Source organism: Podarcis cretensis, assembly GCF_951804945.1.
Source record: "Podarcis cretensis genome assembly, chromosome: 11".
In the NCBI taxonomy this organism is placed as follows: Eukaryota; Metazoa; Chordata; class Lepidosauria; order Squamata; family Lacertidae; genus Podarcis; species Podarcis cretensis.
In genome coordinates this window covers 26,030,962-26,103,050 of record NC_137180.1, presented here as the reverse complement: position 1 = coordinate 26,103,050, position 72,089 = coordinate 26,030,962, and the positions used below count along the sequence as shown (strand labels likewise).

General features: G+C 41.5%; 1 long non-coding RNA gene across 3 annotated transcripts; it reads right to left on the bottom strand.

Moving 5' to 3' along the window:
• Positions 1-30,587: 30,587 nt before the first annotated feature.
• On the bottom strand, positions 30,588-49,652 carry LOC307226862. Of its 3 annotated transcripts, none has more exons than XR_013843612.1 (4): positions 48,684-49,652; positions 48,146-48,275; positions 35,399-35,481; positions 30,588-31,794 (listed from the first exon to the last, which is right to left on the bottom strand). It is a non-coding gene; the product is annotated as an uncharacterized lncRNA (long non-coding RNA). The 3 variants fall into 3 exon arrangements; XR_013843613.1 differs by having other exon boundaries at positions 49,505-49,652; XR_013843611.1 differs by having other exon boundaries at positions 48,146-49,652.
• Between the last annotated feature and the right edge of the window lie 22,437 nt (positions 49,653-72,089).

The window sequence follows — 72,089 nt, the reverse complement described above, 5'->3', positions numbered from 1 at the left end:
TGCTCTCTATAAGAAATACCTCCAGAATTCTGGCAAGAAATACGTATCTGTCTCTCCCCTGGCAGATGGAAGGTGGGGAATGAGTGAGTCAGTGAAAAGGGATGGCAGAAAGTGAAAGGGGGCTGACCCAGAGGCAAAATGGAGTGGCATCATACATTTTTGGCTCTTGTCACACCCACAGTCAGTGTGCATCCCCCCAATTAGTACCTCCAGAGGAATGCCGACCTCTGCAGAAAAATGTTCCCTACTCATCCTCCATAGGCAAGCAGATTTGCCTAGGACTTTAGAGGGTGGTATTCAACTAATGTTTCCTTTCAGCTCAAGGGTTTTCACTCTCACAATGGAACTTTCCTGTTCCTGCTCCAGGCAGTTGGGGGGGAACCCCTAGAACGGATATACGGTGTGCACAGAGGGTGGAGAGGGGGAGACCATTTCACAGTGCCAGTTGTGAAAAGTACAACCACCACTCCTTTTCTTTTCTTGGAAATGAAACCAAGCTTCCCAGGAAACAGCCAGAGATTGAGAGTGGTGGGAATATAAAGGAAAGGAGAGGGTGTGGAGACCTGGGGAGATTTTCTTCTTTTGACAGGTCTAGCTTTTAATCACACTGGGACTAATTTTCTCAGTGAACTCCAATCATAGTAACTTTTCCATCCTTTAATAACAAAGGAGAATAACCTAGCACAATAGCCCCTGGATTTATTTGTCTGAACTTCTGCAGGTTTTTAAAAATAATAATAACCCAGGGCACCTCCCTTATGTTCCCAAGTTTCAGGTGTATTGCCCCCCAAATGGTCTTAGTTAGTAAGCGCCAGGAGCTAAACAAAACACCATTGTTTTATGCTACAGAATGCATCTCAGAAAAGAACTGCAGGCTTTCTTTAGGAATATGTTTACAGATGCACATATTTTTAATGTACATTTTCAAAACTGCATTCTACATGTGAATAAGATTGCCAACTCATGACCCAAAGGAAATGTCAATAGCTGGAAGGCTGGGAGAAGTCCAGCAGATGCATCTTTTCCTGTCACAGTGAGTCCAAAGCTAGCTCACCCTGTGGTATATACATCAAAACAAGCTACTGAGAATCCTGGATGTGAAACTTTTTTGGCAGAAGAAAAAGAGCTTCCTTGACTTTGCAGCCATAGATAAAGAACAAAGGAACAGCTTCATAAAATAAATGGCACCATTTGAATGTCACAATATAAACATGATATAGACAAGTGGAACCTTCAGCATATTGCTGCAGTGTGGAATGTTTCTGTTCATTATTCCAGACACAGCATTCAATTTCCACACATCCCACCAGTTTTCCAGTTTTCCCTGACAGTCAGTTAGCATTTTATACTGAAGTCACTGAGCATACTCAGTTCTAGGGATGGGGGAGACATTAAAGTTATATCACATTTAAAGGCAAGCCTACTTAATGCACACTTTTCAAAGCAAGACGAGAAACCAAGCACAGCCATCTTTCATAATTCACACTTTTCTGAATTTTGCAATGCAGTCTTCCAACCAAGTAATGTGTACAAAACTGAATGCACTATGGTAAACCATGCACAAAAACACATATACAAAAGTGTGAAGTAATGAGGGGAATTTATTTTGCAGCAATGTGTATGTTAGGTGCAATTGCATACAGAAATGTGTACATTTGGGAGAAATTTGCACTTAAATGCTGATGAATTTTCAAGATTTTTTAAAAAATACAATCAGCAAACTTATGAGGAAAATTGAATTCAAGACTGAAAAATCAAAATAGACATATTTGTTCATTTCTACTCAGTTTTTATTAGAGTAATTTTTTTGGAGGTGTTCCCCCCTTTTTTGCACATCTATGAACAATGACATTCCATCAAGTCTGCTGGTGTACACACATGTTGTAAAAGGGTTTGCCATTTTGGTAACATAAACAGAGGTTCTCAGAATAAACATTGGCAATAGAATGATTCCATTAATTACTTCCTATAATTTTGGGTGGCTTTGGAAAAAATAAATATGGACTGGTTTCAGAACTTCTAATGGGAATCAAGGGTCCATATACAGAATGGAGCTAGACTCACACATTTAAAAACTTTGCTGTAGCATTTACAAGGCCCTTACCTCAATATTATATTAATAATAATTTTACAGGAATATTGATTTTCATAGATGGGAAACAAATGGCTACCTGTGGAATCAGAGTATTCATTTACTGGAGGAAAAGTTAAGGATGAAGTTTTGCAAAATGAATTTGAGATTACAAAGTTGTTTTAGCTTTCATCTAAATTCAGTGCAATTTTCATTTGTACTTTTCCACTAGCAGATTTCATTAGCAGAATCTAATCCTAAGCAATGCTATCTGCTTTTCTTTATCACCTAGTGTTAATAGATTTATGTTAAAGAATTGTCAATGCAAATCTCAGTGCTGCTAATAAAAAGAGAAAGTTTTTTTAAAAAAAACCCACCAAGTTTAAATGGGTAGATAGATATACTCTTGTTCTAGTTTTGTGACAAGCTGGTGAGCACCTGGGCTATGGCAGAGCAACCTTACACATATCTACTCATAAGCAGGTCCCACTAAGTTCAGTGGACTTCCATGATTGCAGCCTAAAATAAGATGTAATTTATCTCAATGTAGTTATGATAAATAGGTGACCTCAGCCCTTGATTCTCTGAGACACTGCATTCGTGTCAACTATTTAGTACACAATTTATTCTTTACTGCAGCACATAATGCAACAATGTTCTTATTTCCACTATGACAATATTGTCTTTCCTCCCTCAACTCCACTCAGATTTCTTTCACTTTGCAAGTTTTTCAATATCCTGTTTTTTTGGGTGGGGGCAGAGAATGCAGAGAATCTATAGCCATTGTAGATTCTAGAGTGGTGGTTTAGGAACTAAAGGAACTATTATAGACTTAGCACTGTGGCAACCACCAATCACCACAGCTCAGAGAGAGAATTCATACCAGTCCTCTGACGTCCAGTACACCATGTCTATTCTCCTGACAGCAAAAGAGGCTTTGTGAATTTCACTTTAAACTGGCACTTAAACTGCAGTTCCAATACATAGAAGCACTCTGTATTTTTACTTTCTACCTACTGTGCTATGGTACATAGAATAACATGTTTTTTAAAAAAATAAAATAAAATGAAACATAAAATAAATGCCATTCCTGACACCTAACCACCAGTGGCAGAAATAGAAAAAGTTTCCTGCTTATATTTTTTCCAGTCTGTGCTGGGCCCGGGGGTAACCTGTGAAATACGGTCCAGGACTGGTCCAGAATCCAAAGGTTCTGCTAGGAGTCGGTCTGACAGGGCCAAGGCAGGACATGAGGCAGGAAACCAAGCAAGGACAGGTACAGGATCTCAGGCAGGATCTAGCATACAGCAATGTTGCTCCCACAACCTGGGGCGGGGTCCGACAGCCATTTATCTTTGCCAGGGTAACAGCCGGTCCTGATCCCCCAGCAACTCACCTCTCTGTTTCGCCCAAAGGTGAGCACTCCTCCTGTGAGTACTCAGGTCTCTCCTTCTCTCAGACCTTAGTCTCTGCAGCTCAGGAGACATTGGTGAGTTACTAGACCCAGGGGCCATCTCAGCTACCCCTGAGCAAACCGGTAGTGGAGCAGCTGTAAGTGATGGCCCAGCTGAAGGCAACGAGGTAATCCCAGCATCTGGAGCCAGGGCAGGCCCAGGCCCCTGACTTGGCCCAGCTGGTGTTTCTTGCAGGGGAACCTGTGCAGGCTGTGACTCTTCAGGATCAGGCCCCAGGCTTGGTTCAGATGATGCCTGAGGCAAAGGATCCTGTGCAGACTGAGTCTCCTCTGGTTTGAAGCCCGAGCCCGAGTTCCAGGCCATCACATAGACTGTCCATCAGTTTGGTGGAGGGTTAAAAATCCTGGAAGAATGTTTATGCGTAGACTTTTTATTGGTCAGCTGATGTATCTTTGGAATAGGATATCTTTCAATATCTTTATTTCAGATTTCACACATATATATTCTGTTTTATGTACTCGTTTGGAGGAGAGGCAATTTATGAATCCTTAACAAAGGGTGAAAAGTATCAAATGGAGAACTCTTTATCTCCAGTTGTGTTCAGTATAGTACATGGGTAGGCAAACTAATGCCAGGGGGCCGGATCCAGCCCAACCACCTTCCGCGCCTTCTGGCTCATAGACGGTCCGGGAATCAGCGTGTTTTTACATGAGTAGAATGTGTGCTTTTATTTAAAATGCATCTTTGGGTTATTTGTGGAGCATAGGAATTCATTCATTTTTTCCCCTTCAAAATATAGTCCGGCCCCCACAAGGTCTGAGGGATAGTGGACTGGCCACCTGCTGAAAAGTTTGCTGACCCTTGGTATAGTACGTTGTACCTGAGATTTGCTATGATTGATAAACTTGTGTGTCTCTTTTACATAAATCAATGCATCAATCAAAATCTTTTCATTTTAAACACAAAAGGGACAGTGGTCATCTAATTCCAGTGGAGTAGCTGTGTAAGCCTTTCATAGCAAAAACAATGGAGACTCTTATGGTATATAAAGACTAACACATTTTGTGACATAAGAATTTGTGACTATGGTTCAATTCATTAGATGTATGGAGCACTGTCTTGAGTTGCAGGTACATACATAAATTGTTGGGGAGGGGGGGCTTGTTGGAAAAAGTGAGGTCAGAGATAAATGAAATGCAGAAAAGTGCAGACAGTGTTCATTGCATACTTAACAGATTTTGATAACACAGACATTCTGGCATTGGTAAACTAGTTAATGCACACAATGTGCTAATAATATTCTAGACAGTTGTAGATAAAGGCTCTTTATTGCATATTAGTGCTTTCTGTGTGTTGTGGTTCTGCATTCAAGGCTGGTTTCAGGAGGCAGCACTATTGGGCAATTGCCAAAGACCACACCCCAACAGCTGGTCGACTACCCATTCTTGGAGCCACACTTCCCTTCCATTACTGTTGCTTTCTCATCTACATTCTGTGTAGAAAAGACTCTACAACCTGAAAAAGAGACATATTATGTACTTTTGTAATCCAAGAAAATCTTTAATCATTCTTCTTTTATTTTTTAAAAAATCAGATAGCAAACAGTGAGAAACAAGGAGAAGGAATTTTCCTCTCTCTTTCTTCTTCCCTCTTTCTGGAGGTGGTGCCAACTGACTCAGAGGGAAGGCCAAGTGACAGGGTAGTGACGACAGTGGAAAGAAGGAGACTCTTTTAGAAAGAGGGCGACACTGACAACATATTGTCACACAACACCACCCGACCCTCTCCCATAACTGACAGTGACTGTGTTAAGAAGAGAGCTTATAGAATTAAGGGTCATCATTATATTCTGGTTCTCAATATGTTTGGATGCCAAACCGACACATTTTCTCCCTTCGCCCCTTCTGAAAATCCAGTAGTGGTGGACCAAATATCACCTCTTGCTTTTATAGGGTCCTTTGGTCCTCCCAGGGACGCAGGTGGCGCTGTGGGTTAAAGCCTCAGCGCCTAGGGCTTGCCGATCGAAAGGTCGGCGGTTCGAATCCCTGCGGCGGGGTGCGCTCCCGCTGCTCGGTCCCAGCGCCTGCCAACCTAGCAGCTCGAAAGCACCTCCGGGTGCAAGTAGATAAATAGGGACCGCTTACCAGCGGGAAGGTAAACGGCGTTTCCATGTGCGGCTCTGGCTCGCCAGAGCAGCGATGTCACGCTGGCCACGTGACCCGGAAGTGTCTCCGGACAGCGCTGGCCCCTGGCCTCTTAAGTGAGATGGGCGCACAACCCCAGAGTCTGTCAAGACTGGCCTGTACGGGCAGGGGTACCTTTACCTTTACCTTTGGTCCCCCCAGAAAGTGATGGTGTGCTTTTTAGGCAGGTTTTCAATTAGTGCAGCTGAATTCTATTAATTTGTATGGGAGGCTTCCCATGAGACTGAACATCATACCATAGCATCCTTCCCATTGTTCTGTGGCAAATGGAGGGAGGAACCCGCCCACTGTGTTGCTAATCAAAGTTCCTCTGCTGCTTCAAGAACCTCAATTTCACCTTAAAAAGGTAAGCACCCAATCCCCTGAATATTAATAGAAATTGGTTCCCAAAATATTTTATTGCCTTCCCCTATATTGGCAGGGGGATGCGGGTGGCGCTGTGGGTTAAACCACAGAGCCTAGGACTTGCTGATCAGAAGGTCGGCAGTTCGAATCCCTGCAACGGGGTGAGCTCCTGTTGCTCAGTCCCTGCTCCTGCCAACCTAGCAGTTCGAAAGCACGTCACAGTGCAAGTAGATAAATAGGTACCGCTCCGCCGGGAAGGTAAACGGTGTTTCCGTGTGCTGCTCTGGTTCGCCAGAAGCGGCTTAGTCATGCTGGCCACATGACCCGGAAGCTGTACGCTGGCTCCCTCAGCCAATAAAGCGAGATGAGTGCCACAACCCCAGAGTCAGTCACAACTGGACCTAATGGTCAGGGGTCCCTTTACCTTTACCTTTATATTGGCAGGTAACTGCAGGCCAAATACTTTCACTCAGCACTAACTCAGGTATCTCTAATGCAGGCTCTGGTGTTTCCAGATGTTTTGGACTCCGATTCCCATCAGCCCCACTTGGCATGGCCAGTGGTCAAGGATGATGGGTGTTATAGTCCAAAACATTTTGAGGGCACCAGGTTGGGGAAGCTTGCTTTAAGGCAGCAAAGCACCTTTCTTTGTTGTTGCCTGGCATATCAGCCAACTGCAGGACTAGCACTAGAACAGCAACATCATAAATCACAATTGCTGGAGGCTGATTCGCTTTGTGAAAGAAATGCAGATTAAATCTTATGGGATTTTATTTTTTAAAAAACCCCATTCAAACCATAATTCAGAAAACCCAAAAAAACTTGCTCTGCACATCTAAGAGGATTTAAAATTTGTATTTCTGAAAACGCAGAAGTAAATAACTTCTGAAATGCAGGGCTTTTGTTTGTGATATTGAGTACGTGCCTGGTGTCTGATTAACACCCCCTTTAGGCTGGTTCAATCCTTAGGCTGTGTCTAGAATATCCCTCTGTATTCTGTTGTCAATAAGAACACAAGAGCCTTGCTGGAGCAGACCAAAGATCTATCTAGTTCAGCATTTGGTCCCTACAGTGGTTGGTTTAATGCTTATGGAAAGTCCACAAGCAGGACAGGACAGGAGAGTACAATAGCACTTTCCCACTCCTGATCCTCAGCAACAGATATCTATTAACTCAATGACTTAATGGCTTCAAGTGAAACCACGTGGAAGCAGGAGACAGTTTCAGAGGACCCTCTTCAACATTTTCAAGTGGATAATCATTTGAGCTTCAAGCTTGCACCTTGTTTTCTATTAGTACTGTAATGTTCTATTTTTCAGACAATGCATACGTGTCCTTCATCTGCTAAATGAAAGAGGCCTGACGTTCAAAAATCTTATCTCACTTATCTATTTCCCTAGAGCTAATTCTTAAAAGCTTTCCTTGACCTCTCAAAGTCAGAGGTTAAAATTCATATTCTGTTCAGCTACCTTGTTACACTGAATAGTTGAATGTGCATGGATGAATGTAATGTTTGCCTCTAACTCTTTGGATTTTGATTTCCCAACAACCTAACTATCAAACACCAAACCTTTCCCTTGCAATAACTGGATTAGTCTCCTGGTTCTCTCTTTTTTTTCACTTCTTAGGAACATTTTGGCCTCCTTATGGGGTATTATTTGTTTTCTGTACTTGAAGCAGGGGGTTGTAATTGGACTGAATTGCAGTTTTGTCGACCCATTGGGTGTTTTATTTATGGATGTGTTTATACAAATATTTCAGCTCCACTCTTCAACTCTGAAGAATTCTCAGAGCACAAACAATCAAGATAATTAAAAACAGCCAAATAAAACAAATAACATTAAAACAACAAAAACAAAAAAGAGTGTTAAAAGCCAGATCAAAACGGAGGCAAGCAAGATTTTCTTAAGCCTATTAAACTACATATTAGAGATGCTTGAGGAATTCAGTATTGGTAAATTACAATACGGTGGAACAGCATCTGTTTGTCAGGAAGATCCCAGATTCCATACCTGCCATCTCCAAGTACAGCTGGTTATGTTCTCTGTTTGAAACCCTGGAGAGTTCATGTTGACAATACTGCTAGTTAGTGTGGACAATACTGAGCTGAATGGACCGGTGGTGACTGAGGCTGCAGTTGTACCAGTTATTTAGCTTCCACATAGTTAGGTTATTTCTACTTTCCACAGTATGGGATAGCATTTACCGTATTTTTCACTCTATAGGACGCACTTTTGTCCCCTCCAAAAATGAAGGGGAAATGTGTGTGCATCCTATGGAGTGAATGCAGGCTTTCACTGAAGCCTGGAGAGCGTGAGGGGTCAGTTGCTGAAATGGCCCTTCAGAGCAAGGTGGTGAATTTATTAAGTTCACAGAATTTGATTGACTGTTAAAAACGTACCTTAGAGTGGTTTACAAAAAGAATAATGAAATTATCAGTCAAAATATTTAAAAACAACTATTTAAAACCTTCATATGCAATTAAAATCAACAATAAGCTAAAAGCTAGATTTAAACACGTGGTGACATTATACATGTCTAAGATACTTTTTAGGAGACACCAAAAGAGTACAGTGGTACCTCAGGTTAAGTACTTAATTCATTCTGGAGGTCCGTACTTAGCCTGAAACTGTTCTTAACCTGAAGCACCACTTTAGCTAATGGGGCCTCCTGCTGCTGCTGCGCCGCCGGATCACGATTTCTGTTCTCATTCTGAAGCAAAGTTCTTAACCTGAAGCACTATTTCTGGGTTAGCGGAGTCTTTAACCTGAAGCGTATGTAACCTGAAGCGTATGTAACGTGAGGTATCACTGTATAGTGAAGGTGCCTGTGTGATGTCAATAGACAGAGTTCCACAGTATTGCTGCCACACTCAAGTAATCTGGGGAAGGCCATTTCCCTCCAGTCCTTTTTAATCCTGAGTTTTCTTTCTCCTGAGTGGTGAAAACTCATCCATCTTCTTCACATGGAAGTTGCATATAGAGCTCTCATGTATTACGAGTAGAGGAATCAGCCTGCTGCCCTCCCTGGTAGTCTCCAATGTTGTGAAGTTTCCCCAATCACAGTTACTCAGGCAGAGGGGCTCTGCTCACATGTGGGGTTTCCTTTTCAAACACCATGCTCAATATGTGGCAGGTAGAGTTAGCTTGGCTTCACCATGGTTGGGGCCAATGGTGTGGCCTTGCTTCTCTGGCTATGGGAAAGAATGCTCTATGTGAGTAACACTTGCACAAGGCTATTGTCAAAACAGACTCAATAGGTAATCTTGAGTTGTGACCATATTTACTGAGTGATCCCAAATTGACTGGGATTTCTCTAGGAAAGATTTTTTTTAAAAAAAAAGTCCTATCCAGGAAATAGTCGCACAGAAACAGCAGCATAGCAGATAAGAAGAAACAAATGACACTGGGCTGAAAAATGTGAACATTATCTTTATTAAGAGTTGTTGTTAGTAAGCATTCCTCCTGCTAAAAGCAGTTTTCCTGACCCAAACACTGAAAAAGGAGAACATTCAGTGTTGTCTTAATTATAGTGGGATATTTTAATTGTTGTTCTGCTAATATATGCTATTGCTCTACATGTTGTGTTGTAGCAATTTGTTATAAATAGAAATTCATTAAAATATAATATACAAATTCTGTTTCAACCAAAATACGTACACAAAAATTTTGAGTGGGGCTGAATTTATCAGTACTCCTACTGTCTATTGACTCCCGCTAAAATCAATGGTGAAATCATGTAAATGGGTTCAGGTTTCAACCTTAATCATCACTTCCAAGTGGGGGGGGGAATGCAGCTCTATTAACAATATTTATCGTCCATGCTTGTTTATTTTCAGTCTTTAGAGATAACTTTGTTTTAAATTAAAGGCATTATTCTCATTCATCTCAGCTGAACAGAGCACACACTGTGCACAAAATTAGCTTATGACTCATACCTATATTTGTAACTAAAACAGACTGTTACTCAAACTTGTAGATTAAGCCTTGGAAATCAGCAAAGCCAGATGCCACTTTCCTTCTTAACTATTCTCGTAGCAGGGGCACAAATACAGGTCTGAATGAGACAAGCTGTTCTCCTACCTGCTTTATAGGTGATTTAAAGGCCAGGAGATAACTACTGCCCTGCGCAAGTAGCGCCATTGGTACTCTTCCCTCTGGTCATGTTGCCAAGTTGTGTGGCTTGTGCAGGATTGCAAAACCTAGAGATGGGGGGTGGATTTTGGTTCACACCACAATGTGAAGCCCCATCTGCGACTCATCAGGATGTAGACGTGTGGGTTAAGGCTACCAGGGACATTGTATGGGGAGAAATAGGACTACCTTCAGAGGTCCATGGAAGCAACCATTTATTTTTTTGTGGGATAGTTACCCAGGAAGGAGTGGCATGTCATAACATATGGTCACTTCCAATGTTTAAAAGTGTTCACAAAATTGGCTTCCACAGTCACTTACGGGCTCACTGTTAAGACCGTGTTCATGGAAGACAATCTTACTTGGCTATGAGTGATCGCCAAAGAAGAAGAAGAAGGCCAGTTATTAGGGATGATGAGAACTGGAGTCCAAAAATATCTGGAGAACACCAAGTTAGCTTCTCCTTTAATCATTCCAGGAGATCAGCAACATTGGGCAATGAGAAGATTCCTCAGTTTGGCGCTTCATGAAATGGATTTTCACTTTATAGGCTTTCCTCTTTCTTTCACAGTGTTTTAACCTCAGAGCTCCAGCTCTATGAACATAAGAAGAGCCTTCTGGATCAGGCCAATAGACAATTTAGTCCTCACAGCATCCTTTTCTCACCGTGGCCAACCACATGTCTGTGAAACCCCCAACCAGGAACCAGGCATGAGTGGTTTCCTGGAACTGACCTGATTTTTCTGGTGTCCTGTTCCCATTATTTCACTGCTCTCCCAGAATTCAGAATTTGTCTGTCAGGGCAACAAGAGATGGCGCAATCTGTTTCAATCTGTTGCACAGCAAATTTCTGCTAGTACAGCTGCTATGTTGGATTCCCTTGTTGTGCATCCTTAGAACTCACCTAACCATTAGTACAAGGCACCTTGCACTAATGGATAGATAATATAGGGTACAACCCTGGATCCTTCTTACCTCTCCAGTTGATGTGTCGCTCCGATCAGTGGAACAACTTTTGCCAACCCCAGACTTAATGTAGGAAGGTTTCCTCTCTTTGACATCATGCAATTGACTACACAACTGTTGGTGCCATGACTCAGCATAAGGTCTAAGAAAATTTAGCTCCCAGTCATAGCACATCATCAGCGATCTATAAACCCTACACAGGGAGTCTAATGGTGAAATGATAGGATAGGTGGCATGAGATGATCTCTGGCTGGTTTCATATTGTGCCTACTTAAGAGCTCACAAGTTCAGTTGTGGTGGTAGGAAACAGGGTGTTGGGTGACACGCCTAACATCTTTGCAGCATTTTTCATTCCTTCAGGTTTCCTTCTCCCTTCCTGAGCTGAGCATGCAGTGGATACTGTGGCTGTTCTGCTGATGAAGCTTTAGCGTATCTCTGGTCCCAGCATAATTGCAGTATAGGCTTTCTCTGCTCATAGAGTAAATAAATAAACTAAGCAGGTGAGCTGAAATTGTACTATAAAGCACTCTCCAATTTGGTACCAGCATTGTCATCACCCTAACTCATCTTGCGTGTTTGCAGTGCAAGGTATCAGATATGCCATTTTTATATTAGTGGGATAAAATACCCGCGAGAAAACTGCAGGAATCACCAACAAGGCGATATACTGCCTGACTCCATGGGCATTATTGCTCACTGGAGGTCACTTTTTCAGCTCTGGAAGTGATATTTCCCCCCATAAACCCAGGACTTCAAGCTATATAAATATTATTATACCCTATAAATATGTCTTACTTTGATTCAAAAGTATTTTAGCATCAATCTTTTTTGGGTGAGGTTATAGTATTAGCAGCCAGATTGGTGCACATCTAAGCCTCCTGTGCTGTATCAAGCTGAACACTGAGGGGGGAAAAGTCATTTTTGGATGTGTGAGAATAAATATTTTGTTTATAAGACTGTCAGGAAAAATAATAATCTTACGAGATATGTCCCAGAAATATTGTGCACATAGCTTAGTATATCATAATATAATATATATATTCAGGTAATAGACAGGGAAATAAGAGTGGCTGTGGCTATCCTTTAAAGTAAACTATTTAAATTCTCTCTCTTTGTTGCCCTCTTTTTTTCCTTCCAAGTCCTGCTTATGTGAGCCCTTTGAGACAGAGATTTATCTGTGGCAAGTGAAATTGTATTTAACTACCCTGAGATCTTAGAACAGGGTGTGCTATAAATCTAAAATCAACAACTAAATTTGATATATGATTCTGACAAAGAGGTTTGCATAGCCTAAAAGCTTCGATATTTCAATTCGATAGATAGATCAACATTATTTTTTTGTGAGGCAAAGATCCTTTTTTATTTTTTTGCATATGTGGTTCAGCAGTGACATTGCATTTCTCTAAGCCGAATTGGTAATGGAAGTTGAATCTGAAGTGAAATATCTTAGGATCCAGCTTTTATTCATTATCATTAACTGTTAACATTAACCATAACTTGAAATGAAAAACAACAACCTGAACAACTGTCACACAAACATACAGACCTTTCTCTCTTGACATCTGACTGATTGATGGAACCCTCTTATTTAGACTGCTCAATACAATCTCACAGGTTTCTTACAGTCAGAGCGTTAAATTAATGCCAAAGGCTTCCTTCAGCCTGCTTTTTAAACGACACTAACCAAAAGAACAGCTTTGGACAGCTAACCTCTCACACTGTTGAAGGGGAAAGTTTTTTTGTGGTTTTTTTTACACTTTCCACTGCCTCACAGTAAAAAGGCTGACCTTTTCTCAGTTCCCAAAAACACTTCTGAGAATAAAGAAACACCCTGGAAATTGTTAAGTCTTGTGGGGTCTGTGACTATAGATGTAAGTTGGGTAAAGAGAGAGAGAGAGAATGCAATTTAGAAGCAGCGTTTTTCACTTTGAACTAATTCTGAGGCTGCTGGATGAGGCTCACTCTAGAAGCTAGCATTCTCAAAGCAGTTATTCTTGAGCAGATCTACGGAAACAAGATCACTTAAAGTATGTGGTGTGAGCGCTAGCTTGGCTCCCCTGAATTGCAATGAAAGATTGCAGCTGAAAGATTGCCTGACGTTTCTATGAAATAGTTTTATTGGCAAGTGAGGAAATGTCAGAGACAGTGTGGAGTAGTGGTTAAACCAAGGGTACCCAACTTTTCTTGGCCTAAGGGTGCATTTGGAAAGCTAAAAAACTGTTGTGGTCACCACAAAACTGACCATACTCAGAACCCTCTCCACAAGAAACAAATAAAACACAGACAAAAACAGCAGGCAGCTCCCTTCCCGAAACAGGCAACTGTCTCCCAATAAACCCCAAATCATTTTTTAAAAATGGAGATGGCTACAAAAAGGGGTGTCTTTGGGGTCTATGGTGCCTGTAGGCACTACACGGTGGACCCTAGGGTCAAACTAGCAAACTGGAGAAACCCATTTTGCACATGTACATGATATGCAGACCGAATCTTTAATTATTATTACTACTACTTTAAACAGCAAATCATGGGAGAAAATGGGAAACACAACGGTACAGTATTGTTGAGTGAAAGGTGCAGTACCAGAATATGGATGTTTCAATAATTATTGCTGAATTCTATATTTGCATTGACGTTTGAAAGGTTTTGTGATGTACTCTTCCAGAAAGCCTTTTAAGAGCTGTGCATGGGAAGCTGGAGGGACTCGGTCTTTGTGAGTTCTCTTACAAACTGACCTGATCCACACCTGTTAAGCTACTAATATAAAGTACATTTAGAAATGCAAATCCAAAAAGAAAATATGTCCAGAAAATGTGTATTGAAATATATCTCTAAATAACAAATGTTTGTAGATGATAGATAGATATAAGATATAGATAGATGATAGATGATAGGTAGATAGATAGATGATAGATAGATGTAGAAATTGGACCGAACATACTTATTTCTTTATTCTGGAGTGCAATAGTTAGAAGAGCAAAGTTATATATGAATTTTCACCTTTAGTAATTCCAATAAGTGCAACTCTGCAGCTGAAGCTCCTGGACTGAACCTGAGGGTTAAAGCAACCAGATGTTAGTCCTTTATAGTCCAGAGCTTTGTCACTGGGCAGCTAATGTCACTCTCAGCCCTTAGCTCTGGTGGCATGGTTGGGGGAGCAAAAGTGCTAGAAGCCTCCCAGTCTTCAGATATTCTACTTTATAAGTGAATACATGCAAGAATGGTATAGACCAGGCTGATCCCCCATCCCTAGTCCGTGTTGCGTTTAAGAAAATAAATCCAATTTCAGTAACTTCATTGTTGGTTCCTGTTACTAAACCATAACCATTACTGCTATATGGAGTGAGTCTTCCTAAATATAGATTGTTGATATTTATCCTAGAGGAAAGCATCAAACATAGAAACTAAAGTGTTACTCTTTTCGGGGATGTAAATTCAAACTCTTAATGCATTTTTACTATGTACTTAACAACAGCCATTATCTAAACAGAGGCCAGCGAAGGGAAAATAAAATAAAATGGAGAACTTCCTCTCTGCTAGAGCATCTAGCAAAAGAAAGAAATGGTGAGGTAGATTGATTTAAATCCCCAAAGAGCGTCTGAAGCAAAGACACTTAGTTGAACTGCTTGTCTGACTGAGAGGAAAGGGTGATCTTTAAGCGATACTTGGAGTCCTTTCTCTTTTATATTATGGTTATACAAGACATTCATTAACTGGATCTGCTTCATTTCTCTCAAAATTAGCTTGCTTACTCATGCCTCTAAAATTCTCCACGCTGTCCCTTAGGGTAAAAGAGACAGAATTATGTGAGATGTGTAAACAACGATGAATTTAATCTTAGGCAAATCCACACATTGCAGTGCATGTGAAGCTTAATTAGGATTATGAATGCAATGTTATAAGATAGGGTTTGACATCTTGTTTTTTTATTAAGGTTACACATGCTTCTCTAATTTTAGGAAAATGTCTTTCAATATTTTCTGCAGATTAAGAATGATAAAAGAAATCCACCAAATGGACAAGTTAAGAAATTTTCCTGATGTGGCCTATGAAACAGAAAGGTCTTGAGAATTGGTTTGATGAGATTCCAGAAGGCACCTCCATCTTTTTTTTCAAAATGGCAATTGTATTCTCCAGAGATGTACATTGAAACAGTGTTCATACTTGAGACATCTTGCTCATTTTGATTCCTTGCACTCTTCCGCACTTGATTGAATGACATTTATTCCGTGGCAGTCTGTGAACTTCAGAATGGATCTGACTGAAGTGGAGAAGGGAGACAAAAAAGGGAGGAGGGAATCCCAGCTTGCATCACGAAGCTGGAAATGATAAAATAGGAAATCACAGGCCATCAACCTCATCTGAAGTTTAAGCTTTTGCTATTTCTGAGGTAAAGAAAAATACTACGTGGAGATTAGACTTTATCCAAAATCAATTCACAACTATCACTATTTTTTTTAAAAAAAGAAACCTAAAAAACTTCAGAAGTAGACATGCATTTGACAGGACTATTAGAGTGGAAGTTATGAAAAGATCACAGACTGACACATCATTGTGGGAAAATTCTCGAGACCCCTGAAGAAAAGAAAGGAAAAAAAAAGGAAAACTCCCTCTATCTGGAAAACATAAGTGACTCGTTAATCAAATGTTTAATTCTTTGACAATGTACCTTGCACTCACATGGCTTCAATACATAGTTAAAATTCTCAAGTCATCTTTACCCTGATGTAATATATTCCAAAGGTAGGGGAAGTTACTACAATTGCATGTTGATGTGCAGGATTCATTGCCATCGTGGTGTTGGATTGTTTCATTGTGCACACAGTTGACAATGCTGTGTGTCAACTGGTTAAGGTTAAAACATTCACACCATACATTTAAAGCATATTTATATTACTTAACAGTTGTGGATTCCCCAAAGATTTCTGGGAATGGTATTTTACCCTTCACAAAGCTACAATTCCCAGCACCGTTAACAAACAAATCCCAGGATTTTTTCATGTGCTTTAAATGTGTATGGTGCAGATGTGAGCAAAGACAAATGGAAGTTGTTTGTGTGCTGAACAGTGAGCCAACCAGTTTGACCCTTCACCGTGGCCATTGCTGCAAAAAGTAACAGTCTGATTTGCGCATCAACATGCAACTCTGAGTCAACTGGTACTCAGCACAAAACATTTCTGATAGCTTGTGCAGGATGTAGCAACTGTGAGTCGCGATGTGCATCTGATCCCAGCAAAGCCTGGAAGAAGTGAACGGTGACTGTTAGACTCATTTTCCGTGTGGGGAGGATATTCCTGGATTCTGCCACGGCTGCAGGGAGATAAACTGGCTAGATTAAATGAGGAGCAAAGAAAGACAGCCATAGCTGCTGAGAAAACCTAGCCTTGAATAACCCCTCCTCATTTATATAGGATCAGCAATGCAATCATTGGTGACTTTTAGGGAAGCGGGGATTTGGATCTTGCCTTTAAAGACACAGTGGCTAAGTGTTTTTCTCCTTCCTTTTTGAGAAAATATAAGCAACAAGAAGAAAGGTCCTGCTCCTGCTCCCATAGGAGGCAGTGATGGCCACCATCACATGGCTTTAAACGAAGATTTAACAAATTCATAGAGGAGGAATCTATTGATGGCTACAAGCCACAATAGCTACAGTATGCTCTGCCTCCATGATTAGAGGCAATAGTGCTTCTGAATATCATGGGAAAGTGCTCTTATGCCTGGGTCCTGCTTGTGTACTTCTCAGAGGAATCTTGTTGGCCACTGTGAAAACAGGGTGCTGGGCTAGATGGGCCATTGGCCTGATCCAGCAGGCTCTTCTTAGGCATTCCTGGAACAGGATACCCAGGACACTGCTCCACTGCCCAACAGGGTGAGCCCACCTATGAAGCAAGGTGAAGTGGCAGAATCCACAGGGGCACCAGGTCCCAATGTCTTCCTCCCCTTGTTCCTGATGTAGATCTTCACTCACACCTTCTTCCCTGGTGGGGTGGGCAGCACCTTTTTGTGGTTTGCCTCAGGTGTCAAAAGGCACCGGACAGACCCCAACTATAACTCAACAAACCTGGACCCCCGCTGTGGCGTTCTTACAGAGCCCCCGGTCATTTCATGGACCTGTACACCAGTGCTTTATTCTTCCGCTGCCATCAACCAGGTTTCTTCTGGTAAAATACTGGGTCTCAGTCAGGTTGTAAAGTCAACAACGAAGATTAAAGTTTACTGAAGAACAAACAAGTTTTAAATAGATTCAGAACGGTTTCTCAAATGCACACCCTTAACTAGATGTGGCACTATCGCACTCTGTCACACTCTTCTCTCTCAGTTCTTTCCCTGTCTCTCACTCTAACTGTCACAACCGCTATGGCTCTGTCTGACTCTGACTCCTCCAATGGTGTAATGGCTTGGCTCTCCCACAGAAGTGAGACACCGGTAGTAATTATCTCAGGTTTATTGCCCAAACACATAAATCACTCTAGAGCTCCTTCACTCCATGTCTGACTCTAAGTTCACAGTTGCCGAGTCTAAACTCTGACCCTTCCTCTTCCTCCAACAGGGGAAAAAGCCCTTTAGCTTTCGCTCTTTTCCCCTCCTCACACTGACCTTTTTGCGCCTTTGAGTTTTGGGGCTGGCTATTTTTTGCCTTTCTCCCTCTGTTTCTGAGCTCAGACTGCTATTTTGTGTATCTCTGCTCTGGCTCCCCTTTCCTTGCTCAGTATTCTCAGGGATCAGGTTACCATTGCTATCTGCTGCCGGCTCTCTGAAGCCATGCCACTAGGCTGTCCCTCCTCCCTCTCACATTCCAGCTCACATTCCAGTGTCCTTATCTCTCTTTGTCTGTTCTCATTCACTCACTCACTGAACGAAGCTGACAAATGGTAAAACCCCTGGGCTGAACCTCAAAACCAGGTAGGCCCCGCCTCTGAGCTTTCTCATTGGTCAATCTACATTAACCATTTCCATCCCCCTGTACAAACAAAATCACAAGGAATGGGCAAACGCCACACCCGCGGTCATAATCTGACGTCCTTCTTTGTGTGCACTCCTCCATGAGAGGTCCAGAGAGCAGCAAAACAAGCTTTTTCTGTGATGGCTTCCTACTTGTGGGATGCTCTCCCCAGAGAAGCTTGCCTGGTGCCATTGTTACAGATCTTTAGTTGACAGGCACAAACATCCCCCCCCCCGGCCTTTGGCTAATTAAACAATCTATGGCCTTTGGAACTGCATTTGCAGGATTATTGTTTTTGTTTGTAACTATGGTATATTTTTGTGTTTTTATATTGGAAGCCAGCGTATAATAATAACAATATCTTGGTAGCATGGAATGCCTTTCCCAGCAAAGAGATACCGGTATATCTTGCATCCAGCACTGCTCTTTTGCATGTTACAGGAGGCAGGGGAGGGGGTAGAGACACACAAAATCATTCCAGGTATTTTAAAGTTTAACTTTCCTAATCATATTAAACTCCCAGACTTTCAATCATGACAATGATTTATTTTTATACCCCATCTTTCTCAGAAAGAAACACAGGGCAGCTAACCACCATACCAAAATACCACCAACATAAAACAATAGATAAAACCAATGTAAAATAATAACATTAGAGCTGTAAAATGCAATACAACAAGGAGCTAACAGCTGGACTATAAAATTCCCTTCCAGGTATATGCCAAAAGCCTGAATAAAATATAGATTTTAAGAACCTGAATGGAAAATAAGGGCAATTGTGCTTTTGTCTTATGGTTGTTTATTCATTGTTATTCTACTTGCTGTAAGCACATTTTAAATAAATAAGTAGAATATTTGAAATTCCATTTGAATTTCACCTAACGAATGGGATGTTATTTGAATTGGTGACACCGTGTAATACAATAAATTCAATACTGGCTAAGGAGCCACCTTCCATATACAGATTAGTAACAACCTTTTTTAAAAAATAAAATAAAATAAGGATGTAGCAAGCCTATTGAAGGCAGTTACCAAAAAACAGATTGAGTCTCTGTTGGTTTCCCTATTTGTCAAGCGCCCGGGTTAAAATGAAATATTGTGTTGTTTACTTTTCCATTTTCAAAAGTTTCTTTTTTTCTTTTTGTCCAGAGAGGCTGATTATATACCTGGAAATGAAGACAGTTATGGTAGGAAGTATTGGTCAGACAGAGCTAAAACATATATTGTTCTCTCTCTCTCTACAGATTTGGCAGCCATGAATATTTCTGTTTCATGGAGGTGGGGGGGGGAGTATCAGAATGGATGGAGTCTCTCTGCCTATAGAAAATGTCTTATAAAGGGAGGGCAAACTTTTCTGCACATTTGAAATTTGGCATTTAAAAAAAAATTAAAATATTTTGGCTGTTTGTTTTTCAAATTAATCTCTGAGGAATGTGTCAAAATTTCAACTCCTGAAGATGAATGTTAAGGCAAACATAGCATTAAGCAGAGATAGCTGCATATGTTGCTGTTGGTTTATCTCAGCCAGTGCTGGCATGCCCACCTTGGTGGTTGCTGGAGAAGTGAGAAGTGGTAGTGGCAGCTTCCAATGAGATCTCATGAGCTCCTGCTGCTGCCACCACTTCTCCCATGGTATGGGGGTGCCCCATCCACCTGCCTGCCACCTCTACCACTAGAGAAGCAAGGAGAAGTGGTGGCAACTTTCAGATTGTGGCAAGATCTTATGAACCTCTGGTGAGAACTTGCCAGAAGCCAGAAGCTGGAAACTGCAGCCATGTGACCCTAGTAAGCAAGGCTGTGGAGAGGATAGTGGCAATTGGAGGGAGGGCTGGCACCTTCCTGGTTTTGCCTCAGATGCCAAAATGGGATGGGATGCCCTACTCTCAGTTTCTCATTTTCCCAATGTTATGTTAAGTTCTCCACGTTTCCACATGATTTTGCAATTTTTACAAAAGCCCTCATGTGTCCAATTCTGGGTGCCACAATTTGAAAAGGGTATTGACAAGCTGCAAGAAGAGGGCTGCCAAAATGATAAAGGAAGCCAAGCCTTGTGAGGAATAGTTGAGGGAGTTGGGTATGTTTATCCTGGATAAGAGAAGACTGAGGAGATATGATAGCCATCTTCAGACATCTAAAGGGATGTCAAATGGAGGAGCGAGCAAGCATATGTTCTCCTGCTCTGTAGGCTAGGACCAGAACTAATGGATTCAAATTACAAGAAGGGAAATTCTGATTAAACATCAGGAAGAATTTTCTGACAGTAAGAGCCATTCAAAAATGGAACAGACTCCCAAGAGAGGTGGTGGATTCTCCTTCTTTGCAGGTTTTTAAGTAGAGGTTGGATAGCCATCGGTCATGGATGCTTCAGTTGAGATTCCTGCAATGCTGTGAGTTGGATGAGATCGGGGTTCCTTTCCAGCTCTACATTTCTATGATTCTATGAATGAGGCTGTGTTTTGGCTCACATATTGTTTCAGAATGTACAAATGCTTTGTAGGGAAACCCTCTGGAAGTTAATGTAGGAAGGCGAAGCCTCAGCCTGAGGCAGACTGCCGGTGGGATTTAGGTTTGTGTGAAGCAGCTAGCATAGAACAAGGCCATCATGAAGTAAGTACTAAAACTATCTCCTTCTTGTAAAATAGTCAGGTGCAACTTGCTAAATTCTGTAACTGCCCCTTTGCAAAATATTTTAAATGTAAATCTTAAAATTCAAAAGAACCTGTAACTGGTGCCTTGGGGTGGGGGAAGCAACAAGTTAGCAGAATTCGAACTTTTGCAAACAAATTTTGCTGGAGGCTTCCTTCCAGGTTCATTTCCACCCAAGTATTTGACAGAGGAAAATACTGTATCACTCAACTCTTTCTGTAGCTGATATGTTCTTTCTTCTCTGCTCTTGCATATTACCTCTTGTTACTTTATTACATTGCCCACGGAATCTCCCAAGGCCAGAACATATCTTATCTCTTGTACTAATGAGATCTGGCACATCTTCTGCTATTTTCCCTTTGGATTCCCCCCGCCCTCATGATCTAGTGATAGATGTTTACTGCTGTGTCCTAAATTTTGACTCAACAAATCTGGATGATTATTCTATATTTATACCATTTCTTTAGCAGGTGTCATGCTTAATCCTTTGCCATCTAGTGTTCCTTGGGGCAAATATATGATGGTTGTTTTTTAAAAAAAACAAGATCAAATGGATGAAATGCATGAAATGCAGACAGAAGCAGCTGTTCAAGGAAATAAATGAATATGTATTTACCCACTACTGCAATCAGACTTTTTCTCTCTTCCCAGCCTGTGTATGTTTTGCAGTTTATATTTTTGTGATATTCCTTGCTTATTCTTTTACTACATGTAAATCCAGCCATTCTTCTAGGGAACTCAATGAAGTGTATATGGTCCACCTCCACTTTACCCTCACATCAACCCTGCGAGGTAGGTGAGACGACAACTGGTCCATGGTCATCCAGAGAGCTTTGTGGACAAGTTGAGTAAACCCTGCCCTTTCTCTAACCCTGGGGTGGCAGACAGCAGGATCAAATGCGGTGCTTTAGGACTGTGTATGTAGTATCATCATATCAGCAAACATTTCATTTGTTTCATTATAATTCCAGTATCTTCAAAAACTGAAGAATGAAAACCTTACTGATGGATGAGTGTTTATAGTAAATCCAAGGCCCACTTTTTTTGGGAAGGGGAACCAAATCATTTTAGGAAACAGTACTAGATGGTTATTTTTTTAATTCTTGGCTTAGGGTAATTATTCCTGTTTAAAAGTAGGGTGAAAAACTATGTACCATACTAAAAATCTTCCTGCAAAATTTCAAAACATTTCATTCATTCATTTTATATGTATGCCACTTTTATTGCAGATATTAATATTGTGCAGCTTGAATCAGTAGTAAAAACTGATTCCTCTTGGAATGAAAATTGTCAAGACCCATAAATATTATTCAAAAGCTTTACTCTCATAACTTTTTCCAAACAGATACAAAACAAACAAAACAAAGACAAATGATACATCCAAATAGTCATACAATATCATATGCATGTCCAGCACAGGTTCATCTTCCTACAAATTTGAAATAACTCCAAATCTAAAATCAAAGGTTTGTCTATACCCACAGCCTCCATTAGCCTGGAGCTAATGGACATCATTATCACATCCTCTGTTCTTTGTGGCTTTCAGAGAAAGAACTTTGAAAGGAAACTCCCTTCAAAATGGTGATTTGCAATTGAATACCTCTCTCATTTGATCTAAAGTTAAACACCATGTGAGAGGGCAGAGCAGATATACACTAACAGCTAATCATCAACCCACTAGGTACTCAGAGACCTCCTCTTAGCTTCAATGGAATGTTCACTGCTAAATTCTTAGCAATACACATACAGGCACATACGGAATTATTTTCCATTTCAATGTTAATTAAACAATTATACTTAACAACTTTTCCATACAAAAAAAAAATGCTTAAAGTGGCTTACAACAAAGCAATAGAGACGCATTGCAAACAAATACTTCAAAAACAATTTCATAATAACAAATAGCTAAGCAACACCAAATATAATAACATATCAACAAATCACCCTCCAATATTATAAAAATAATAACATGCATATCCCAACAGCAAAATGACAAGGGAGCTTCACAGTTTCACCTTAGTCTTAGAAACACTCATCCCATGATGTTGCTCACAGCCCTTCTCTTGCCGCTTCTTGCAAGGCTTCCAAGGGCAAAGAACTGAACTAACCATAAAATAAACACAGCTCCTCCAACCAATGTTTTTGAATTAATACTACTACTACTACTACTACTACTAATAATAATAATAATGTATTATTTATATCCCACCCATCTGGCTAGGTTTCCCCAACCACTCTGGGCAGCTTCCAGCAAAATATTATAATGCAATAATTCATCAAATATTAAAAGCTTCCCTAAACAGAACATTTAATTGATCTCAACCTTAGAAAGCCTGTTCCTTGTGCAAACTCTGACAAGTTTGTCCTGTTTATCTGTCTTCATATAAACAGATCTGTTTTATAGGCTCAAATGTAACAGTAGAAATGTCAACAGACCTCCAGGAGGCATGAAGTGCGATTCATTTCAATTTCAAACTACATTACTTCCAAATGAAATCAAGTCAATTTCTCACATTTATTAAAGCAAACAAACCTTTGTAAAAAAGAAGAAGAAGAAGAAGAAGAAGAAGAAGAAGAAGAAGAAGAAGAAGAAGAAGAAGAAGAAGATTTTTTAATAGGGGTATTTCCCATGTTATCCTGAAGCCTTTAAATCAGTTTCTGCCAGCCCCCTATTTGTTGGATTGTGTGAGTAACTGCAGAGAGCTGCTCCTTTGCATATTGCAAATGCCAATATCTCCTGGACAGTTCTCTGACGAAGAGTTCCTTGTGTGGGTGCTGCTGTTCTGGCTTGGAGACAGAGCTGGCCCAATACATTTTGTGGCCTGAGGTGGACAAGATGACATCTCTGCCCATCCCACATACAGAAAGTGAGTGGACTGGCAGGTGAATATGAATGAAACACTGATAAAAGGTAAAGGGACCCCTGATCATTAGGTCCAGTCATTACCGACTCTGGGGTTGCGGCGCTCATCTCGCATTATTGGCTGAGGGAGCCGGCATACAGCTTCCGGGTCATGTGGCCAGCATGACTAAGCCGCTTCTGGCGAACCAGAGCAGCGCACGGAAACGCCATTTACCTTCCCACCATAGTGGTACCTATTTATCTACTTGCACTTTGACGTGCTTTCGAACTGCTAGGTTGGCAGGAGCTGGGATCGAGCAACAGGAGCTCACCCCGTTGTGGGGATTCGAACCACCAACCTTCTGATCGGCAAGTCCTAGTTTAACCCACAGTGGGGAGTAATATCCATCACAACAGCAGGCTCATTTAGGGAAGCTAGGACATGACATGTAGCATACATAGTTCTGTCCTCTAACAGAGAAAATTACTAGGGGACTTAGGAGGAGAAGGTAAATTATTCTGGTGGCAGCTGTCTTTCATCATCTCCAGTCTGAGGCAGTCACTTCATTTTGCTTAATGGTAGGACCCACCCTGTTGGAGATTAAGACTTAATTCATTGTAGGTTAAAATTTAGCATCCTGCAAGGACTTACAGTCCTGCAACCTCCTACAGGAGGTTGGCTTGTATCTGACCTCTCTCATCTGATCCTGATCCTGATCCTTATTTATTTATTTATTTATTTATTTATTTATTTATTTATTTATGGGATGCCTGATCCATTTCCCCTTCTTTCCATGAAAACATGAGAGTATTTCAATGAACACCCCATGCCTACACTGAAAGGGGGAATGAGGACATTTCCACCAGCCCTGCCACCATCACCGGTGCATCAGCCAGGCGTGCCTGTCATCACCACATGTAACAACAGGTCCTACATGTGCACCAATATACACCTATAGAGGAGGGATCATGATGGCCAAGGACCCTTCCTTGCATGTGGGAGCTGTATACACCTGTTTAATACCCCTTTTCATGCTCACCACATATAAGAACATAAAAAACACAATAAAAGTCTGCTAGACTAGACCAATGGCCCATCTAGTCTAGCATCGTGATCTCACAGTGGCCAACCAGATGCCTGTGGAGAACTCAGAAGAAGGATTTGAGCACTAGAGCTTTGGTACTTTCCAACAACTGGTATTCAGAAGCAACAGCGGAGGCAGAGCATTGCCATCATGGCTAATAGCCATTGATAGCCCTCTCTCACATGAATTTATCTAATACTCTATTAGAACCTATTAGGTTGGTGGACATTACTGCCTCCTATGGGAGTGAGTTCCATAGTTTAACTGTGTGAGGAAGTACTTTCTTTTGACTGTCCTGAACCTTCCAAAGCAATATGTCGCTGTTGGGGTGTGTGGCCTGCATAAATGTACAGTCATACCTCGGGTTGAAGTAGCTTTGAGATAAGTATTTTCGGGTTGCGTGCTACGGCGACCCAGAAGTAACGGAGCACATTACTTCTGGGTTTCGCCCCTCGCACATGCACAGATGGTCAAAATGACATCACGCACATGCGCAGAAGTGGCAAATCGTGACCCGTGCATGCACAGACATGCAGACGTGGGTTGCGTTCACTTCTGGATGTGAACGGGGCTCTGGAACGGATCCCGTTCACATCCAGAGGTACCACTGTACTGATGGTGTTGCCCGGTTGATGGGAAAGGACCTGCTTCCCTGTGAGGAAGCGTTTATTTGAACTAGTGATAGATGGATCCATTGCTCACCTGTCATTATCAACATAATCAGTTTAAAAATGGGTCCTAAGTGAGTAATGCAGGTGGGGAAAAAATCCATTAATGTGTATCAAGGAGAGCATTTGTTCGGATCAGGTTTTCCAGCAGTGTTGTTACTATGCTACCCACATGCCACTTCCAAAATCAACGAGGTTTATATATTCATGAAGATCAAAGCAAATGATTTCCCCCCCTCCTGGATAATTACTTAGTGAAATGACAACCTTATTATAAGATGTAGAAAGAGTATATAATTTTAGCTATGGTGGAGAATCTAGTGAACAAACACAGGTGCGCAACATTTTTAGATTAAAAACAAATTACGAGCAGCTTAGAAACCCACCATTTCCATTCCTCATAGGCTTCCCTAACTCACCACCATAAACCACATGGTAATCTTTATTTTCTGTGCAGCGTGATTTACTACAATAGAGAGAGCATTATGCATACTGAGATATGGCACTGGCATTATGTATGCCAAGGTATTGCAATAGGAGTCTCTGTGGACTAATTAAAACTGTGTGGAAGCAGAATCCTTGTTTATTTTGTTGGGCCGTAACTTGTGAGTAAGTCTTAAATAAATTATGTGTGTCTACTGCAGTGGGTAAGGTGGAGAAAATGCTAATAGAGCTACAATCAGGCTAATAAGGTGGATGTTCCAGGTCTATAATTCTACATTGATAAAGCTCTTTAGAAAGCAATGCTGTGAGAAAGCAGCTGACTGTCAGGCAAAAGAGTGCATTTAAATATTTTCAAATTTAAAGCAGCATCGAAGTCCAGTTCACTTTTCAAGGCTGCTGAATAGATATTTGGGAACATTCAATAGTACTAATTTGTGTCTATTATTTCCTTCTGCCACTCCAAGCAGCTCCGTAATTGAAATGCTGAATAACAGTTTCCCCTTGCTAAATTGTAATGATGCCCTTTATAATCCTCTCTTTAATGCAGTTCCTGAACTTTAGAAAGGTTGCTTACTGCCAAATGTCAGTTCATCGGCAAGCAGCCGCAATGGGAACCCTCTTGTTTTATCCATTATGCCAAATAAAATTGGCACTGCCCGGTGTACTTGCAACATAGGTGTCTCTGATTTACTAAGAAAGGAGAAGAGATAAAGGAAAGGGAGTGTGCCACTCTGATCAAAGCAACCCATTTGGAAAACTTCTAGTGAAGTTTTCTGAGACTCCCATCAGCCTAGAGAGCATGGCCAGTGATCAAGGAGGATGAGATATGTCATTCAACAACATTAAGAGGAACACACTTCAGATTATTATGAGGTTTATGTAAGCAACGACAGCAGCTGGGATTCTTTATGTGCAAAAATGGAAGGAACAAGAAGCTACCACCAAAGAAGAATAGAAAAACAAGGAGATGGACTATGCAGAATTGGCGAAGTTAACAGCCAGAAAAAGAAAACTTGACAACCATTGTTTTGTGGAAGAATTGAAGCCTTTTTCGGATTACTTAAAGAAATACTATACAGTGGTACCTCTGGTTATGAATGCTTCTGGTTACAAATGCTTCAGGTTACGAGCTCCATTAACCTGGAAGTAGCTGCTCCTGGTTGCGAACTTTGCCCCAGGATGTGAATGGAAATGGGAGTGGGAGACCCCATTAGCGAAAGTACGCCTCAGGATAAGAATGGTTTCAGCTTGAGAACGGATCTCCGGAACGAATTAAGATCATAACAGAGGTACCACTGTAGTATGATGAACTCGCGAGCCAGGATTTGAACTATGAGTGACAGAAGAAATTAGAGATTATAGTAATGTTGTTATGGTATAAGAGATAAAAGATAGGGTGCAGCAGAGGGGGAGAAATAAAAACACTATGGAAAACAGGGGGGAAGTTGACAAAACAAACGGAAAAAAAATAGTATGCATATGTTAAACTTTTGAAAATTTAATAAAATAAAATTGAAAAAAGAGGGTGACACTTCCCCATTCCTGTTATACTGTAATAAGTAGACTAGATTTTATATTCCTACAGCAATACAATGTGATGGTGATCTGCAGTGAGATGGACATATTGGAATTTGTTTTTTGGGTAGGATGTGGGAAACTCTCCTCAGGGCTCCTGATCCCTCAAACAAACATAGTATCTCTAAACCAACTTTAATATCTATGGACATATGGAAAATGCACCCCTATAAGTACAGAAACTGCATGTTTCTGATATTGTTACATTGTTGTGGCCCTGAGGTACAGAGAAGACCCGTTCCCATATTACACAGGAGAGTGGTGCGGTCCACCAGATATTCTTATTTTAAAGGCTCGTCATTCTTTCAGAACATCACCAGCTCATATAACCTAATGCTCTCCCTTGGCTTAGCACAGTGCGGTTTCATACACTAATGCAGAGCAGATGTTGCAGATCCACAGTAAACTCCATTACTTGAACATTAATTAGAATGGGTATGATATGGCATGGAGAGCAGCAGTTGGATTTGGAGGCACCAAATCCTGCTTTCTTTTTGCTGAACCTCATGCGGTTTCCCAGTTTGGCCACTACTGCCAAATACTGTCTCTGTGTAGTGCACATTGATCTGTTTTTAAGCTTCAGCATTTAAATGACTGTACTGTTGTCCAGGAGTAACAAAGAGACAGAGGCAAAAGACAAGAATTAGCTCTGCCCTCTGAATTGTTTCTTTCTTAGTCCTATGTGTGTTGGGTTTGGTAGGTGATCAAGTATAGCCATACTACAAACATATTTTATTTCTTTGTCTATTAAATTTGCATACCACCCTTCATCAGGAGATCTCAGGGTGGTTCACAGAGTAAAATACAATACAGTGGTACCTTGGGTTACAGATGCTTCAGGTTACAGATGCTTCAGGATACAGACTCCGCTAACCCAGAAATAGTACCTCGGGTTAAGAACTTTGCTTCAGGATGAGAACAGAATTGGTGCCGTGCCGTGGCAGCGGGAGGCCCCATTAGCTAAAGTGGTACCTCAGGTTAAGAACAGTTTCAAGTTAAAAACGGACCTCCAGAATGAATTAAGTTCTTAACCCGAGGTACCACTGTATAAAGCACAAGTAAATAAGTAAACCAGATACATTTAAAAGGCTATGGGATATTAAGCAGTCAAAGGCCTGGTTGAAGAGGACCGTTTTTGCCTCGTGCCTAAACATATAGAATGAAGGCAAACCTCCCTGGGGAGAGCATTCCACAAACATGCCATCTTAGCCACAGTCTATGTAGACCAGGAAACACATAGTTTCAAAACAGCATTTATTTATTACTTTGTACATTCCAAGGCAAAGATGTGAGACTGAAATGAAGATTGGACAATAGCCAAAGGGAACTTCAATCTTCAAAGGCAGTGTATTTCTGCATGCCTGTTTATGAGGAAAGAGTAGCAATGGACAGCTGCTGAGGTTTGCTGGTGGGCTTCTTCAAGACATCTGCTTGGCCACAGTGCAAAACAGAAAACTGGACTAGAGGGTGAAGGTATGGTCTGATAGAGAAGGGCTTAAAATCCCTTCTGAAGCTAAGAAGTGGCAACCTTTAAACTATGGAAATGTATTCTGTATTTGCCACAGTGGCACAAGTCTATGCTAAAAAAGGCAGCAAAAGCCCCCTTCTTAGTCACTGGGCAAACCATGCACATTTTCTTCTTAGTGCAACATTTCTAGCACATTACATCTAATGTGATATTAAGGATTATTCCACATCAGTGGCTACAAATAAAAACCATAGCAGTTACAGGATGTTTTTCTTCCTTGTTCGCAGCTAGGAACCAAGTCCCTTGCCTGTTGTTTACATTTTTATACATATAATGTTCAGCATGCTTGAATATTCAACTGCACATGTAGTGATCTCTGTCTTAATTTCAGATGCATAGTCGGGCATTCGGAAACCTGGACGTGTTAGAAAGTCAGTCACCACACATCTGTCATCATGCCTGAATATTCATGGACAAGTGTCCATGAACAGTGTACTGGGCTCAAAAGGCAATCCAAAAATTCCATGGAGAACATTGGTGAGACCTTTCTGTACACAGGATCTTCCAAACGCAGTTCTCCTGGAATCAGTGAGGCTTGCCATTGGTTCTTACATGACTCAGGTGGTATGGTCGCTAGTCCTGCATGGTTGCAGTTCACACTGTTCCGATAACACTGAATGGGGAGCACATGGGCAAGGGGTGGATGATGCGACTTCCTAGGCTAATGCTGCCCTTTCACCACTCTCCCTGGATCTGTAGTGCAGCATAAGGGAGACAGGTCAAAGATTATCTAGCCACAAAGGCTATAATGTGTATGGAGGCTGGAGATGCTATTGTACATGTTTGGGACTTTTGGCATTATGGGAACAATCATTCCCATGTGGCAAGAGGCATCAAAGGCTGCAGGCTGTGCAGGCCGTGCAGACTTACACTGGCCTTCCTCAGATAACTTTGGGAGGAAAACTGATGTTGTGGAGAAGCCCTCATCTGTGTTGAGCAGTTTGTGGAAGCCACCAAGTAACAGTGGGGCATGTGGATGACCTTACAGCCTATCTCTGATTGATTGGAATTCCATATTTAAAATCAAATTAACTACAAAGCAGAGCAGGGATGTTCTTCCCATCCCTAATTTTAATATATATTGCACACTTTAGATCATCCTTCATTTTATATTATCCTCCATGCCATTAAACTGAGGAATTATACTTCATTTACCAAGGATGGGAAGTTGAGCTGGAGAAACTTCAGACTCCCAAACAAAATTATTAATGGCTGGATGTTATACTGATTAGATTTAGGTGGCTGTAAAGGTTGCAAGTGAACTAAATCTAGCTGGCTGTGCTGTGTTTGCAGTCCAACACTGCCCTCATTATAAAACGATCATTCATTTCGCATGTTGGCAGGCTGTGCTTTAAGACTCCATGTCTAGGTTTCATGTGTAGGAGAATAAATGGGCCTCTCGTATCTTAAAGCACGGGAAAAGTTTGTTATTCAAGACCGAGGGGCATTTTGAAAAATAATGTCCAAGTATATAAATGAAGTTTATGCTGTATCTGTGGTGCAGTATTTGAATAACAGTTGCAATTACCCATAATGCTTCAAGCCATCATATGTGAGATGGCAACAATAGTTTAAGTCTACCTGTAGCTCTACCCAGATGTTAGCCAGAGAAAGCAGGAAGCAGGATTAGGGTCATACATTCACACCCCACCAAATTACCCTCAGCAGCTCCACTCTCAACCTTTGCATGTTGATGAAGAGCTGAAGGGTTACTCTTTGTGCTCTTAAAAATCCCCTCTGCGATCGGGAGCCTTGACTGCGCATGTTCAGTATGTTCAGTTGAGCAGGTGAATGTGTATGTGTTCAGACATTCGGCCTCAACATGCCAAGTCTAACAGTGGAGGTTGTGGGGATGGGTGGCATCTTACAGACAATTGGTCTTTCAAATTTCAGTGGTGCCCAGTGCGAGGCCAAAATTCAACGCCCCCTGCCTTTCACCTTCTGTTCTGCTAAATTCACTACATCATACCTGTGACGCCCTGCAGAATCCCCATGGCTCTGCACTTAATGTAGTGTAGTGGAACTAGTCACACACTGGCCTAAATCTGCTTCTGTCCCTGTCTGCACATTCTTTGCATGAGGAAAAAACACATGCACAGGACTTAACACATGCATCAAAGTGGGGTTCTCCTTGGGGTAGACACTATCCCTAGTGTATCACCAATCCATTACTTCTAGAGCTATCCAAACAAATACAATGATCAGTTTTGCATTTATTTCAATTAGGAGAAAACAGAGAAGGCTATATAGAGCCACAGAGTGGTAGTTCACTACATTTTACCCACTGGGAAAAACACACACACCATGATAGTGGGGTAGGAGAGCTGAAAATAATGCCAATATAGTTCACATCTGTCAACCAATGCTCCCCTTTGGTAGACAAGTCTAAAAAGACAAGTCTAAAAAGTCTAGGACACAAATTTTCACAGCCTTCTAGTTGCTATGGTGGCTCATGTACCAGAAGTAATGTATTTAGTGTTAACTCCGAAAGTGTATACTCGATTCTGACCAAACTAAGATTCCTAGAGCAAAATATACATCAGGAGGCTTATGGTGTATATATCCCAATGTTCTTATGTTGACTGAAATGGGAAGACAATAGTTTTAAAGTGCAACACACACACGCACACACACACACACACGTTTGTTCCCTTATCTACAGTGCATTGCTATATTGTCCTCATGAAAGTTACTGCTGCTCAAATTCAGGCACAGTTTACTACCGAGAGGCCATCTTTTCTTTCATCCTGTACATTGTCGCTTGTGTTCCTCTGCTTCAGGGTATTTGTCAGCTAGCAGCAGGTAGTGGTTGTAAATGCCTCCTCTGTTTGTTTGCTTATTGGGTTCCTTTCTGTGAAGGATCTGAAATTGCTGTGGTAAGAGACGGAAAGTTGGCTGAGATGGACCACTGGGAGATCAACACAAACTAAACCTGGAAATAAGAGACAAATATTTATTAATGACGGTGAGCAGAGATTGCAAGAGGCGTCCAGGGAAAGTTGTGGAATCTCAATATGCCACACTCTTCAAACAGTTCTCCAAAGGCTGGAATTTGTTTAAGCACAAGCCGACTTTAGCTTAATAATAACTAGAGGGGATGCAGAAGACTAGCGGTCCCATCCACAAGCCAATCAAGCAGAAGCATTTGGATATAAGCCAATTTAGTCCAATTGGAGTTAATGAGATTCAGTAGGCTTCGAACACAAGTGAAGGCTGGGTTGTAATTAAATGAGGCCAGGCTGGGTAAGAGCAACAATCCTTCCTGCTCTGAAAACCTCTGCCAATGTCCAGAAGAATGGCAGGGAAGATGCAAGAAGCAATGCACACTTAGTCTGGCATTATTTGGAGATGTAAGAGCCACGCCCAGGATCAGAATGATCACTTAATGAAGTGGTACGCTGAAATGTTACAAAGCGAGGGCTGAACAGTCAGATAATGGGTTGCATCATTGGTCAGATCCAGTTTATACTCTTCTTGTGATCTTAAGCACATACACACAACTTCAGATTCTTCCCTTGCAGAGATGTTGGTATGCAGTTCAGAAATGCATTTACAAAGAGAGAGCAGAAATGTTGACCAAGCATTCATTGCATTCACAGTACTACATTAACAAAATGTAATTATAATTATCCTCCCAGGCTTTCACTTAGCAGTACTTTCCCTCTAAATACTTAAGCGAATCTGAAATGTGCCTTTCAGCTAATTCTTCCTGCAGATACTGGTACTTCTGGTTCTGTACTCCCTGCTTTTATGGGGTAGAAGAGCTGTTCCCTACATTATGTTTTAGGTGTACACCTAAGGTGTTTTAAGTGTATGTCTAGCAATGAAAAATGTCAGTGTAGTGTAATGGTTAGAGGAGCTTTTGCCAGTTTGGTGCTCTCCAGATACAGTCGTACCCTTGATCCTGAACGCCCTGGTACTCGGACGTTTTGGCTACCAAATGCCACAAACCAGGAAGTGAGTATTCCAGTTTGTGAACGATCTTTGGAACTCGAATGTCCCACGGGGCTTCTGTGGCTTCTGATTGTGAAGCCGCACTATGGTTTTCGAACATTTTGGAAGTCGAACGGGCTTCTGGAACAGATTCCATTCCACTTCTGAGGTACGACTGTATTTTGGACTAATGGGAGTTGTTGTCCAAACAGAAAAACTGAGAAGGAGTGCTGGGCTCACCTCAATTTACTTCCCAGGGGATGCACCCAAGCAAGGCCCATTGGCTGTTTGGCCCACCCCTTGGGGAGTTGCTGGACCCAGGCCTGCCTGCCAAAGGCCAATCTGCAGGCAGGCCTGCAGTCCTCCCTGGCTGGCTGCCAGATCACTGACCAGGGCTGTGGCCAGGCCTCAATGCCTTCTGACCATTTAAGATAAGCAGATTTGTCATCCAAAACATCTGAGGGGGCCTAAATACATGACTCAGACATGTGCAACATATACATATATAGCCTTATTATGAAATTCGGATTTACTATAGCACACTGTCCAGCCATTCTTTCCTGGCAAACATGCATTTACTGCTGTGAAATTTGCAATTTTGCCTGTAGTTCTTAGGTATTTTAATTTATTTATTAAACAAAGCAATCAAATGATCCAAGCAGTTTCCATAAACAGTATAAAAGATTCATTTAAAATAGTGGTAGAAAAGAGTTTAGAAACAATATATGCATTTATTTCTTGTGCTTGCTTTAAACTTAGCACAAAACTTCTAGAAAGTGATTTACCATCTGCTGAAGCCTTAAGGTAAGGCTGCATGCCAGGCAATAATTCACTAAGGAATATTCTCTATTTTCCTTAAGAATGATCTTAAATGTGGTTTCATTTCATTCCTCCAAATTATGGTAAATTTCCTTGTGACTGGCTCTAGTCAATAGAGCAGAGTGAAGGATATGTTTTGAAAGATCTCCCATCTCACTTCTCAGCATTTACTTTTTTCTTCATTTAAAAAGCTGGAAATGCACAGCTCTGCACTGTGCAGTATTTGTGATCTATTGGTCAACCCCTGCTTGATTAATGCACAATTTTAGTATTTTCCTCCCAACCTGCAAGCTGCTTTCCTTCAATGATTAAAAAATGAGCACTTGGCACCCTTAAGCACACACGCTGATGTTCCAGGCTCAAATTTATCTTGTAGCTTTGAAAAATAGCCCTATAAACACCAGCACATCTGAAAGCTTTACTATGTATTCCAATGAGCACTGATCAAAAGAGCTGATCTGAGTGCTGCGGTCAGACTTGCAGAAAGGTTAAAGTTCACTCTCCAGGAAGCATATGAATTATAAGATGTGCCTGGGAGATGGGGGGGGGGGGAGAGAGAAAATGTGTTGCAGTGACAAGAAAGACTGATTGACTAGTCATATGCAAAGAATCATGGAAGTGGGAAGAAAATTTGAGATCTACCCCTGTTCAGTTCAGGAATCAAGATCCTTGACGGATAGCTTTATGCCTCTACTTGAACATCTGCAACTATGAAGAGTCCCATCACCTTTTGAGATATTCTGTTTCACTCCCACACAGCCATTGCCATTAGAAAGGGTATCCTAATGTTTAGTCAAAATCTACTTCCACGTATTAGTTCTAGTCCTTTCCCCTGGAGCTACGCAGAACAAGCATGTGCCATCTTCTGTATGGCAGTTCTTTGTGTGTTTGAAGGCAGCTATCATGTCTCCACTCTTCTCTTAAGGAAGTTAAACATCACCAGCTCTTTCTCATGGACAGAGCTTTCTTTCAACTGGAACTCAGTTCAGGCACCTCTCAAATGGGAGCCATTGCCATTGCAAGAGAACAAGGGAGGTATCAATGGTGATTTCTGGCTTCTCTGTTTCTAGAAAAATAGCACTGTTCACAGGAGTTGGTTTCAAGATCCCTCACTATCCTGCTCTGCAGCCTCCCTCTTCTGGACCCATACTAGTTTTTGTCAAAGTCATTCTTAAAATGTGTTGCCCACAACCAGACAGAATACTCCAAATGCAGTATAACCAGCACAGAATAGAATGGTACTATTGCTTCTCAGGATATGTTTGTTTTGATTTGTTAATGCAGCCTAAGATGGCATTCACTTTTTTATCATCCACATCAACAGCTGTTATACAGAAGCAAGTCCCATTGAATTCAATGGGCTTTATTCCCAAGTACAGTACCTGTCCATAGGTTTCTATTCAAAATCCAGAAAGACCCTGCATTAGATATTTTTTGTTCTGCTGCTTCTGAAATCTGATGGGAATTTTTTGGGATGACATTATAAAATGTGCCCTTGTTACAAATCATTTTTTACAAAAATAATAATAGTGTATTGTGATTGTGGTGACCTTCATTGCTTATTCTTTTTGCTCCAAACCATTGTCATTGCTCTTAATCAAACCTTAGTGCCAGATGCACCAGCAGGTGATGATGCTCTTGTGCTATAGAGGGATGGGGGGGGCAGTCATTATTGGCCAATGGACAGCGACAATATAATCCAGTAACATCTGACTTTGTGATCAAAGATGGTCACATTGCTGGTAGGGAGGTGCAGGAAAGGTTCAGGTTAGATAATGTAATACCTTTGAAAGTGAAGGGCTTTTCTGGTGGCCAGATGGAACAGTCTTGAGGTCCACCTGCCACATCTGCCTGGAGTTGTGGGGCCCTGAAGTTTAAAGAAATTGTGACTGTAGTTCATTCCATCACCAGTATCTAGCCTCCTGGGTCTGGACACAGAAAAGCCCACACCATGGTTTCCAGGTGCCGGTCGGTCGCTGCTGTTGTTACATTAATATATGTGGCCCAGTTAACCCAGCCTCCTTATTTCCCTGTGCAGTTGCAAAGCTAAACCCACTGTACAAAAATGCAGATAAGAAGACTGTTACGATTTTAGGCTTGTTTTCCACTCTTCTGCAAGAACTCACAACAGGTAACAAATCAATGTAGGCAGGCAAGAAATGAAAGACTATATGTCAGATTTGATTTCTTGCAACTTCCTGATAAGAGGAGGCTTTTAAACTGTACATTAATACAAAATTATTAATATCCTTTTGTGAGGTGTTAGATAAAATAAAATAAAGCACAACCCATGCTGCTGAATCCACAGTTCCCACCAAGTCCGGTCTTTTAGCTAGATTATTTTTTGACAGTATAATTAGTCACAGTTTTCCTTAAATCAGACAGAAGAATAATTGTATACATTGTGTGTGTGTGTGTGTGTGTGTGTGTGTGTGTGTGTTTCTGTGTGTGCATTTGAGTAAGTTGCTAGACAACTTTCCCCTGCAATTATTTTCTCTCCTAATAAATAATATTTGAACTACTGTGTTCATATTCTTAAGTGAGCATCTTTCAATCAGACCTGCAGCTAATCTGGCTTTCCGAAAATAACAGGCAAATTGCCCTGGAACATTATATAAGTCTCAGGTGGTGGAAGCTATTTGAATATCCTGCAGCTATTTATTGGATCTAAATGGAAAAAACGGTGACATATTAAAATTAAATCTAGATAGCTGTTCCCATAGCTGCAAATGAAGGGCAGAAAAATTGGGTCCTGATGGTTCCAAGATTTCACTTTCTACTATTCTATACATGCATTTAGGACTGAACTGGGGCAATTTTGTGCTGGGGTGCTCTAAGGGAAAATGGATTTACCGAACCTTCTCTGAAACATTATTATACAATGAGTTATAATGAATAAGCCTCAGTGTATTCATTTTGCTACCATGTAGGTGTGGTGCAACTGTCAAATATTGGTCCTGGTTTTTTAAAGAATAGAAACACTGAAAGTAGACCCGTTCCAGGCAACTGGAAAACAGGGGGTTTTTTTTGTTACTTAGTTTTCAGTTAGTCCTTAAAATCTGTTGCCAGTAACACAATAATTCTGTTCTCATGCAATGGATGGGTTTGGGGTTGGTGTGTTGCAGTGGGGCTGAGGGATAGCCATACCCACAAATCAAGGTCCATCACTGAAGAGGGTTCATAACATGCTAAGGCATTGATGACATGTTAAGGGGGTCAGTCTTGCTCATAGACTAATGGGCAAGTGCTCAATCCTATGCCATCTTACCTGAGAGTAAGCCTTATTGAAATGAATGGGACTTATATTTGAGTTGACAACTGTGAGAACAGGATACTGGACTATACAGAGCATTGGCAATTAGACATGTATAGGATTATTCTGCAAATATTTTAAAGAAAATAAAATGAGTCATGAAATGCAGCATGCAGAGGAGACGGAGTTATGAAATTCATCTCTTCTGGTCCATGACAGCCAAGAACCTGTGTAACCATGTTACCTACAGTATTCATAATTTCAGTGGATGCACTAGCAAAACATTGTGGTTTAATGCCAGGGAAAATATGATATTTATGGATTTTTTTTTTAAAAAATGTACTACAGGATCTACGGAAGAAAATTGACTCTCAATATGTAGACAATTGCAGTTTGTCCTGCATATCCCACTTACTGTCCTATTATAGTAGACATGCCCGAGGCAATGTGATTACCTCCCCTTTCATGGTGGCTTCTACAATTTTCAGGATCCAGGAACATTCTGAAGTTTTATTTATATAGCATGCAAATGTCACGCCTCCCAAATCAGTGGGATTTGGCCATATACTGTAAGCTGTATTAATTCCTGGAGTTATGTGAGAACAGTCACAAAGATGGAAGCAGCTGCAGTCTTCTTCGGGCACTTGATATGGGCATACCTTCTGATCAGATTCTGATTGTGTGTTTCAGTATCTTGACAGGGATAGCCAACATGGTAACCTCCAGATGTGGCTCAACTCCAAGCCCATAAGCCCTAGACAACATGGCCAACAATTTGGGATAATGGAAGTTGTAGTCCAATAACATGTGGAGAGCACTACCTTGGCTGTCCCTGATCTAGGCCTTCCAGATGTTGCTGGACCAGATGTTGCTGGACACCCATCAACTGGTCATTGGCTATGCTGCCTGGAGCTGATAACATTTGGAGCCCAACAACAACAGGAGGGCTACAGGTTACCGACTTCTAGTTTAAGGGGCACATAGCTCATTCATTCATTCTCAAGAACTTGTACATATGGCTTGCATAATTCCAGGTAAAAATATTACATAAGAACATAAGAAAAGCCTAAGGTTTGTCTAGTCCAGCATCTTCTTCTTACAATGGTTAACTAGATACCTGTGGGAAGCCTGAGCATGGCATTCTCTGTCTGACAGTGAAGGTAGTAGAACTTATGTAAATGGGTTGGGTGCCTCTTCTCATGCTACAAGAATCAGGCTACCAGAAAAACCCCTCCATCTGTTGTCCGACACTGTAAGCAGAACTAGGCACAGTGCTTGCAGTAAATAAATTTATTGCTCAGTAATCAAGAAGTCATCACCCACCACATCCATCAGATAAGTCAGTTGCAGAAGCTAAAGTTCCGTCCGCTCTCCCCCTTATTTGTACTTCCCTCCTTGCATTTCTTCCCTGCTGTGACTCAGCTTTTCTCAATTGTTCTAGTCTTTTCCTGACCCTTCTTTCTTGTGCTGAGAGTAGGGGAGGGGAAGGAGCTGAATCCAGACTGTATTGCAGAGCAGAAGACACAGTCCCTGCTCCTTCTCTATCAGCGTCTGTGGCTACCTCAAGCATCTCCACCTGACCCTCACTCTACTGATGATTCCTCCCTGTCTCACCAGTCTGAATCTGGTTCAAAGTCCCCATCCCTCTCAGGTGCCTCCTGGACTACTTGCTGCTGTTTCTCATCCAGCCAATCCCTGACATCTGATGTATAAGTGACTTAAGCTTCTACTGTTTTGTGTTTCCAGTATAACATAAGAATAAAGAAAGTTGTGATCTGCTCCCCATGGGGTGCATAAGTTCCAAATATGTGTGGAGGTCAAAATCTTGTTGGACAGGGAACACAAGTTATTGCTTTGCAAGTTATTACTGTATAGGCAAAATAATGCTGATCTATACACCATACTGCAATGCCCAAAGCTACTTTAAGGTACATCAAACTTTTAATGCATGTTTATACCACTTTGTCATCAATTGCATATATTCAAGCCGATCACACACAATATTAGAAAGAAATCATATTATTTTTGTTATCCATTAAGGGATCCAACAAGGAGGTTTGATTTTGGGGAATTATTAGTAATGTTACAAACTTCTGTGCCTCCCTTGGAATTCTCCTGTGTGTCTGTATCATCACTTAGAACAATATTTCATCTGTTTGTTCAGTTATTCTCAATTTTATAATGGATTGAATCTATATTGGTCTGAGCCTGTTTACGCTCGGCAATTTTGTGTGTTTTAAGATTAGCATTTCTTATGATTTCCAGGACATATTGATTTTCTTTGGATGGGATACAGAGGTGCACAACTGATTTCCAATGATTCAAAATGTCGCAAAATCTCTAGCCTTCTAATGCAGGCTAAAAGGGACCGAGTTTTTAGTGCCTTGTCTGGAGGATGGCATTTCTTGAAGGTCAACCAAAGCAGCTGCCTGGCAGACAGAAAAATATTATTTGTCAAACTGAGATGACAGAAGTAATGCTTGGTCTCAAAGCTTATCAGGGCTATGTGGTGGTGTTCATGAAATGTGTACAGTGGACATATCTTTGGAGTGACACCGCAACAGAAACATTAAAAGTTTTTTCTTACTAACTGATAAGGGCCCCTTGGGAGCATGTCTACAATTAATGACTACGGTGCAGAACTTATTGGATATATGGTTTGGTTGTCAAGTGATAAAAAAAAGCTTGTTCAGTTGATACAAGATTGATCTTTGCTGCATTCATTCCTGAATTCTAAGAGTATGTGCTTCTCCTTACATTATAATCTCCAATGCTGCCTTTAAAAAAAACAAAAAACACTATTGACTGCACTGAATAGAAATACGGTGGTGGAAAAATAGTTGGGACAGTTTAGGACAAAAGGCAGAATGGATCACATAGTGTTATTCAGTTGGCAGGTTCCTAAATCTTCTTAAATTCAGAAAAGGTTTATCATCTCCTCTGAGGGGTACGTCAGTCTGGACAAGATGCACCACTTGGATGTTGCACTGATTATTGCCCCCAATCCAAGAGAGCAAATACTAGAAGGAAAGGTTATGTAGAACTCAGCCTATGTGATTTGCACAACAGACTGAGACAGAGTGGCATGAAGCAGCCATTTTCATGTGTTAATTACATATAGGGCTATCATGTGAAGAAACAGGACCAGGACCATGCCTTCACCCCCAACACCCCCATCCTAATTCTTTCCCAGGTCCTTTTCCTCTTATTATTACACTACTAGTAGTCTTGTTGCTCGGGAGTTCTAAGAAACCCCCAAATCAGTGCAGCTTTGAAATCACAGTTTAAAATCAGACTAATTTTGAAAGGTTCAGTATCTTCACCATCTTGATTCAAAATGGCACCTCATTGTATCCAAACAGACAAAAATCTGTTGCTTAATATCTTAAGAGACGTCCAAATCCACAACAACTTTCTAAAATATATAATAAAAAAGACAAGTGAGAGAAAGAAAGTAAAAGAAGGAGAACAGAAAAAGAACAAGATACACATAAAAGAGAAGGGAGATTTAGGAAAATGAGTTATTCCTTGGAGCCCATGGCAGCTACTTTTAAATTCAACAAAAATGCAGGGCAACTGGTCCTAAGTGTATCATGATCAATACAGCTTTGGGAGTAAGATAATTGCCTAAAACAGGTTAATTATCTACAGCTTTAGCAGAAGCCTTATTGGACAAGTAGCCTTTTGGAAAACCTGACTGCTTCAAAAGTAGTAACAATGAATCCAGTATAACTGGATTTAAAAGCTACCAAGTGCGGCTCATGCAAGACATTATTTGAAGACTTTATTGCCAGATGTCTTTGCTTCCGATTCCGTAAGCTCAAATGGCAGCATTTGTTGCTATCAGTCTTTTGACTGGGAGTTTCAGGTGCATGAAGGAACAAGAGCAATTGAGCATTGTGGGATTTGAGTGACAGCCTGGGGCTTTCAAAGCAGACTCTTGCTTACAAAGTTGAGAGAATTTCCAATTGTCAAATTGGCATGTGCCAGATGAAGGGCTTAGTCGGGGCACCAGCTGTTCTACAGGCACACCTGCTGCGAAATAAACAATTAATACAAGAGTGAAGTGCACGAATATGCAGGCAGAAGACTTTAATCCCCCCCAATCCCATATTGTGCCGTTCTACAGCATCTTTCTGGGGTGACAGGTGCCATAAGTCAGCTTATTGATTAATAACAACATATTGTCGAAACAGAATGGGCGGGCTTGTCAATGAGAAGCAAGAGGAAGGGGGCACAAAAGGGGGAGGCAAAATCCATGAAGAGTAAAAGGGCTTCAATAGGTTCTTTTGCTGTTAAAAAATGGAGGGGCAGATACAATATTCATCCAGTTTTGTTTTGTTTTGTTTTGCAAGGGAAGCAATTTTTAAAGAATTGAGAATAAAACATTTCAGACCACTGCTTACAAAGATATTGGCTATAACCATGTGAAACAGGATGTATTGAATAATATAGTGCCCTGTTCTAAGTATGCATCTATTTATGAATGCCTGCCTGCCTGCCTCTCTCTCTCTCTGTATATATATATATATATATATATATATATATATATGCAGCAATTTGTAAGAAACAGCCTGCAGCCTAATCATCTTACAATGCTTGCAAGCAGCACTCCCTATTCACATACTGTAAATTGTGGAAGAGGCACACAGATAACACATTTACCTTTCTTTTTCTTTTGCTGAAAAGGTTCCCAAAGAAATTTACAAAGATGAAGTTTAAGACCGTCTCTGCCCTCAGGATTACGATTTAAAAGACATGACATGCCAGGAAAAAGAGACAGGAAGAGGAAGCATATATTAAGAGAAATGTGTGAGAGAATGCATGCAAATTTCCATGGGGAATGTTAAAAGAAAAACTGGCAAATTGATGAAGAAATCGAATCTTAAGTTTGGAAAAAAGAGAAACAAAGACTAACGGGTTTGCCCATCACTAGTCAGGGACCGTCCAAAGTTGGGGGGAGGGGGACTAGTATCCCTTGTACATGTAATAATTTTTTAAACCACAATTCATGAGGTGAGGGAGACATGGGGCAGACACAGGAGTTGGCAACAAATTTGCACCGCTTCTCTTGGGGGAAGACCTGAGGGCTGACAGTTACCACATCTTCCTATTGTGGAGCCATGCCTGCTGTGGATTTACTACATTTCCACCACTAAAAGAGGCAGCCTCCAAATTTCATCCAGCCACCACACATCCCAAAATTGTCATGCTCATTAAATCAATACCAATGATAATAGAGATACTGCATTTGACAGTGTGTAGCCAGCTTGAAGGGTTTTAGCAGTCTCTGTGCTCTGTATTTGTGCAAATGGCAGGTACAGTAAATATTATTGACATGTCTGGTTTGTTGAAGGGTTTTAAGTAAAAGGTCTTCTTCCGTCAGTTCCCCTTTTTATTGTCTAAGAATTAAATTGTTTGACTGGATGACTGTCTAGCTAGCTTGACTTTGGCACAAGAGTGCTATAACTAGTAATTTCCCTCTGTAGGTCATTCAGTGTGCGTCTTTCCTACGCGAGAGCTAATAAGAGGTGTCACTCCTCAAATCCTTGCCTCTCCCTGCATTTGTGTCAGCAGCTAAGGAGCTGTGACATTCAGCTCCCTTATGGCCGTGGTGTGCCCGCTAATTATGAAGCTCAAATCAAAGCACTAACAGGCTCAAAGGGGGACAGTTATCTGTTGATCGGTGCCATTTTTTCTTCAGACGATCAGCTCATGGATGCCTGATGTAAAACCCTTAGCATCTCCAAGAGAAACAAACCCAAGCAAACTAGGATAGATTTTCCTTACAGTCGTGAACTTTAGAGACAGTCTTAAATGGAAGAAAGTCATTCAACACAAGAATGCATGTGTTTTCATTTAAAGTAGACTTTGAACAGTACAAATGAATGTTTTCAGTGAAGGATGGCAACTTTCAAGCCTTACCTTCGTTATGAACTCATTTCACAATAATTTCATTTAGAATGCATTAGGGTTAAATGAGCAGCACCCAGCGGTCTTTCATTACACTATATCATGGGTCGGCAAACTAAGGTCCGTGGGCTGGATCAAGCCCAATTGCCTTCTAAATCCGGCCTGTGGATGGTCCGAGAATCGCCGCATGGATCGCCAGCGTGTGGATCGCCAGCGCGTACATTTTTTCATTCTCCCTCCCTCTTCCTCACACAGCGGTGGCGCTAGCGCCTCCTTCCTCCCTCCTCCTGGCTTCTCCCTGCCCTGCCTAGAGGAGGAAGGCGACAGGGCTTTGTTGGTGCTGGCCCCTCTCTGGAGCCCTTTCAAGCGCCGCTCATTGTCCCTCTGCCACTGCTGCTAGCCCCTGCCACTCGCAAGACACAGAAGCCAAGGTTGGCTGAGCGCCCCTCTCGAGTGGCCGCCATTTAAAGCAGCCCCTCTCCAGAGCCCTTTTGCACGCCGCTCATCATCCCTCATTCATTTTTTTCCCAAAATACAGTCCAGCCCCCCACAAAGTCTGAGGGACAGTGGACCGGCCCCCTGCTGAAAAAGTTTGAGGACCCCTGCACTATATGCTGACAGAATCCACTGCTTTCCAGAAAGGAGAACTAATACAGGATTATTATTGAAAGCACATTGAACTATTCTGAATTACATACACACTGGGGAGGGCATGGAAAGAAGACAGGAAGAGACAGTTGTAATATAGCTAAGCTGGCTCAAAGTTAGAGATAAAAATGAATCACTATTTCGGGGTGGGGGACATACGTATTTATTAATTTTCTTTCAGAACCTTCCATTCCTACCTTGCCCCTGTCACACAACCCCAAGCCCCTATCCTTTCCTTGAGGAAAGCACCACAAAACTCCAAGGAAGCATTCAGATTAGATTACTTTGTCACAATAAAAGCATAATGACTTGAAAACTTACTTCCTGAGGTAGACTTATGATCACAGGGCTTTCCTGTGGTCCAAGTATGGTTTTCTCTGCTTTCCCAAAAGTTTTTTGCGGAGTTGGAGCAGCTTCTTGAATAGCATAAAATGTTACACAAATATTGTAGTGGGAAGGGCAACTCTGCAAAAACTAGTCCTCTCTCCTTGCAAGCAGAAGGGCCTTGTTCTCAGGCAAGGGTATACTGGGCACCTTATTGGATTCAAGCCGGTTTGCTTAGAGCATGCTGTGATCTATAGTATATCATGCTCTATTTGGGAGCCATGCTAGAGCTCTGATAATGGGCTATCCCTCCCACTCATAACACTGGTTCTTGGGACACCGCAACCCACTAAGAGATTTACGGTGACCAGTACCTCTTAGTAATTGGACATAGGCATTTTCTGACTAATGCCAAACCAACAGGAACCATATTCCCCCCCTCCATGCCCAACTACCAGTATATCACACAATCACACATTAAATATAGGTCACCTGGGGGCCAAGTATTATGGCTAATTTTCTTTGAAAAATGTGTTTACACAAATTCTAGTGTTTAAGCATAAAATCCCCCCCGGAAAAATTATACCTCCACCACACATTGTCTTTGTTCTACAATTGATTTTCTGACGTTGGGCAGCGGCAAGCCAACAGCAGTAAAACATCTCGAAATTAAGTGTGGGATAATTTGTTAATGTGCCAAACTTCCAACTTGCTGCACGGAATGGGCAAATAGCAAAGCAGTCTAAGGAGTTACAAGCAAAAATAATGCCAGGTGCTGTGCCTGAAAATGTCTAATCTCATACTTTGCAGCAGTAGTGGCATATGTGGTGGTGGGGAACCATGGAACGCTCCTCAGTATACTGCTGCTGGGTGGCTTGGGGTGGCTTGGGGTGGGGCTGAGGTCAGGGCCATGTGGGTCACCGGAGGGACCAGTCATTGCTGCCTTGCCTCAGTGCTACCAGGTAAGCCATAACAACACTGTTGTCAGGAGGGCAACTCTACTGTACCACAGAAATCACTACTGTTTTATAGACTGAATTCTGCAGGGCTGGCCCACCCGTGTGGCAAGGTGAGGTGAGTGCCTCAGGCAGTGGATCGAAAGGGGCAGCAGATCTGTTGTTGTTGTTTAGTCATTTAGTTGTGTCCGACTCTTTGTGACCCCATGGACCAGAGCACGCCAGGCACTTCTGTCTTCCACTGCCTCCCGCAGTTTGGTCAAACTCATGCTGGTAGCTTCGAGAACACTATCTAACCATCTCGTCCTCTGTTGTTCCCTTCTCCTTGTGCCCTCCATCTTTCCCAACATTAGGGTCTTTTCCAGGGAGTCTTCTCTTCTCATGAGGTGGCCAAAGTATGGAGCCTCAGCTTCAGCTTCAGAGAAGCTATGAACTATGCCAAGCAGGGCAGCAGATCTAGCCTCCAAGAAATGCATCACCCGCTACTCCTGAAATTGCAACGGCAGTAGATATGGCGTGCTCCTCAGAGGTAGGATCTGCCATCTCTATGGCAGCTCCTCTAAAGCAGCCTTTACAGTGGCCTCTTGGTAAATAGGAGGTGCTGCTGGTCTCCTCCCACCCTTGTTCCTAATGTAGATTTTTATCCCCTCCTTGTTCCTGATGTAGAACTTCATTAAGCCCTTCTTCCTTGGCAGGGGGCACCATTTTGTGGTTCGCCTCAGGTGCCAAAAACAAATTGGGCCAACTCTGAATTCTGGACATCAGTCCGATGGTATGACAGCAGAAAGCACCAACAAACATCTTCCCCAGCTCCTATTCACTTCTCTAATTTGAATCTATTAAACTTTATGGTGTATGGGAGGTATTTAACAAAGTTCTTTCACTAGCATTTGGATTTCCACTTGTGCCATGAAACTTATCTGCCATGTCCTCTCCCTGCACACACCTGTGTCCTCCCTGAATCTGCTCTGGAAGGCACATTTAAGGGTCACAAAGGATGGGGCATGTGGGGGGAGGAGAGGAGAAGTTCCATTGTGAAGCCAAAAGTCCTTGCCATAGTGGAAGCATTTGATTTGAGAGTGCCTTGTAAGTGGGATTCAACTAAGTTTTACTCATAGTCGACCTATTGAAATCAATGAACCTAACTTAGTTATTTTCATTAATTTCAATGGGTTTTATTTGAGTAAAACCTTGGTGGGATACCATGCTATGTCGCCGTCATCCCCCCAGTTCCTGGACATAGCTCTCATGTGAAGAGGACATGTCAGAAAACATGTTTAAGCCTTCTTCCTGATAAGGTAGCTTATCAATTGTCTGTTCTTATGGGTCTGTGCCCCCAGTCCCAGGAGATCACAAACTGGCACATCAGATAGAAACTGCATAATATGTTTCACACTCTAAAATACCTAATTGCACCCTGAACTGGTTGAGTTTCTTTGGTCCCAAGATTGTTTCCATAATCTAATATCTCTAACAGTTTAACATTCAACCCCACAGCTCCAGGAAAAGAGAGTGATCATATCTCAAAGATGCTGGTTGTCCATGGTAATTTTTGTCAGTTTCTGGAGATGGGCCAAACATAATTATTCCCTGTGTTTGGAGAATGGTGCTTACTGTCCCATCAGTCAGGAGTGTGGTTTTGACCCCACTTCTTGTGATGATGCTAGCAACAAGAGAGAAACTATCCTTGGCAGTGCTCAGATGTAATTTCAATCTCCAGAATACCCTGGAATGATTCTAACATCTAACACATGTAGTGCCATTTTAGGGTCATCTGGGTGGGTGGCAGCTACTAACTGCCTCAAGGAGTTCCTCCTTTGCTCCTACCATTACCCCTGCCATTGAAGTTAGTGGCAAAACAACTCATCTCAACAAGAATATGAAGTTAAATGAGAAGCATTTGCCACTACCAAGTGTGAACCCACAACATACCCTGATTATGTTTGACCCACCTATGAAATTGTTCCCTTTTCGAGAATCCAAATTCACTTTCTTCCACCAAAAATGTCCACCTCAACCCTAATATGCTCATAACCTCATGCATCATGTGACAAGTTGCATGAGTTAAAGAAACATCATTAAGGAAAATGAGGAGTCTTGTGCCATGTGGTTTCATGGACCACAGTACGTTTCATTTAAAACTCCACGCCTATGTCATATAAAATCTGTTCATCTCAAGGTGTCAAAAGACTGTTACTTTTGCTATAGCAGGCTAACCCTTCTGGAAATGATAGAGGAAACACCACAGAGAAGATGTTTCACTCTGCAACTATCCCTAGCTAAGTGAAGGAAGGTGGGTCAGTTTTTTAAAAAAATGTTTCCAGTTTTGAAACCATTCCCTAGAAATGAGATTGGCTCCCCAAAATACAGGGACTGGTTATAATTTTGTTAGAGCAACAATGTAAGACTGATGATCTATTCATTTTAGTAAGACTTTGGCCAAATAAACTGCATTAGACAAACAGCCACCAGTTGCTGCCAATGCAGGCTTTGTTCTCCTTTGGCAGGTTAGTTATTTACTGGCTGATTGCTCTTTTCATATGTGAATGACAGTCTTTTTGAATTAATGGCTTACATGATATCTGCCTTTGTTTCATATGAATACGTTTATCCTTACAAAGTGGCATTATATGCCAAAAAAGCACTGATAGTGATCTGATGTTGCATGTCTGCCGTTGTACAAGATCTATGGCAGTGATAGCTAATATGTTGCTTGACTCTAATGCCCACCATCCCTGACTATTGGCTGATGCTGGTGGGGTCTGATAGGAATTAGAGTGCGACAACCTCTGCAGGTACCATGTTGTGCTATCGCTTTGTAAACTGTTTAGTGTTTTTGTTTTTGCCAAAAACGTTAAGCAATATATCAATTCTCTAGACTAGGGGTTGTCAATGTGGTCCCTACTGCCCACTAGTGGGCATTTCAAGATTCTAGGTGGGCAGTGGGGGGGGGGGTTCTACAGCACAAGCTGAATCCTCCTTCCATCGAGCACTGGTGGGTGGTAAGGAAATGTTACCATCAAGAAAGATGCATTAGTGGGCGGTAGGTATAAAAAGGTTGACTATCCCTGCTCTGGACAAATAAATGAAACTGCTCTTCTGGATCCTTCACTGATATCAAGGAGACACAGGGTGTTATGGACCTCTCTACCTATAGCCTGTCATCCCCATGATAGTTTGAACAATACAGTGGTACCTGGGGTTACATAAGCTTCAGGTTACATACGCTTCAGGTTACAGACTCCGCTAACCCAGGTTAAGAATTTTGCTTCAGGATGAGAACAGAAATCGTGCTTCGGCAGCGAGGCGGCAGCAGGAGGCCCCATTAGCTGAAGGGGTGCTTCAGGTTAAGAACAGTTTCAGGTTACGAATGGACCTCCAGAACGAATTAAGTACTTAATCTGAGGTACCACTGTAAATTATTACTATTTCTCTACCTATATAACATGAGGATTTGTTGGCTGTTCTTACTTCTTGTAGGGGGAACTGTAGTGATTATTGTTGCACTAAAGAAACCAGTGAAGCTCATTGGGTGACTTTAGGTCATTCACTGTTTCTCAGTCTAACCTAAAATAGAATGAAAGGAATGAGAGAGAAACTTATACACTGTCCTAAAACCTGGAAAGAAAGATGGGATAGAAATGAAGTAAACAAATCAATTCAGGTGAACTGGGTAACTGCAGAATTGGAGGTGCAATGTGAGAACCAGTCTGGACAATATGGAAACCAAAGGTCCATATTCTACTGTAGTTCTTCCTTTTCTGAAGAACAATATTTGGATTTCAAAGCCTGTTCAGCAAATGGCTGCGGAAAGATTCTTGTAGTTTCTACAATATAGCTGAAGTTGGAAAATTCCACTCCATTTTCTGATCTGTTTTCTTTCTACTCCTATGATCAACATTTCCCCCACTCATTATAAAGTGTAGCAAATGCAACAGACATCAGCTATGCCTTATAGTATATGTATTTGATTACCTGCTGTGCAATGAAAAAAAGATGAGATGGGTTTCACACTATACTAGAGATGATTGGTATGTTTATTTTCTTCCTCATCACTCATTTGGCTCTGGAGATACAGTGCATAAGCAGCTAAAATCCAGCTTTGAATATGCCTCTGGAGCTAGCTCATAGGAGGTACCATGACGTAATGTACACAATGTCCATGTGAGAGGGCAAAGTAGCTATGGGTGTGCTGTGACACTGACTGTTGTGTTGGTAAGCTCAGCCCTGAAGACAGAATAGAAAGGGGAAATGCTCTACCATCCCACTGGTGCTACAATGTCCATCCTGAACTGGAATCAGACTGATCTATTTTATTCCCAATGGCTATGAATAAAAGTTGCTATAGGGCAAGCAGGGAGGGAGAGCTGTTGCCTTTATGCCCTCTTTAAGGTCTCAGGGTATGGACTATGGACACATAGCACAGTCATCTTGCTGAGGATGAGCAGATCTGGCTCTGATCTAGATGGGAGGCCACTAAAATCTCCATTTACGTAACCTGGAGTTCCATTATGGAAGAAAGGTGAATGGGCTCCCCAAAAGCATTGGTTTGGTGGGGGAAAAGGACTCTGGACAATGTGAACATATAGTTTGATCCAACAAAGCTCTAATCTTCTTACACTCTCAAGTGTAAGAATCTGCTGGCTCAGATTTAAAGATCTAAGGCAAATCCCACAGTTGTTGGGGGTGGGATTCCCTGCTATTCTCTCCATCCGTTGTCTCCTTTGGTGAACATCAAATCCCACAGCTTTTCAGTATCACCAACATGCAAATGATACCCAGCTGTAGCTCCCTACCCAAGGCATCTTTTCTTCTATCCCATCTTATATCTCTACTTGTGTGTCAGCTAGATCTACTACAATGTTTCACTACCACTTAAAAGTGGACATATAGATGACTGAAGCACTTATCTTTCTTCTCAAGTTTCCATATTCCTGATCATCCTCCCCATCCATTCCATTATCACCTTGGTAACTAAGAATGCAACACTGGCTTTATCCTTGGTTACCTTTGCTTCTTACATTTATTTATTTTTTAAAAAAAATAATTTTTATTAACCGACCAATCAAATCAAATCAAATCACATCACATAAATTCCGAATTACAAAGTCGAATTTTAAATTTTTGTTGAGGGGACCCATATTTCAAGTTTCGAAGGGGGATTCCGATCATCTTCTTGCTGCTGCGTTCATATCCAAATCAGTCCAAATAAAGTTCATAATTCTATCCAGTCTTATCTTGCTGTTTCCACATCTCATCTTATTCGTACATTTTTTCTTTTTCTTTATGATCTCTTCTGATAATCTCCTTAAGCAGATAAACACCAATTATATCCTGTGTGGATTTTTCCGTTCGACCAATCCTCATATCGTGATGGTTTCCATATATCATCACTTTCATAAATAACATCACTCTTTCCATCATTAATCTCAGGATCTGTCGTTTTGAGTCCCACTGAGGAGTCTCACCCACAGTATAAAAACAGCTCTTTTCCTCCTCCCAGACTCAAGTCCTCCGACAGAGCTTACCAGTATGGCGACGGTATTTTTAACTGCGTCATTCCAGAGCTCTTAAACTTTTCACGCTCTTCTTAAAACATGCTTTGGTTAGAAAAATTATCTCCACACAGACGTAAATCCACAGCTTAAGTCATTAAAGCGTCATTTCTGACTTATGGGGGGGGGGTTCTTGTTTTATCACATAGAGGAAAGAAAGAAAGGTTTTTTCCCCTTCCCCCTTCAGTCCTTTTGCCATACCGAGTCTTAGCTGTCTTCTCATGATTGATTCTTGTTCCTCCGACTCTTCTTGTTTATCAGAGAACTCTTCAGTTAGCAGTCTTTACTCCCCCTACTTCCTTGAAATATGTGCATTCGCTTCTTCCTAATTGTTCCTTTTGAAGTTCTTGCAGCTAGCAGCGCGGATCAGAGACGGCATCCAGGAGCGCCGAGATCCACAGGGGGGCATTCTGCCTAGTGCCCCCATCCCCTCAAATTCGGGGGTGGTATAGGGCACAGCAGGCACGGGCAGCCCCCCCCCACAATCCTGGGGGGTAGGGAGGCTATTTACTCCCATCACAGCCTCCTAATTACCCCCTGTGGGTCAGAGAGATGTTATTGTCAGCCATCTTCTGCTGCGCCCCTAGTGGCCCCTCTTGCTTCTTACATTTAATCAGTTGCCAAACTGCATCACATACCCCTGTGGAGCACCTCAAATATCTGCTGGTGTCCTGTCTAATTAGTTAAAACTCTGGTTCATGAGCTGGTTATTTCTTGCCTCTTCTCTTCCATGCCTCAGTCCTCTCAGATGCATACAAAACTCAACTGCCAGAACCATTCACCACTTCCATTGCTCAGATCATATGACGTCCTTGCTTCATATGTAAGATCTAAGATCTCCTTATTCCATATGGGCCACTCAACCATTTCAATCTGTGGGACTGGCACTGTTACAGGAGAAGCATAATACTCTGCACTTGTAAGAAATTGGTCTTTGGAACTCCTTGCCTATTGATATCATGCAGATGTTGTCGCTTTACTCTTTTCAGCATCTGCTTAAAATATTTTTGTTAATGCAAGCCTATTCAGTGTGGAGAGCCAGTGTGGTGTAGTGGTTAAGAGCGGTAGACTCATAATCTGGTGAATCGGGTTCGCGTCTCTGCTCCTCCACATGCAGCTGCTGGGTGACCTTGGGCTAGTCACACTTCTCTGAAGTCTCTCAGCCCCACTCACCTCACAGAGTGTTTGTTGTGGGGGAGGAAGGGAAAGGAGAATGTTAGCCGCTTTGAGACTCCTTAAAGGGAGTGAAAGGCGGGATATCAAATCCAAACTCTTCTTCTTCTTCTATCCAGACACATAGATGGTAATGTATTTTAATGTCTGTCTAGTCTATTACATGATTTTAATTACTTAACTGTTTTTCTTGGTAATTTTAATTGTTCTTGAAAACCATTTAGGGCTTTCATTACAATCAATGGTTGCATATATTTTATTAAATAAAAATAAATGTACCTTTCCCTGTTCAGCTGAAACTCCTTTTGCTTACCCTTTGAACCAAGGTGGAAAAAGACTTTAGGCCTGTTATACCTTAAAACCCCCCTCAAAAACTAGAATGCCAAGATGAGCAAGCCAACTGTTTAGCTTTCTTCATTTCAGCAACCTAATTTAGGTGGGGAAAGTTGCTTTTGTTGTTGCTGCTGTTAAACAATCTGGAGTCAGAAGTCTTGTAGATCACCCAGTGATTTACAAGTAGATAGCAATTTACTCTTTGTCCCCCTGCGTTGACATTCTTTGCAACCTTGTATACCATAATGTCCCTCGCTTCTCATTATATCCTTCTCTGCAACCTTCAGTTTTCCAACTCTGCCATCATCACAATCCTGTCCATTTGCCCTTGCTGCTCCATCATGGACCATTGCCATGGTGCTGCTGCTTTCACTTCCTTCAATTCCCTCTCCAAACCCCATTTCTTCAGGATAGTCTTGGGCTTATCCCCCTAGTACTCATTCCAACAATAGCTATGTTTTTGTTGTAAATCTGCATTGCCTCCCTACTATGGATGGGGAAGAAATGCAACTCAGCTCACATATAAAGCCCAAAGCATCTCATTTGCACTTTCTGAAACAATACAAGAAGAGAAGCATGGAGAACCTCCAATTTTCGCAAATTTCAGAATTTTGCAAAGCAGTTCTCCAGCCAAACAATGTTTACAAAATTGTATATATCTAGGGAACATGTGCATAAAAATCAACAAAGTAGTGAAAATAACATGCAAAATGCAGTATATCAGGGGAAATTGCTTGCAAAAATGTGCAAATGTGTATGCAAAGATGTGTTTGTTCATATAAATTTGCACTCAAATTATCAGAAATGTGGAGATCTAAATTTAAGATTTGAAAAATGAGAACTATAAGCAACATATCTGTCCATCCCCACTCCCTACCCTTATCTCTTATACCACTGTCTATGTTGTTTTCTGTATTGTATATTGTAGTTTGTAAGTTCCTTGGAAGTAGGGACCTTCCTTCTTCCTTTTTCTCTCTCTCTCTTTCCTATGAAACTCTGTAAGGCACCATGCACACTTTTTTTGCGGTATGAATGATACAAATGACAAAAATACAAGTCACCAAACATCTGGAATGAAACCACAGTAGTGACTTGGTAGTGATCCTCTTGATGGAAACAGTGACAGGAAAAATACTATTTGGCAGTAGCTGTGGCTATAGATTACATATTAATCAGTTGATAACAGTCTTTATTCTGATCAGCTATGACTGCAGACAGAGGGGTAATTAGTTTTTTAAAACACATGCGTGCGAATCATAGACTGAACCTGAGACCTTTTGCCTGTGAAAAACGTGCTTTCCCACTGAGCTCTTGCCCTGTTTCTGTGTCTAGTAATTCATCCTAATGGCGTTTTAGCCCTTTCCTTTATGCCTCCAAAATCTCTGGCAAATAATTAACAAATAAATTACCCATATATTAAAAATTACGGCTAATGATTGATACCTAATGAACAAGAGGAGTTAGTCAAAGGGGTATCTGTTGAGAGTGCCCCTTCTGTTTGCGCATTACCTTCAGGAGGTCGGAATTCATTACTGTAATGAGCAAGGCTAAATATATGTGTTCATTCAAGAGAGAGCAGATTTCTTCGCATGGTGATTATGTGTACACATTCATGGTTTGCTACATCACAAATGGCCTGGCTGGTCAAGTAACTCAGGAGGTTGCAGAAGGAATGTGCGTCTAAGTTGACGGCAGCAAAACACATTAAGGAATTCTTCAGGCAAGTCATGTCCAATAAGTCTTTGATTTTCATCATCTTTGTGCATCCACACAAGACGCTATCAATGTCACAGAGATACTGCTCATCTGGCAAAGATATTAAAAGGAAGCAAATGCAACGGGACATGCTAAGAAAGCCGTTTTGGTGTTCAGCATTTAGAGTCTTCCCTGTACATTTTGCATGCCTTCTTCCAAGCAGTGACTCCTTAATGTCAACATAGCTAAGGACAGATGTTATACAGCATGTCTAACTACAATGCAAAGTTGGGGGCTGTTTCTGATATCATCATCATCATCAGGTTGAAGGAGACGGTCAAGCTCTTTGCCTTTTCACGCACACCAGCTGTTTGGTACAAAGCCCAAGTGTACTGCAGGAGGGAGATTCTGGAAGAGCAGAAACAGAGTTGCTTTTTTGACTTCTAAGTTGCATAAAAAGAGGATGAAAGGAGCATAGAGGACAGAGCTAAGAGAGAAATAGGCCTAAGCCAAAGCTTGGCTTAAGGAGAGTGTGGAAACACACAGGCTCCTAGAGAAGAACTCCAAGAAACTTTGACTTAGTGTGTGGCCCGATTGAAGTCTTGTGCTTAAGCTCTCTTCTCACTAGGCCTGAGGGCTGTGCATCAGATTTGACTGAGGCCCAAGCCAAATTCGGCATATTCAGAAGGACCTGTGTATTGGATTGAGTTGCACCTACAGGTTGGGTTGGATGGCCCAGAATGATCTGTGGCTGTCAGGGGATGTTGCATAAGGCAGGGCAGAGAGGAAGGCCATCAGGTGGGAAAACCCCACAAGAAGTCTCAAGACTGGAATTGCTACCCTCAGAATGGGATAGAATGCCAGTGATGGGGAGAAGGGGGCCCTCTGGCTCTGGTGATGGGACCTTCTCCTCTGGTTCCTGTGTACTGACCCCCATCCCTTCACCATCCTCTGTAACCCTGTGAGTACTTTCTACACTCCAACGTCTCCTTCACCATCCTCAGCTTGCCCAACTGTGTACCAGTCACAGCTGCAACCCTCGCTAGCATCCTCTTCCCTTTCCCTGGTGTCCTGCCAGTTCATGACAATATGTCTGCTATGAAGAATAATAGGCATTTTGAAGAATGTTGAAAACATGATGAATAATGAAAAATATTTGGCAAATATTCTCATAATAAATCGAATTTTAACACCATTGTATTTTTGCATTTTTAAAAGCTTGCATGAAGCTACAGTTGTTGAAGCAAAGGAATTTCAAAAGACAAGGTGTTAAGGTAGCTTTTCACAGCCTTCTTGGATAGGGAGTTGCAGCAGATTCTGCCCATCAAGAAAGTGAGTGTTCATCTTTATTCAGATCTCACTTTTATTCTGTGCAGGTCCAGCTCGAGCTGGAGAAAAAGTACTTATTTCTACCAGGCAAAGATTCTACAGATGAATCAAGTCTGACATCCATGGCAAATAACAATTTCCGGTCTAAAAATGGGAGGAGGGGGGGGAGAGAGAAAGATTACTCACAGGAAAAGTTCCACGTACTGACAGTGACAGGTTGGCTTGAAGATTTGAAAGAGTAAGCATGACTTCCATTGATGATGCATTGAAAAATCACCTGGCTTATCACAGCTGAAGACAAGTCTGTGTAGTGCACTTCTTCTGAAACTCTTCTCTCTCTCTCTCTCTGTGTGTGTGTTTGTGTGTTTATATATCTGAGTTTTAACACTATCGTGATTAAACTGGGTCATGCAGCACTCGAAAGCACTAGGGGCCTAGTTTATGTTAAAATGATTGCTAATCATCTCCATTTTATACTAATTACTCATGACAAACACTCTCTGAACATGATACTAATTTGGCTGAAATGGATAAATGCAAATATCTATTGATACTTTTGTAAACCTATACCGTTTTTGCATAGTGTATTATCTGCTTCTGCTGTAATGAGATTATTGGCGCTGTGTGATATAATTAAAGCCCATCCGTGTTTCCCATCCTATAATATTTTTCTTGTACTTAATTATCGTATCTTAAACCATAAATACATTAGGAAGTAAAATAATTTATTTACAAGTGTAAATAGCTTTGCTATCATTGTGGCACATTCAGACTGTGTTCTGATTATATTATTCATAAATACTCTGTTGCCGTAGCAGTTAGTGGAGTGGTGCCGGTACAGCAGTGTTGTTCACCTGATCGCCAAACCCCAAGCATCACTGCTCATTACTTAGAGGAAGGGGATAGGAATGGACAGCTCAGGACATTGTAGGTTTGGTGTAAGTATGGTGGCAACCATGTCAGATTGGTTCTACTGCCACCTCACCCTCTTCCTCTCAGGAAAAGGCAGAAACATTCAGAAGGCCTCCCCACCAACCACTACTGCTCTGTTGGCACAATTGTTTGCCGACACATCGTGGAAGAAGATACTCGTGAGACAGAGTAATGGTGGAAAGGTTACATTGATTTGAATATAACAGCGGAATATCTGCCAAAGAACCAAATTATGTAAATATGGGCAGGTGGGATTGATTTGCCATATATGAGGGAAGTATCACTACATTCCCATGGAAGATGACACCAGAATGCCCTTAAATCCCATAATGCCTCAGGGTGCCTGTCAAGTAAGTTCTTAAATCCCCTCACACTGAATGACAAACAGTGCAAATAAATATATGCATCAAGGGCAAACCAAAGACACCTACAGTGTGGAGTAGGCCAAATAGAGGAATCCCAAGGGCCAGTCAGGGACTCCCCCCCCCAATACCTACTCAGTCCCTACAATGGGCTTCTTAGGGTCTGGTTCAGGAGATCCTATACCCACTGCATTTCCCCTACAATACCTTCAAAAATATTAAATTGCTAATGCTTAGATTTCTGTGGCCATTATTATAAGGTGTGTATAAAATAAATGGAGGAATGAGAGTTGTCTGAGAAAGAATGATTTGCCAAAGCTCACACACTGAGTTTCATAGACAAATAGGAGAATTTGAAACAGGGTTAGCCAGAGCCTAAAATTCTAGTCAGTGGAAAGAGCTGCAGTGGTGATCTAAAGGATATAGCAGCACCACCACCATAATTATCACCATCATTAAATAATTATCACCATCATTAAATTTCTTACCCAACCAGGGTGGGTTACAGCATTTTAAAATTCAGTATTAAAAACATTAAAATAAATAAATAAATAAATAAAAATAGAGTTTCAGTTCGGAGTGAGTCCTCAAAATATGTATCTCAGGTGTCAGAAGCCAGGGTCTAGATAATTTAAGACATCTCAGCATCATTAAAGGTAAAAAGGTAAAGGTACCCCTGCCCATACGGGCCAGTCTTGACAGACTCTGGGGTTGTGCGCCCATCTCACTTAAGAGGCCAGGGGCCAGCGCTGTCCGGAGACACTTCCGGGTCACGTGGCCAGCGTGACATCGCTGCTCTGGCGAGCCAGAGCCGCACACGGAAACGCCGTTTACCTTCCCGCTGGTAAGCGGTCCCTATTTATCTACTTGCACCCGGAGGTGCTTTTGAACTGCTAGGTTGGCAGGCGCTGGGACCGAGCAGCGGGAGCGCACCCCGCCGCAGGGATTCGAACCGCCGACCTTTCGATCGGCAAGTCCTAGGCGCTGAGGCTTTAACCCACAGCGCCACCTGCGTCCCTACAGCGCCACCTGCGTCCCCTCAGCATCAGTACAGCATTCCAAATCTACATATATTTCTCAAGTGGGGACTTATGAAAATTCATGAATGATGCACAGCCTTCCACTGTAATACTTTTGGCAGCAAAGAAAACAACTCCATTGCTGCTAAAAGATATGGGAGTGGATAAGGTGTTGGGCTCAAGAAAGGTTCTAGGTTTGCCTTTTGTTTGACTTGTAGTTTTATGTAGGTATGACCAAATGTTTTAGGGTTCCTGCCCCTCCCTTTAGGTTTTGAACCGTAATTCCAAAAGAACGATCAGTAATTACCTACACTGGAATTGTACTGTGAGAATCACGGATTTGATTGGTCACCAGGATTCTCCTAAACACTAAGCTGTCGTTTCATTGCTTGTGCCACAGATGCCACCAAAGTAATATATTTCATTAAGGAAGGACAAAGGATCGAGAGCTGACTTCTCACCTTAGGATGAACTGCAAAATGCATTAAAGCAAAAAATAGAGCCCTGTCAGGTAAGGAGAGAGAGAGAGAGAGACAATCACTTAAGCTACTGGGTAATGTATCTAGCTACTGTCCCCACATCTGTGGTATAATACAGGACTGTGTCATTTTAAGCTGATTAGACAACTAATCTCACAAGAAACACCTCACACTTGCTCTGTATACCTTTGTGATTTCTCCTGCATTTCTTCAAACATAGAGGTTGAACAGGACACAATTATTTTGCCTTGAACTTTATACAAGTGACAAGTGCCAGCAGATAGAGTACACATCAGTGTCAGCTGCCTTGTTTAAAGTCATAGAAACACTCTCGCGTATTCCCATGAAAACCATCTCAATGTGAAAGGTACAGTGCCTACCCTTCTGTTTTGCTCCAATGGAAAGCAAAGCTTATAACACACACTTACCTCATAATCCTCCTTAACCTATTCAGATTGGATTCTCTGTCAGGGGACAAGTGGAAGAAGATGGGGTTAGGAGGTTTTCCTTATTAAATTTGTTAAGCAGCTCATTAGCTCACAGTGACAATTATGGCTGAAAAGTGTATTAGTTGGTTATCTTATTTAGCAGTGGACTGTCATACATGCTTTGGGGACACACAAAACTATACGACCACCCCTGAAATCCATATAATATAATTTACCAGGGCATTAAAAATAAATTGTGAAGAAAGCACCAAGGAAGGATAAAATATTTGAGCTATGAGGTTGCCAAATGCTAGTAGGTTGGTCACATGTCTGACTTTACATCCGAAAGTCCTCTATTGGAAAGGTTGTGAGAGGAGTTATAGTATCCTAGAATTGTAGAGTTGGAAGGGACCCCAAGGGTCATCTAATCCAACCCCTTGCAATACAAGAATCTCAACTAAAGCATTCATGACAGGTGGCCACCCAGCCTCAGCTTAAAAACCTGCCAGGAAGGAGGGTCCATCAGCTTCTGAGGGACTGCATTCCACTGTAAAACAGCTCTTGCTGTCTTGCTGTCAAAAAGTTCTTCCTGGTGTTTAGTCAGAATCTCATTTCTTGTAACTTGAAGCCATTGGTTCAAATCCTACTCCTCAGAGTAGGAGAAATCAAACTTGCTTCATCTTCCATGTGACAGCCCTTCAGATACAATATTTGAAGATGGCTATCTTATCTCCTCTCAGTCTTCTCAAGGCTAAACATACCCAACTCCTTCAGTTGTTCCTCATAAGGGTTGATTTCCAGACCCTTGAACATCTGGGTTGCCCTCCTCTACACACATTCTTCATTTGATGGCATCCTCCATTTGAAGGCTGTCTGGTCCGAGAACCAAAATAAAAGAGACGGAAGGAATCTTGCTGTTGTCCACCCAAGCTTAGTCCCTGGACAGAAGATGAGTAGGCCCTCGGGTCACCTGGTCACAATCCTCCCTGTTATTGTGAGATGGATTCTGTTTCTAGTTAAATTATAGCAATTAACTCTTCATTTGCATCTCTATAGGTATCATTAGACAAATGTCCTTTTAAAATCTGTGTCAAAAAATGAAACTGTTCTGCCATTTTGTGCTTTGCTCTTTTATTTGTTTTGCTCAAGAAAATCAGTTTGGGCAAGATTGGGCAACTGGGTCTGACAGGGCACTGATGGGATAGGAACGAATGAGAAAGGTTATATGGGAGAGCAGAGAATTGACTTTAACCTTGTTTCAGTTGCTAATTTCAACATTCAGTCAGCATTGCTCATCATACATTTAAAGCACACCATGCATTACTGATTTAATGAACCATTGTTTCCCCAAGAAATCATGGGAGCTGCAGTTTGTTAGGGGTGCCAAAAGTTGTTCAGAGAAGCCTATTGCTCACACTGAGCTACAATTCTCAGAGAGGTTTAACAATAAGTCCTAGGGATCTCAGGAAATTGTGAGGGGAATAGAGGTCTCCCTACCACACTCAGCACACACTTAGCAAACTACAGTTTCCAAGATTCTTTGGCGGAAGCCATGATTCTTTGAAGTGATGTGATACTGTTTTCAATTAAAGCTTTTAGTGAATACTGCAGATGGGGCCTCAGTTGAGGGGGGGGGTAACCCTTCCCCAATAAAATATATTCTGCTTATCCACTACAATGTCTGTTTGTCGAGAAAGAAATCCTAATGGTCAATGGTGTTTACTCCTAATAAGGGGTTCACTTGTAAAAACAAGACTTGTTAACTTTGTGCAGGGTTCTGAAAAAGTCTATAGCAATCTTTAGCTGTCTTTCACAATTACAGTTTCCAGACAGTAAACTTTAAGTAAAGTTAAAGTGAGTTTCAAGTGTAGAATACCCTCAATGTGATAGCTTGCTATAAAATGAGGAGGGGGAAGGGCGTGACCAACCTCTGCACCAACCATCATTGGGTGGCTTGGAAAACTACACACACATATCGGAAACAGCTAATAAAAAAACAGAATTTTAATTTGGCAGCCCTAGATAGTCTCCTCCTGGGCTTACACATTCAAGAATGCCCATTGCAGACATAAGGAAGGGACACATTAATATAAATGAGAATTCAACCTTCAGAATTTAATCAAAAATCGCTATAGTTGTTAGGTTTCTACTCAGCACTCAATATCTTATTGGAAACAATTTACAAACAGGTTTAATCTTAGATGTGATAAAAAGATGTGCTAGACAGTAATGTTGGTATTATTAAATCCGAGTTGCTGTAGCATCTTATTTTGTCTTGCACCATTTGATTATGACATCGCTTCTACTGCCTGGTAATTAACAGATAAAATCTGGGATAATAATAATATAATTTTATATCATTGCCAAGTAAAAGTAAAGTACCAGATGGTAGGTTTTATGCTAAACTATGCAGACATATCTTACAACATTCTTCCATTGTAAAGAAAGACTAACTCTTATTTCTGAGAATGGAGTATCTAAACATCATGAGAAATTATACGCTGGAGTCTGTGGTGCAGAAATCCTTCATGATCCAAGGCTCTGGTGCAATGTTCTTGAGTAAAACTACCTGGACTATTTTTTGTAAGAAGTAAACTGAGCACAATAAAATAAAATAAAATAAAATAAGTCAATTTCTGACTTTGTGGGAAAGGCATCACTGTTGATCTCCTGGGATTCCCACCCATAGTGCCCCAGTACCATAAAAATGTAAGATGTGGATTGGGAGAAAGAAGACTTATGCATGGATGGCCACAGCATGGGAGGATGCTGTGAGGAGGTAGGATTAGCATAGTGGCTTCCAAGTCCAGCAGTGTCCCATCAAGAGACCAAGAATGCAATATAAGAATCCACAACAAGATCACCCCCAGGACCATGGAGAGCTCCCAGAGTCCAGATGGAACAACTATACAGTAAAGGCTATTCTTTCTGCAAGCACCTAAAATGACCTGAAACCTTATACAGTTGACTGAACTTTTAGTATAGTAAGACTTGCTCCCCAGAGAAGTGGCTGGCTGTTAAAGGGCCCTGGCCTTGGTCTGCAGCATTTGCTACCTGTGGGGTTGGGGAGATAGTACTGTGAGAAACTTCTCTGAATCGGAAGACAGTAGCAGCACTCTATCTTCCAGCTAGAAGCATCTTGAAGAACGTCCTGGCAGTTCTTCCCCCATGAACAAAGCCAGGATCAGAGCTGCCACCTCCTCCTTTGTTGCACCAATCACATTCCCAGGACTGTGATTCATGAAACATTTTAAGTAAATAATATTTTATTTAAATATATTATTTGTTCTCTGTTTTTAACATTTATCCATGTCTGTCCATTCCATTTCAAAAAGTCTAATATCCTGATTTTGTTATATTGATGGTGTACTTAGGATAAGGCCTTTATGGGTTTTTTTTAATGTGTCTGTGAAAATATAAGGAGTCATTAAGAACCACATACTCCACAGGTTGTGAACATTGCACAGTTACCACCACATTTTCCCATTGTGGTGGTAAGTGGTGAGATAAAATGTGGAAATGACCCATTTTTCCTTATCCCATCATTTTGTATTTCACCATAATATTCACACAAACTCATGCTGTTCAATTGCTGTAAATCACAGCTCCTTCATGAAGACTCTGAGCTTGGGAACCCTGTCCAGAATGCCTTTTTTTCCTGTTTCCAGAATTAGTGCATCTTTCAAGTTCTATGATGACCAAAAATTCATCTATGCTGAACAAGTTCACTGTCAGTCAAGAGGCAGATGGAGTAGAAAATAAACTCTTCCAGTAAACTTTTAGTATATCTGCCTTGTTAACCTTGTATGTCAAATGAGCAAGATGTTTTCCTGGCACTTCTGGTTTCCTATATTTATTTCTCTCTCTATTTAAGTCAGAGTCCATGGGATTTTGAAGCCTCGGGGTCTCCTGCAGAGGCAGAAGTGGTTGTTTGTTTTTCTGATGGCGGCCCCAAGGTGTGTTGAATGCTCTTCTTCCTGACACTGGACCTCACAAGTCAATAAATGAAGTTGGATGAAAAGCACCAGTAGAAATGTAGCAAGTAGTTTATTTTGCTTTTATGATGGCTTGATATTTCTGTTTTCATCCTCTTATTCCGTTTAAAGTGCCTCAAATTCCCTGACAGAAAAACTATAACAAGGCATATAATTATCATTTGAAAGTAATATAATTCTAAATGTTGGGCTTGGGGGATAGGAGAAACGAGGCTGTGTAAATTGATACAATTACAATATGTTGATTGTAATCTGGAAATGCACTAATAAATAGCTAATAGTTTAAAATATCCTATCCGTATGTTTTATCCATAATAAAATGTTTTTATTGCCTCTAATGGGGTCTTTTTATTCATTCCACTACTACTACTCATGGACCCTTTTATAGTTGATATGTACTTTTTGCTGCGTACTGCACAGTCATTATATAGTCCCTCCCCATAAGAAATGGGTACAAAGTTTGAGCAGAGCAGAGGGTGGCATTCAACTAAGCTCTTGCATAGGGGAAAGTAGATCCACTCACGCAACAAGACTTTCCCCATCTCCACCCTCCACACACATACCTATGCACCCTGTCCATCTACTCTGGAAGTTGAAGAACCCCTCAGAACAGATTTAGGGAAGTGAAGAGGGGAGTACAAACTGCATAATCTGATGCCATTCCTTGTACACATACCCTGCTTAACACTACATTGAATTCCACCCTGAAAAATTGACTGAGTAACCTAGGAAGATTCAGTCAAGGACTGTTTTCTCTCCAGCTAGTATATACATTAGCCGCTGCTGAAACTCCAGGGCTATTACTGCAAAAACTTTTATTTTTTTAAACAAATGACAGCATTGCAATGCGGCTGGACTTAACGGCCATTTCATATGTTTCCTCAGACAAGCTGAAAAAAATACCAAGAGTGCAGATGAACTTCACGTGTCTGTTTGATAAGGCTATACAGAGGCAAACTGAGAAGAAACAGAAGCTTTGCTGTGATGGGGAAGGAACTATGAAACCATTAGAAAGAACTCCCTTTTGGTTCCTTTGCAAATCTGTACATAATATTATTGTGTCATTTCCTGCCTCTGTCACTTTTTGTTGGTGATCATAATAAATAATAAATATTGAAATATTGAAACGGTAATCATAGTTCAGTGAAGTAAGCAATTGGCACGTGAAATTAATTCAGTATACTCAAAACTGTGAAAGAAGAAAGGTCCCAACAGCAACAAATGGGCAATTGTGGTTGGATCTTTTGAGATGATTGTAGGACAAGTCATGTTCCACTATGTGAACAATCAGTATGAAATGCCGTATTTTGCTCTATTAGGAGAGTCGTTAAGAGTGTTTTGACTGTGCCTTCATGTATATAATATGAACATGTATATAATATGGAGGCTTCATGTATATAATATGAACATGACAACAGGGGAAGGGATGTGACTTTGAAGATGGGGTTAACACACAGTCTCAAAGCCCTTGTTACCATATGTACCATCTTCACAGAGCTCGTTGGAATCCAGCATAGTTTTCCACTCTTCGTTTATGAAGGTTGCCTAATATGTTATACTATGGCAATTGCCAATTGTACACATTGTCATAGACCTCTGCCGGTCCTCCTGATGGAGATGCAACAACTTTGATGAATTCATATATATGTGTATACACACACAAACACACATATGCATATACATGCACATACAATCATACAGTGGAACCTCATGTTACGTACCATCCTCCTCGTGAATGCTTCGGGTTACGAGCTCTCCTAACCTGGAAGTAGATGCTCCCAGTTGCAAACTTTGCCCCGGGATGCCAGCAGAAGTCACGTTCTGGCAGTGCAGCAGCAGCGGGAGGCACCATTAGCGAAACCGATCATAACATGAGGCGTGCATAAAACCTATAACTAATTAGGTAAATTACATATGTTATGTAATCTTGCCACAACTGACAGTGTGACAAATAACAGTTTTTGCAGAGGATGAATTGCAGTAGAATGGAAACAGTGCTGCATGCGACTAACAGAGCAGAATGGAAAACGATGCCTTCTCGCATCCTTAGGAACCACACAACTTTGAGCTTGTGGCTAAACATCAACTCCTGCAGCTCCTGTAACCATGCTTACCTTCTTCATGTCAGTAATGTGTGAAAGCAGCTTATATGTTCCCAGATTTGGAAAACTGGCCGTAAATTCTCTGTCTTGCGATATGGAAGAAGTGCTGTGTTCTGAGCTGCAGGTACTTTTCAAAGAATGCAGCAAGACAAGCAAAATAGATCAACTATCTACAACAGGAAGCTTCCAGATAGTTATCCCACATCAGGGGTTCCAATTTGGCCAATGTCCTACTCTGTGGCTTACTTAACATGATGGATAATCCTGCTCTATCTACTAAGCTGGCAAGTGGAAACGAAACCATTGCCAGAGTGTCATTAATTTCCACATGTGCTTTGCTGCTCATCAGCTAATATCTATGCAGCTATTTCTTGTTTGGTGAAAGTGAAAACCTTCCCATTTTCCTTCCTATAGTTAACTTGCACCTGACAAAACACAGCAGGACATGCTGCTTGCATAGGTCTTGGAAATAAATATTGCCCACATCTTGTTCTCTGCACAGCTTGTATTTTCCTCTTCATAAGCAAGGGTAGTGTTTAAGAGTAATTTGTTTTTCCTGAAACTGCAGCTCTCTGAAAATTTAATCCACTTGTTTTTCACTTTCTTTGGGCTGATGCATTATCATCAGCCATGTCACATAATAGTATCGGATGGAGGTAACTAGGCATGACGTTTCGTAGTGATGACCCATCAGCCTGGGAAATTCTAAATGACATGCATTGCTGAAAACAGCTCTTACAATTAATGTGTTTTTCAAACTCACCACAGTGAGACCCTTCTGGTGATTGGGGGTGTGAGAAATGGATAAAGAGAGAGAGAGAGAGATTAACCCTTACTAATTTAAGTGGTTAACTTGAAAATCCAGAAAACAGAGTGGTGACACTAAACCAGCAATTATCAAATCACAAACTATATGCACTTTAATGAATGGAGCATGGGATTAGCTGAAAGTAGCCACTTTGTGGCTATGAAATAAACTTCCTCTGGTAAATATCCCTGTGGGCAATGAATAGGGCATACACCGTTCTCCCAGCAATTCAATTTTCAGTGGTATTTGTCAAAAATTGGGTCTGCTTGTTCATTCTATCACCTCAAAAGTGATTCACATTTCAGAACTTCAGAAATTTTCCATGGAATGCAAAAACTCAAAATTTCATTGAACAACAACAAAAAGATTGTTTGCAGTGATGCTGTTGAAATTTGTAATTCCCAGGAATGGAAAGGTCTATAACAATGATGGCCAAACTTGGCCCTCCAGCTGTTTTGGGACTACAATTCCCGTCATCCCTGACCACTGGTCCTGTTAGCTAGGGATGATGGGAGTCGTAGTCCCAAAACAGCTGGACATCCAAGTTTGGCCATCACTGGTCTATAACATTAAAGTTTGTGAGTTCAGATGCTCTGTGTGAGTGTAGCGCAACACCCCTTCCTCAGACCCCAGCACCAAACACTGACTGCAACAGTTACTTTTAGCTCTCTGTCAGACTTTCACTGATTGTTATAAATTATATGTCCAGATAACCCAACAAAGCAGTTTTTTCTCTGGTATGTTTGGTATGTTGTCTGTCTGGGTCGGTTCTCATGATTATTTCTTGCAAGCATTTCCCCCTATTTTTTATTTTTTGCTTTTAGTAGCAGTCAGTGGGCAGCATTTTCCATTTTGCCTCCAGCAGCAAAACATCATGGGCCAGCCCTGGATTGCTCATCACATAAGTTTATATTGTGGTTCGAGGACCCGACCCCGCGAAGTGAAATGAAGACACAAGGACACGTGATATAAGGTTAATGGGCTAGAAAAGGCCACAACTTTATTGATTACAGCAATGAAAAGGTATTGGCTTAGGCATTGGATCGAAACAAGTGGGTTTATTCACCAGTAGGTGGAGCCTGATCCAACTATATGCTCACCATATGCTGATCCAACTATAGGCTCACCTCCTGCTGTCACCGAGGGTCGTGCCATGGCCTCCCGCCAAGCAGGCATAGGACAGAATACACGACCGCCAGATTCCTTTAACGGAATACCCCTAAACATTGAAGGCATAGGCGATGGCCACACCTAGCACTTCGACACACCACAACACATTATTCCAATGCCTAACCTACCCACCAATACCACAAAAGTTGTGACGATTGCTACGAGGTAGGCGGAAAAACCAAAAAGCCTAATGCCAAATGGAAAAACACCTACCAGGCCCCCCGGATAACCAGGGTGACCAACCTAAGGTCCATAGCAAGGCCAATGACCTAGGCCCTAGCTAAAAGGGAGTGGAGGGTGGGTGACTCGCCACGGGACGACGATGAGGAATGAGGCCAGGGAGAGGCTAGTGCTGCAGCAAAAGGCTGCTGAACACGCCCCCTCCATGGCACCTGGTTGGATGGCCACAGGAGGGGGGCGTGAGCACCAGCCAGGTGAGCTGGAGGCAGGGGGCAAATGCCCCCCTGCTGGGCGGTGCTCGGGCTCCCGCCCACAACCACTCCCCTCTCTTTCAGGGAGGAGAGTCTTTGTGGTTCGAGGACCCGACCCCGCGAAGTGAAATGAAGACACAAGGACACGTGATATAAGGTTAATGGGCTAGAAAAGGCCACAACTTTATTGATTACAGCAATGAAAAGGTATTGGCTTAGGCACTGGATCGAAACAAGGAGAGGAGAGTCTTTCTGGATATATAAAGATGCCCATTGGCCCACTGGCCAGTCTCAGTCCAATTAGTTTCACTTATGTTTTTCATTTAATATATTGCATGGATAGGCAAACTAAGGCCCGGGGGCCAGATCTGGCCCAACTGCCTTCTAAATGCGGCCTACGGACGGTCCGGGAATCAGCGTGTTTTTACATGAGTAGAATGTGTGCTTTTATTTAAAATGCATCTCTGGGTTATTTGCCGGGCATAGGAATTCATTCTCCCCCCCCTTTCAAAATATAGTCTGGCCCCCCACAAGGTTGGAGGGACAGTGGACAGGCCCTCTGCTGAAAAAGTTGGCTGACTCCTGATATATTGAGTTGCATCCAATCGTATTAGAGCATGCCTGCACAAACAGAATCTCTTGCACCCTCCCTCTCAATTGCAGCCCTCTGAGTTTACCAAAAAGCCTTGCTTGGGTGGGTGGGGGGAGTGGTGAGGATGCTATAGGAAGTAGAGGTAGCTTGCAGGGCTGTCCTTGAGCTCACACAACATTGGGTGCAACCCATTGTCCTTAAGGATTTCTGTTCCCCACTGTCATTGGAAGGGTCTTTCAAGTTCTTGCACTTCTCTTTCCAATTTATTATCCTCATCATTGTGATCTGCCTTGACATTTCTTCATGAACAGCAGCAGAGAAGCATTTTAAATAATAAATAAAAGCTCGCTTTCCGTAACTCCCATTATCTGCAACCCGCTCTCCCTTTTTTCACATCATTTTCCTGAAATGCAGTTTGAAAACCCACCCATTCCTCCCTTTTGTTCCATTTACTACTCCAGAGATCAGTTGCTACTATATAGCGCAGAAAAGCAGATAAAGAAAGGCATCAGTCCAAACAGTTATTGAAGTTGAAGCGCAATATTAAACCAGGTGTCTAGCTGACAATTCAGAGCTGATAAGGAATCTCATAACTGACCTCTGTTACCTATTTGGACATAAAATTTCCATGAAATTCACTGAAAAATTTAAAAAATGGAGCATTAAAATATGTCTGATATTGTAAAGTCTGGAGGTTTATATTTATGTGATGCTTAAATGCATTCTGCAGAAGAGAAGCAAGTTGAAAAAACAACATACTATTATTATTATTTTATTTTTACAAATTGAGGCCCTACTAGTTTTACCTGTTCTTGTTTTAAAACTTTCTACCTTGCAGTGAAAGAATGCCTATAAAGGGATATGCCCTGCTAATTGGTACACCACTAGGGGGCTGACTTAGTTTCTTTTTGGCTTAAAATGTTTAGGAGGAGAGAAACAGACTATATTAAGCCAACTCTCTTTCCAATTTATGTCATGGAAACAGAGAAGAGTACACTTCATTACCTGTGCTATATGACCTTACTTTTTGACTTGTGATGTCTGAATACTCTTCCCTAAAAGGCATTTTGGGGGATATAAGCACATACATTTTCAAACTCGCTGAACTTTACTGCTCACAAAAGCTTTTCCATACAAGACTGCCATCGCAACACCATCTGGTATTAAAGTCTCCCTTGTGTTCTCCCAGACAAATAGTGCCAATTTATTAGAGTATCTCAACATGGACAAGGGTCTAAGAATTGAAGTTTGAAATAACCACTAAACAACTTATTTATTGCACTATCTCAATAGGTTTCTAGGACCCAAATGTGGCCTGATGCTAAATTCTGTGAATACAACTAGTGCAAACATCTTTGTTATGGAAAATACTGGTGACTGGGGTGGATAATTTAATTCTTTTTCTTGCTGCTATTGTCTAAACAAAAAATGGCTGCTCTGAAGCTTCTCTTTGCATTTTAAGAGAAGTACCAACTGGCATTTCAGAGAGGCATTTTTTTTTTGGCAGAGTCTTGGCCCCAATAATTCATTTTTTAAAACATTATGTGGAGTTAAAGTCCAGTCGCTTCAAAAGTGTTTATGTTATTATGCTGGATGACTTGGGGGCTCAAGTTGTTATGTATACAGTAGTTTCGTGATAATCTGAAGATACTTTAAGAACCAATTTTAAACAAGTCTCAAGGAGGCCCAATCCATTGTGTCTTGTTCACAAAAGTAACTATGATGTGTAAGATTTCCACTGTTGGAAACAGACTTATAAAGAAACCCATTGTTGGTAATAACCACTGCAAATTGCTTGTGAGTTTTTGTAGCTGTTCACTTGTTGAAATACTGCAAGCCCACATTGCACTTTCCTATATGTCTGTCTCACCCCACAAGCCTGATTTCTGATAGACACAGATGTAGGAATCACAAACCCAGGAAGAATGTTGTGGCAAAATGTCACAGAATCCTGCTATTCTCCTCCATCATAAACGACTAAATGAGGCAGCTGGGATCAATCAAAATACTTTAGGTGCTCGGAAATCTCTTCACTTTGTCCTCTTGAAGTGCTTCACCAGCATGAGTAAGTGACTCAACAATAGAACTGAGAGGAAGGGAACAATAATAAACTTGCCTTGAGGAATCTGCAATCCTTTGGCTGGAAGATGACACATATCATTAAGGGCAGCACTAAAATGAACAGGTGATCAGAGTTTGCCCAGGCAGCCACATTATGTGACCCATGAGAGCAGCAAAATAACCAGACTGTTCAACAGTGATGGGATAAAATCAGGCCAAATCTTTATTGACAGCAGCAGGCAGGGCAAGGTTTGGCATGGCATTGGGTCCCAGGATCAGTTCATCATTCCACAAGCCCCGTGTTGATGGAATGGATCCACTGGGCTTGGATCGCTCCAAACCTGTATGCCAGGAGTCAGCCAGTGTTGAACCTTGCCGTGGTGCAAGTCAAGCAAGCAAGATCTCACTGGGGGACCAGGGTGCAGATTCCAACCAGGCCAATACTGAACCCACACTAGGAACACTGACAGGCACATGCAGGAGAGGGAGGAGCCAATGGACTTAATCCTTTGCATGGACCGGGGTGAGAAATGGATTGAATAGGGCTCAAACTACAACTTTAATTATATGGCCGTTGCTAATATAGCCAAGATCTTCAATGAATTCTATCTCACAACCCCTTTTCCATTTGCTCTTTTCATACAGTGAAATCATAATCTTCATCGTTTAACTACAAAACTTAAAAACACCCCATAGATAAACTCATCTTTCCCATTGCAATCCAAAACATTTCAGATTTTATTCATAGCTCATCGAGAACTAAAATGGGCAATTATAAGCAGGAATCAAGCAAAGTCATAAAATCCCAGCCTACGCTGAGAGCAAAGGGTTGTATTATCTAACTTTATAATGAAGATATAAAAACAATTTAATTTAATCACTTTGAATTACTAACTAGTGCTAAAGAAATAGCTAGGCAAGCATACATCAACAAAAGTAATGCATATTTTCTAGTTTATTCTCTGAACGACACTATCAACACACAGTTATTATATTTTTTATTAACTACTTTATACATAGCTATGGGGAAAACACATAAAATAAGCTTTGCACAAAGAGACCTCCCTTGCCGAAAGACTGCTACAATACTCAAGAAATAAAAGGCCAGTTTATGCTTACTGTGGCTTATCTTTACAAAATGTTACTTACTTTAGCTTCAAAAAAAATATAAAATCAATTAAGTTCTGAGTTTTTGCACTCCTGCTTACAAAAGTAGCTGAAAAGTGGAGTCATCTTTTCTGTTTGTCTGCTTGAGGACATTGGAGACTAAGTAGGTACCATTCTCAGTAGTGTTGAAATGAAAGAGGGAAACAAATTTGACTTCAGAACCCTCAGATTCAAGCAGGTTGGCCACATAGCTTTAGAAACCAAAATCCCAAATATTTTCTTCCTGTTGCAAATTCTACTTCCTTATACTTGTTTTCTATTGAAACAAGCTGGGGTTTTAATTCAGCACAAATGTTATTTCACCTCTGAAAAGAAAAGGAATGCCGAAAAGTCATAAGTTCATCTATCTAAAACATATACTCCACTTTTTCAGGAATTTCCTCCACAAGGTGGCTTATATTCTGAAATAAAAGCCACCTGTAAAGGTAAAGGTCCAGTTGTGGCCGACTCTGAGGTTGTGGCGCTCATCTCGCTTTACTGGCCGAGGGAGCCGACGTACAGCTTCTGGGTCATGTGGCCAGCATGATTAAGCAGCTTCTGGTGAAACCAGAGCAGTGCATGGAAACACCATTTACCTTCCCGCCAGAGTGGTACCTATTTATCTACTTGCACTTCATGCTTTCAAACTGCTAGGTTGGCAGGAGCAGGGACCGAGCAACGGGAGCTCACCCCGTTGCGGGGATTCGAACCGCCGACCTTCTGATCGGCAAGCCCTAGGCTCTGTGCTTTAGCCCACAGCGCCACCCGCGTCCCCAAACTGTACCTAACAACAACTAACAACAAAATATAAAAATTCAAAATGCAGTAGAAATAAACAATAAAACAGCATAAAAAATAAAGAATAGATAAAGAACCTCTCCCTCTGTGATGTCAGTGGCCAGCAATAGCTGCTAGCTATTATGACCATGGGACATGGGTGGCGCTGTGGGTTAAACCACAGAGCCTAGGACTTGCTGATCAGAAGGTCAGCGGTTTGAATCCCTGTGACGGGGTGAGCTCCCGTTGCTCGGTCCCTGCTCCTGCCAATCTAGCAGTTTGAAAGCACATCAAAGTGCAAGTAGATAAATAGGTACCACTCTGGCGGGAAGGTAAATGGCGTTTCCGTGTGCTGCTCTGGTTCGCCAGAAGCGGCTTAGTCATGCTGGCCACATGACCCGGAAGCTGTACGCCAGCTCCCTCGGCCAATAAAGCGAGATGAACGCCGCAACCCCAGAGTCGGCCATGACTGGACCTAATGGTCAGGGGTCCCTTTACCTTTTATTATGACCATGCTGTCACTCTGCAGCTAGAGACTATAATGCTTCTAAATGCTACTTGCATAAAACCACAGGAGGGAAAGATGCTATTCTGTTCAGCTCCTCCTTTCAGGTTTTCTACAGGCATCTGGTTGGCCATTATGAGAACAAAATAATGGACTAAATGGGCCATTGGCCTGATCCAGCAGGCTCTTCTTATGTTCTTATGAAGTGCTAGTGGTTGGAAGGGATGTTTGCAATTTTATTCTAACATGAGAAGACACAGTACAGTATAGCGGAACACTGGTCTGAACTTTATGACAGCATGAGAAGAAATGCATCTAATATGGCAATCACATTTTGATGACTCCTCATCCCAAACATTTAAGATCACATCCACACCATATATTTAAAGCACAATGAACACACATTTAAAGCACATGGCTCCCCCCCCCAAGAATCCTAGGAACTTTAACTCACCTCTCAAAGAGCTACCATTCCCTTGCACTCTTTA